This window comes from Panicum virgatum, chromosome 1N (assembly GCF_016808335.1).
Source record: "Panicum virgatum strain AP13 chromosome 1N, P.virgatum_v5, whole genome shotgun sequence".
Taxonomy (NCBI): Eukaryota; Viridiplantae; Streptophyta; class Magnoliopsida; order Poales; family Poaceae; genus Panicum; species Panicum virgatum.
The window spans coordinates 28,750,745-28,821,064 of NC_053145.1; the positions used below are offsets into that span (position 1 = coordinate 28,750,745).

A 70,320-nucleotide genomic window follows, 5' to 3' on the forward strand; every position below is an offset into this window, starting at 1 on the left:
AAGATAAGGCCACCGCCACCGTCTCTCTCAAAGCGTCACCAACGGCACCGTCTTCACTATTGGAGCTTCTCACCAAGAGGGGTCTCCTTCCCCGCACAAAGTGTCGTTGCCGCTCCACACCAAGTCGGAGGGTCACACGACGAATACACGATTGCTTGCCACAGCAAGACTTTGCTCAAGGGAGCTCTCGCAAGAACTAATCCCTGTACAAGTGCACAAAGCACTCTCTCAAAACTTCTCACAAGCTAGATATGACACTAAGCTTTGCTAGGAATGGTTGGAGATGTTAGTTTGCTTGAGCAATACTTCCTTCAACTTTTCTGGCGTTCAACCATATGCATCAACCGGCCTTGGGGGTATATATAGCCCACACACCCCAAAAGAGCCGTTGAAAAGTGGCTGACAAAAAGCGTTATCACCGGTTAAACCGATGATCCACTTTGTGTCATCACCGGTTTAACCGGTGAGCACCTTTTTCCAACTAGCCGTTATACTTCAACGGCTACCTTAATCAACCGACGTAATCAATCGGTGAATGCATCTTCATCGCTGGTTTAACCGGTGCATGTAACTGTCCCAGAGTTCCCGAAAACCAACTCTCTGGACAACTACACCGACGTAATTGACCGGTGTATCATCGGTTCAACCGATGTATGCATTTCCCTTGGTCTTCTTCTGCCGTTGCACCAACGTATTCAATATCTTCATCGTCGGTTTAACCGACGCAAAACCCTAGCCTCAGCTTCTGGGTTCATTGCACCGGTGAGTACAATTTGTTCATCATCGGTTTAACCGGTGATAGCAAAATGTCTCAGTCTTGTTTGTTTGACTTGATTTCTTCACGGTCTCTTCAATTCTTTGTCCTTTTGACCGAAGAGGTTTCAGGGCGCTGCCCTGAGACCCGTGAGGGGCGGCTCCCCCACGACCCCGTCCACTAATCGGTTAGCGGAACCACCGTAGGTGCGGCCCTTCGGGCCTAGCTACGCCTCTCTTCTCTTTGTCATCACTTGAACCTAAAAGCCTGAGAATGATCATCTTAACAATCATATTAGTCCAAGTGTTGTGTTGTCTATATCAATCACCAAAATATTATATTGAAATATGGCATGAGAGGCCATTTTCGCTACACTTACCCTACTGGACGGCGTGTTTCCGATTTCATAAAATTTAGTGGTGATGATAACAGATCAACTTGGGAACATATCAGTCAGTATGTAGCTCAACTTGGGGAAGCTGGTTCTAGTAGTGCTCTTCGCGTTTGATTATTTTCATTATCTTTAACTAGAATCGCATTTTTCTGGTTTTCTTTGTTGCCCCCAAATTCAGTCCGCGCTCATGGAATTAATTAGAACAAAAGTTTCATGATCATTTTTTATAGTGGTGATAACAAAGCTAGATTGACATATTACTTTAGAAATTTAAAGATGTTAAAAACTGGTGTTTTAATTTGTCAATTCTAAAAAGGATTTGGCTGATTTGGCTCTTGGTGGATTATGCTCGCATTAGAAGCTTCAAATTAATGCTTTGAATCAAGAGTTTAAATTTAAAAATGTCAAAGATACTTATAAGACTCATCGTTCTAACACGCATATTGTTGAATATGATTCCAAGTTTTTTTACACATCGGACGATGAGCAAAAAGAAGTATATGCTGCTGAGTTTGTTTGACCATCCGCGGCCAAACCCTGCTCATTACTTAAGCTGACTCAAATGAGTCACAAGAAGAAGTAAAATTTACTTTTCATGTTTCCAAATGATCATATATTTGATGAATTGCTAAGGTTAGGACATCAAATTGTCTCATGCCATACCATCGTTTGAAGAGTTGCAGCGGCGAGCATATTGTAAGTGACATCAATCTTCGTCTCATGCGACTAATGATTGTGATGTTTTCCGTCGATATATACAATCAGCCATAAAGAAAGGACAATTGACCTTTCCTAAGATGAAGATCGACAAAGCTCTCTTCCCTATCTACACCATTGATCTGAACAATGCCAAGGTACTTATTCGGACGGAACAAGCAATAGAATGGACATCGATGTCAGCCATTGTGGAGTCGGACTGCAGCACGACAATCAATCTCCTTAAAAGGGCGTTCGATCAGCGTTCCCTATCAACCTTCATCGTGCTAGAAACTTTGGAAGCGGCTAAGGACCTACCTCGTTTCATATCTTTCATATAAAGAGAGAGCAAAACGTTGTAGCGCATGAGTTAGCACAGCTTGCTAACCGGTTGAATCATAGTGCAGTATGGCGTAACCTTTACTCAGTATGTGCCGAGCAATTAGTTGCTCAGAATTGTAACCCGGTTTCTGAGTAATTAATAAAGCTCTCTCTTCGTCCGGAAAAAATGAATTATGTAACTTGGAGATTTAACAGGACATTATCGACCATGATACTCCCTAGTTTGTTTAATTGCTGCGACCAACGAGAGTACGACACAAACACGCACTGTGAAACACCAGGGTGCAAGGGTGGGTTACTACGCATGGCGGTGGCGTAAGCAGGTCGTCATTTGGTCGAGCCCGTGCGACGATAGAATCATGGGCGGAGCACCGGAGGCGCTGATGGTGTCGCCGTGCAGGGGCGCGGCCAGGCGCCGGGGGCATCATGGCAGCTGGGCCTCGGCAGCGGCGCGAGCCCTCCCCGTGGCCGTGGCCCGCGGCCAGGGCGCACACTCCACCACGTCGGCGTGCCCTGTCGGCCCGCCGTGGAAGCCATGCATCATCGCCGTCAAGGGCCATCATGCGAGCGGCGGGGGGGGGGGGGGGGGAGCCGAGGCCCGGCAGCGCCCTGCTCCGTGTTCCGGGCGCGACGGCGATTGGTGCGCGGGCGAGCACGCCGCATGGCGAGAGGCGCACCAGGAGGAGCGCGGGGCCCGCGCCATGATCCGGGCTTGAGGTGACCATCGAATGCCCCCAGTAAATCTGACCTGTCGTGTCCCCAGATAAGCCACATCCGGGCTTAGATATCGAGAAAGTGGAGTGGAATTGGAAATCGGCATGAGATGGCTTCGTTTCGGAGGGCGTGACACAGGCCTTCCGAGATCTTCTCCTCTCCCTCTCCCAAAGAGAAACTAGAAAAAAGAAGAGGGGAGCGATCTTGGATTCTTCTCGCGCTTTTTCCCTGCGTTTTTGACGCAATCATGCGGCAGCTGCCCGCGTGTCGGCCTCCTGTCCTGGCATGCGTCGTCTGCTCTGGGTTGGTATATATATAGTTCCAGCCTCCCAACCCAATCCCGGCACTCCCTCTTCCGGCGCTGCTGCTGCTCCTACTCCTGTGATTGGGTTGGGGCCTTTGAGCATTGCAGCATCAGCAGCTGTGGGCAGTTGCAGCTTGTGCCCTCCCCTGTTTGCACTTGCACCCTAGCAAAAACAGTTAGGCGCTGGCTGGCTCTTGCAGGTTAGTTCTGTTGCACATTGCCTCGCCCCTGTTTCCAGTCTTCTCTGTACTCTCTTCTGATGCAATCCTTTTTCGTTTGATGGTGATGTGCAGGGCAGATTGGCCACCCATTACAAAAGCCTCTCTTTCAGACGCCTTCTCTCACAAGAGAAAACAGAGGATACAGTTGTTGACAGGCATCAAGGCGTGAGTGTAAATGCAGGGAGCCCACGGCTACGGTGGCTACGGTTACGGCGGCTACGGCTACGACGCCGGTGCGTACAGCTCCGCGGGCGGCGGCTACGGCTACGGCTACGGCGCCGGCGCGTACGGCTCCGCGGGCGGCGGGTACGGCTACGACGCCGGCGCGTACGGCTCCGTGGGTGGCGGGTACGGCTACGACGCTGGCGGGTACTACTACTCCAGCGCATACCCGCCGGCGCCGGCCCACGAGGACCCGCTCGCGGCCGGGCGGCGGGCGCACGACGTTCCGGCGTCGCTCAACGGGCTCGAGCTGCAGCCGTCGGAGGCGTGCCCCAGGAACTACGTCATCTTCGACCAGACGTGCACCAAGAGCCGGGTCATGTTCCACCCCTCCCTGGCGCACAAGCTCGGGGGTCCGTCGTCGGGCCACGGCGGCGGCAGCTGCTACGGCGCGGGCGACGGCGCCGGGAAGAAGGGCGCGTGCAGGGAAGGCGGCGGCGGCGGCGGCTGCTCGGTGCGGCAGAAGGAGGACACGGAGGAGATCGACGCGCTGCTGAGCTCGGAGGACGACGACGACGTGGTGAGCACGGGGCGCACCCCGGGCGCCTCCCGGGACGACGGGAGCTCCCCGGACTCCACGTGCTCGTCCAGCCGCCGCGGCGGCGAGCCGCGCAAGAAGGAGCGGATGAGCAAGATGATGCGGACGCTCAGGGGGATCGTCCCCGGCGGCAGCCAGATGGACGCGCCGGCCGTGTTGGACGGGGCCGTCCGGTACCTCAAGTCGCTCAAGGTGGAGGCCAAGAAGCTCGGCGTGCGCGGCTCGGGCAGCTAGCTAGCTGATCGCCAACAGCTCCAACCGATGGCGGCGGCGGCAGCAGCCATGATCTGGCCCAACTCCTTTCGTGCGCTCTGCTTTTGGCCACGGGCTCCGTCCATGATGACAGCATGGGGCAGGGACTCGAGGCTGTGCTCCTAGCTGGTGGAGAGAGAGAGAGAGGATGATGATGATGATGATGAAGTGGCCGGAATCAAATCAAGTGGGCAACCGAGCATGGCATGGCATGGCAGGAGAGGGATCGAATCGAAGACACGCTTGGCCGCTTGCTTGCCGGCTGGTCTTGGCTGCAATGCATGCTTCCATTCCTCTGCTGCAAAGCCTCTGCCTGGACGTGGGGTTCACTGGTGGCTGGGCCCCCCTCCTCTGCTTGTCAGGTTTCGTCGCTTTGCTTTTTCAGTTAGTTGCTGCTGCTGCTTTTGTCTTGTTTCGTTTCATCTATCCATGGACCATTGGTGCGTGCGTGCATGCATGGTGAGTGTCCATGATTGCGATGTGCCGATGTGTGGTGATCATGAATCATGATGATGGCACACTCCCTCCCCTGCTTGCAAGTTGCAATTCGACTTGTCCATCTATCCGTCCTCGCTGCGACCATCGGGTTCGTGCCCGGCCGGTGTTGGGCGCGGCACTAGCAGTACCTAGCTAGCATGATGCATTTTCGGCTCTTCCTGCTGCTAGCTAGTGCCGGGGGGGGGGGGGAGCGAGAGCGATGCAAGCGAAAGGCCCATGCTTGCTTCCTTTAGCAATGTCAACTTGCTTGATGATGCATGATTATATAAATTAAAGTTCTCTCTAATGATACTTCTTAAACTGTACTGTCTTAGTAAACCTTGACTGCTGCAAACTTAATTAGCCAGCGGCATCCAAAGACGGTTTAGGGGCCGGGTTAGCCGACGAGCTTTCAACGAAGTTACTGGCCGGGCAATGATTCGCTTCTTCAGCTGCTTCATCTTTTGCATAGCTAGCTAGCCTTTCTACATGCTCTGAGTACTGTCGCATACAATCTTTGACCGCCCCCCGGCCCAAAGCCTTTTCACTTGCTCTTGGCACGGCACGCAGTTGACTACTTCAGTGTCGCCATCGCCATCAGACCTTGTATTGGACCGGACCAACCGGACATCGTGGCTAGTTTAGGACCGGGCGAGTCAGGGCGCTCGGACGTGATGCGCCCCTCCATCATCGAGTGAGCTCCGGCACGCAGCACTCGATCGATCGGCGGCCACGCACTGCCGTCGTCTTCGCACACTTGGTTGGGCCCCGGACGAATGGACTCCGCTCTCCGCTTTAGGAAGTACAGATAGCGCTGCTAATGGGTTGGAACCCGCACCATACCTAACCCCACCCAAAATTAATATATTTAGATATCCAACCCCACCCAACCCAATTAGTTAATTTCTCAACTCTAACCAACCCGCCCCACTATAAGCGGGTAACCCATAAAAACACATGGATTCTACTATGTAGAGGAATTTAGTGGTTCTACACTTAATGTGGGGACCACATATATGTCTAGCCACACTACTTTGCACAGAGTATCTGTCAGTCATATTGACTCATCTCTAAAAATTTCAGTCAATTTCGATAAAATTTTATAGTGTGAACGTGAGGTTTTAATTACAGGGTCCGAGTCTTGATGTGGAGTCCACGTGTAGTTCTAGCCACGCTACTTTGCACAGAGTAGCTGCCAGTCGTACTGAGTCATCTCCAACAAATTTCAGTCAATTTCGATAAAATTTTATAGTGTGAACGCGAGATTTTAATTATAGGGTCCGGCTCTTGATGTGGAGCCCATGTGTAGTTCTAGCCACGCTGCTTTGCACAGAGTAGCTGTCAGTCGTACTGAGTCATCTCCAACAAATTTCAGTCAATTTCGATAAAATTTTATAGTGTGAACGCGAGGTTTTAATTCTAGGGTCCGGCTCTTGATGTGGAGCCCACGTATAGTTCTAGCCATGTTGTTTTGCACAGAGTAGCTGTCAGTCGTACTGAGTCATCTCCAACAAATTTCAGTCAATTTCGATAAAATTTTATAGTGTGAACGCGAGGTTTTAATTCCAGGGTCCGACTCTTCATGTGGGGCCCACAGGTAGTTCTAGCCACACTGCTTTGCACAAAATAGCTGCCAGTCGTACTGAGTCATCTCCAACAAAATTCAGTCAATTTCGATAAAATTTTCTGATATAAACACGTGGTTTTAATTTCAGAGTCCAGCTCTCACGTGGGACCCACATTTATATATAGTTATACTATTTTGTAAAAAGTATCCATTTCAACCCACCCCAACCCGCCTCAACCCGCATTTATATAGAACCCGCCCCGACCCACCCCATTAACTAATACAACCCATTTTAAATCATCCAAACACACTCCATTTCAAAACCCACCCCATAAAACCCATACAACCCAACCCATTAGCAGGCCTAAGTACAGAGCGTTTCATCAGATAATTCGTCTGGAGAGCGCTGACGCGCCTGCAGCAAGACGACTGCAGGTGGCCACACAGAAAGCTTCCGAGTTCCGTACGTCCACCCTTTTGCCCAGCCTTTTCGTCTTCTCACCAACGATGCATGCGCTAGATGGAGGGTGTAAAGAGAAGTCTGAGACCCCTAACAACACACAGTGATGGTCTCTGATGGCTCCTATGGACGGTAATAGTTGAACTTGCTCCCTCAACGGAATTCACGCGGCATCCGGGCTGAAAACAACCACGACGCGCCATTGCTTGGCGCCCCTGGCTGACTAGCTGGTGCGCAGATCGCACGCGCGCCATATCTCTGGTGGCTCGCGCGCGGTTCGTTCGTCCCGCACCACACACAGGGCAGGGCGGCAGGGAAGTGGGTGCGCGGCCTCGGGGCGATCATCCGATCGTGCTCGTGCTTTCCACCACTATTTCTGTGGCGCGAGCGCAACGACGACGTATTGCGTGCACGCGATGGGTGCGTCCGGCACTCTCGCTCGCCGGGTGCCAACGGGGACAGCATGCAGCAGCTAGCTAGCTTGGAGGTGCGCTCGCCGGTCCAGCAGGCGCCCGTCGTCGTGCATCATGTACATGTACTGTGTGCGGATCCTCGATTGCGGCTTTGCTCCGTCGTCGTGGCGTGTCGACTCATCTTGGAGAAATGCGTGCGCTGTCGGAGTCCTCGCGTGCGATCGGGGATATATGAATGAACAGAACAGGGTAGATAATGGAAGCGGATCGATCGGATAGGCCTAGGGTGTGTGGTCCAGCAGCTTGCCCGGTCGAGTGCGTGAGATCGATCAACAACATGTAAGCACGCACACGACACGACAAAGAAGCCAACAGAGCCCCCAAGCCGGCCGGATGGCTGGTCCTCGGTGGGCAACAGCAACAGTCGTTGGTCAGCGCGCGCACATACATCCGCGCAGCACGCGGCGTCAGGTCAATGCTCCGTCCGAGCGGCGCACGCAGCCAGCTGGATGGAGAGGGCCATGCCCCATCCACATCGATCGATCCACCAGCGGACGAGCCAGAGGGGGCGGCACGCACGCGCGCGTGGCTGTCCAGCCGCACCGCACCGATCGAGGAGCCGAGCGCTAGCTAGTGCGTGCGTGCGCACGGCACGGGTCCTCCCGCTAGCGACTAGCCGTCTAGCCGACTACTAGTACTTGTTGTACTACTCGTACCCACTGGAGTATTGAACAACTAACCCTCGTCACGTCCCCGCGCACCACAGGGAACAGACAGTACGCACGGGAGCACTGTTGGGTGCGTGCTCTGAGCTCGCGCTGTTGGGTGCAGTCCAGCGCGCCAATGCCATCCAGCCTTTATTAATAACCGAGTCTTTCCGACTACTAGGGCCTTGTTTGTTTCCCCTTATCATAGCATAGCACACAATTCCCGAGAAAAAAATCTCACATGCATAGAGTACTAAACGAAGTTTATTTGCAAAACCTTTTCACGGATGGGTGTAACTTTTCACGATGAATCTAACGATAGTAATTAATCGATGATTGGCTACAGTGATACTACAGTACCATCGTCAAATCGTGCGGTCAAAGGCCTCGTTAGGTTCGTCTCGCGAAGTAGAGCAAGATTGTGGAGTTAGTTTTATAAATTGACTTTATTTAGTACCCCTAATTATTAGTCAAATTTTTTGTGCTACTTCTAGGCGCAACCAAACAGGGCCCTAGCTAGCAAGGAAAAAGACTCCTGCTGCCCGTGCTTTGGCGCCATGACAAAGCCGCCTTGAGGGCAAGGTTTATGCTGGCAGTGGCACCGGCACCATCCGCCCAACCCCCAGCACTCGCAATCCGTCTCGCTCCTCACACCCAGCGCCATGCTTCATCTGGCTCGCACGACCCTCCAGTTCCATATCTTTGCCAACACAAGAAATCTCGACTAAAAAGAGGCCGACTTTACCCGAACTTGTGAATTTGATGTTCAAAGCATACTTCATCTGCACATTCCATTCACAGAGCATTTTATGATATAAGAGTTTACCAAATATGAACTCTCAGCTGTCTACCAAGAGCAGGGTTACCGGTCAAACCGGTCCAGGCCGGTTACGATTTGGGTCGGTATCAAACCGGCCTCAATTCAAAATTCAAATTTGAACTAAAAAATGAAAAATTCTCAAAAAAAATTCCTAAAAATACTTCAAGGTGCGACGAATCTAATGGTGCCAAATTTTTTCAAATATTCGTTCATTTAGTATACTTTGCGGGCATGTGAAAAAAAGCGTGCATATAAAAATATACAAATACAATGTAAAAGTAGTACAAAAGAGTTGGAGAATTCATTTAGGCTAAAACATGTTATACAAACATTCATTTAGTATACTTTGCGGGGATTTGAATTTAAACAAAAAAAGAAAAAAATGAATTTGGCCAGTTACCACTTAAACCGACCGGTTACCACTCAAACTGACCGGTAACCACTCAAACTGACCGGTAACCACTCAAATCGGACCGGTAAACCGGTCAAACCGATCGATATACTGGTCGGAACCGGTTACACATGCGATTTTGAATTTGTTTTTGAATTCCACCGATTTCCGGTCAAACCGGTCCGGTAAACCGCTACCGGAGGGCGGCGGTTTGACCAGACCGGTCGGGGAAAAAAACCCTGATCAGGAGAGTTCTAACCAAATATAAATTTTATTCCAAACATTACAGATTTCAATACCACCATAGCATCCCAAAATATTCCCCTATTTCCTGTCCTTCACTTCATTTTGTCAAGGGAGAACAAATAATTATATCATGACATACCATTTTTGTACAAAGTCATCATGTTATGCCCAATGTTAAAACAAAATCGATGCTCAACATCACACGCTGACACCAACATCTCAAAACGATGCATTATTCCTGTGCCACCATTCTAACACAATACATGCAACCTAATCACCGAAGTACCAAGAAAAAGTAACAAAAATGCACTATCTACATTTTAAAGCTGATTAACTTAGCATATTACAACGTGTATTAGCAAAGCAGTGCTGTGCATATGGTTCTCACTGAAGCTAGGATAAAGGCTTCTGTCAAGCGCATGCGAAATATTTCTAAATGGAAATCTCACCATGAAATTATGGTAAACTATGTTAAAGAATTACACGGAAATTATTTCCCTTAACAGCTACAAAAAAGATTGATTAAAAGAAACAAACAAAAAGTCTACTGTATTATATCAACAGTTTGACAGAGTAACATCACTATACATCTTTGGATGGAAATGAAGGCATCCAATAAGGAGTGCAAGTTTGCAGTGACATCATGCAACAAATTTGGTAAAATGAACAGATTCCTTAAATACAATACTTTTCCTCATGTAATTAGCCAGATTATGAAGGTCATCCATTACATTTTACAAGCCAAACAAAAAAAATGTAGGACTAGACAGACTTATTCTACTAGCCAGACACAGCCACACAAGAATACCTAGGGCTATTTACTCCTAGGAATGGATTGGGCTACATCCAAATCCAATTGGATTTTGGCTCTTGGTCTTAACTGGATTTGGACCTATTTGCATTTGGATGTCTATTTGCTTTAGATCAATTAGAATTGGATTCTATTGGATAAAAAGAAAAGAGAATAATCCAGATCCAATTGGAGCACACGGCCGCGGGTCGCTCTCCCGTCCGCCGCGCGGGCGCGGAGGTCTCCCGGCTGCCGCACGGAGAGGAGCTCTCCCGGCCGCCGCGGGTCGCTCTCCGGCCGCCGTGCGGAGCTCTCCCGGCCAGCACCGGTGCTGACAGCTGTGGATCGTAGAGCTGGCGCATGCACCACCGTAGGATCTTCACAAAGCTTCAGCTCCATCCGGCGGCGGGCAGCCGCCCTCTGTTCCTGCCGAAAGAAAGAGAAGTGTGCCGGAAGCTTGTTGGCCCGCGCAAGCGCAACTGCATGCCGCCGCGCACAGCACGCAGATGGAGGCGCCCTGTGGGATGGGCCGCCGCCCAGTGGGTCCAGACCCTGCCGCAGGTCAGCGAGCGCCGGCGCCGTCGTGCTGCTGGCTCAGCGCCTCAGCCTTACAGGACCTGCCCCAACCCCCCACGCGCACAGCCCCAGTGACTGGCTAACGGACAGAGATGGAAGAACGGACAGAGATGGAAGACGCGCGGCTGCTCTTCTCGAGCGCGGAAACAGCTGCTGCAAAATTTGCTTGGATCATCCATATGGACTTGGACATTTGACCGGTGGATTGGATTGGATTGGATTTTTTTTCAATTTAAGTTGGACTAAACTGGATGTGGATTGTTAATATTTGGATCTTCCTTGGATTCCTTGTATTTGGATATGGACTTTGATCCATTCCCTGGAGTAGGGCTATTGATGTTACATTGTGAGCAATTTCCAAGCAAAAAAGACCAAAATAATCATGGATGATGGATCCGAATATAGGAGCAATAAATAATTCAATTAGCAAAGAAAAAAAGAAAAACAACATTTTGGGGATTATTTATGCATACCTTCTAGAATAGTGTCTATCTAATTGCACAATGCCCCTTTCTTGTTTCTTATTTCACTCTGTTCGGCTGCTGCTCTGTGAGTGCAGAACCAGCCAAGAGCAGCCGGCCGGGCACCAGCCAAGCACCAGCCGAACGCACCCAAAACATCAAATTGTACTGTTCAGTTCATGCAAACTCTAATATTTCACACCGATGGGACTCGTTCATTCAAATGAAACCAAACATTCTTCCTAAAAAGGTTTTACACCAATTTTTTTCCTAATAAAGTTTATAACATAAATAACAGCGAAAGCACCACAACTATATTAGTGATTTTGCCTATGTAAAATTCTAGTTTACCATTTTCATGTCACAAACACTTCTTAAATGCCCCACAGTATATTCTGCTGAATGCTGATAAATGAACATTCCTTGAAAAAGATAATATGGGATTATTTTGATTTAATAACTAAACAACATGAATGCAAATGCAGGATTATAACTACTTAAATGAACAAATTTAAAGGCACTCCTTCCAAGATCCCAACAACTAGATCAGCACATGCAATTGGTCATCCTAAGATATATTTGAACTCAACTAAAACAACTAGATAGTAACTAACATTCTATTTTCCTGTGATCTGTAAGAATGGTCATCCAAAATAGTTAGCCAAACAAAATTACCTCAGTCGTCCTCTTATTATTAGTACAGATTTTTTACGGTTCTAGATATAATAAAATCACTTATAATCTAATGTAGCAACTCCCAAAAAAATATTGTATATGAGGCTCCTAACCAACCAACTCTGCCACATGTTAAATTTTACCAAGTGGATGTGAAGCTTGAGTTTCGAACAAGAAATCAACAACATAATACATATCACATACTATATTAAATTTGTCGTGGTATGAAGCGTAACCTTATGCTAGTGAAAATACTCTAGACCAGTCAAGAAGCAGGTCATCAACAAGGTATTAGCGTAGACAATTGCTATGGCATGGCCCCTCATTCACAAATAGATGTATTTAAACTGACTAAAAAGGCTAGTTACAAAAATCAATAAACAGGTCAACATGAACTAAGGTTCTACCTTAACTCTGCATGCTTCAAAAAATAAAAATGGAAATTTATTAAACTTACAACACACTATGAGACCTAGACATAAGCCTCTGAAAGTTCATAATGTTATCAGCACATCATAGGAACATTGTAAAATTTGAAAAGAAAAATGTCAAAAGCACCCAACAGAATCTAAGACCTTGTCGATAGTATCTATTTAACAGAAGATATATCACCTTCTGAACCTCAACCCCCCATTCTTCCAACAATTCAGTGTTCAATGTCCAAGAAAGTAAGGAAGACAAGTGGTACATAGTACTTAGTAAAAAAAAAAGTAGTTCACTAACTACAACGAATAGATCACTGAATCACTGAATTGGAATCCCACGAAATCACTGAATCACATACTGAGTAAAACTCTGTTTAGTACCATTGCACAATGATAAATTGATAATCCTCATCCAACAATTCAGAGTTGATGATATTGTACAACATACTTTGATGTGAGATTAACATAATTAAAAGAGGGGTTCGCTAGTTCCATCAGACACATCACGCAGATCTATTTAGATGTAGCGAGATCTTGCAACGGATCTGGTCTAATTAAACCGGTAATATTTATCAGCCTCACCATAGGTAGCCCGGGATCTTGATGCGGAGGAAGAGCATGGCCATGGCGTAGGCGATGACGACGGCTACTGCGCCGGCGCCGCCGAAGGACACGCGGAGGCTCCGGGGCCTGGTGCGGTCGACGGCGAGGTCGAGGAGAATGATGCCGATGCCGCCGAGGAGGAACATGAACCCGGAGGAGAGTCCCTCGATGATGTACTGGCCGTTGACGCGCCCCGGGAGGAAGACGACGGGGCGGACAGCGCCGGTGGCGGGGTCCTGGGCGCTGCCGATGCCGGGGGGCTCGACGATGACGTCGTAGACGAGGCCGGAGACGACGGCGAAGTAGGTGAGGAGGATGAGGGAGAAGACGGTCATGGGGGAGGGGAGCGCCAGGTTGGACGGCAGCCTCAGCCGGGTGCGCGGCGGCCGGAGGAAGGAGAAGGGCAGCACTCGGAGGACGTGGAAAAGGGGGTCGATGGAGTCGAAGTCGGATCCGTGGGTCTGGGCGGCCGCGGCCGCGGCGGCGGCGGCGCTGCCGCCGGCGTGGTCCGATCTGGGGGCCATCGCGGGTCGAGCGGGGGAGCCTGGCTGCTGGCTGGGAGCGTTGGGGCTTTCTTTCTTTCTCTCTCTCTTTTTTTTCGGGTGGGCAGGAGTGTTGGGGCTAGAGCTTTCGGCCTTTGGAGGTTTACCAAGTAGCAGAATTGTGGCGTTTTTTTATTTTTGTATTTTTCAAAGAAAAATTACAGAAATGTATTTTTGGTTTCAGGTTTTACAGTTCTGTACCCCTACCGCCTGGCAGGGGGGCGGCAGGGGGCTTACCGCCCGGCAGGTGGGTGGTAGGGACCTATATGTAAATAAAAATAAATTTATTTTGCGCAGAGGTCCCTGGAGGGAGCCTGCCGCCCCCCTGTCTGGCGGCAGGGGGCCTGCCGCCCGGCAGGGGGGCGGCAGGCTCCCTCCTCAAATATAAAACTCTGCCCCTAACCTCTGCGCCCTCATTTTCTGCCCACGAGATCCAGAGAGGGGAGAGGGAGAGAGGACGGGTGAGGGAGGTAAAAAAACCGGCGAAGCCCTGCAGGATTTTGGTTCCGAACCGCAGGTAACCAATATTTCTCAACTTTGTCATTTCAGATTTTTTTTGTATGTTTAATTTTATGATTAGTATTTTTTGTTATTGTAAGCACTTAGGGTTCGGATTAGTGGTTATAATTGAAGGCATAGTATATTTGTAGATATTAGATTAATTAAAATGAAGTCTTTGCATGGCCAGATATGTCGAGCAAAGTGGCATTTCAAGTTCATTACGGTGACTTTTATAGAATTACTCATGATTCCTATGGAGTAAATCTATTAGCATTGGAAAGAAGACAGTGCAGTCTAGATAAACCCCTAGAGAGGAGTTTTGAGTCCATACGAAAATGTCTTCACAAGATGTTCAATGTGAATCCAAAGACCCAATTGCTTACGGTTCATACCTTGACTTCCTGGGAAACTAATGGGGATTTCTGAGAGTTGACGCATATAAGTAGTATGGAAGAATGACAACATTACATGCACGCAGTTCTTGAAAGTGGGTGGCCTCTCGCAATGGTAATTCAGATTCACCAGAAGACCGCTGATTTAGGTGAAGGGTCAACACACACAACATCTGACTGCAATGAAGAGATGGAAGATGATAAAGAAGAAGAGAACATGCAAGCTCCAGAACCAGAACCAGAACCACAAGGTTTAGCAGATGAAGGCGAGCAGATACCTGGAATTGTGGAGGACATGGAGAAAGAAGATAATAGAGCAATGTGGGGACTCATCGGACGATGAGGATGATGAGCACTTCCCAGTGTTAGGTGAATGGCGTAAAGAGGGTTTTGGTATTCCAGTAGTACAAGATATTAGATGTCCGGAGTTTGAATACATAGTGAATGAGGTCATACAAGGGGCAAAGTATCGTACCATTGAGGATGTGAAGGATGCTGTGAAGCTCTGGGCTGTATCTCTGAGGAAGGAATTCAGAGTACTGAAGTCTAGCAGCAAAGAATACGAGGTGAGGTGTGCAGATAGAGACTGTACATGGCGAGTGCATGCATACAAGGGAAAGTTCAAGACACACTGGGAATGTTCAATTCTTACACCACATACTTGAAGATTGACAGGTGTTGTGGGACATCATCGTAATATCACATCAACTTTCGTGTCTAAGAAGATGTATGGGGTGATTCTTGACAAAATGGATTATGAGCCTGCATTGATAATTAGGGACATTGAACAGAATTTCCAGTATGTGATCAGCTATGCAAAGGCTTGGCGGGCTAAACAAAAAGTATTTGAGATGAGGTTTGGCACTTATGAAGCATCATATGACAACCTATCTCGTATGCTTGAAGCTATTGTGCACAGAAATCCTGGAAGTGCTTTTGATACATACAGTGTACCGAGCTTGTCAGGGGGGCCAAGCATTCTGCTACGAGCTTTCTTCTGCATTGGAGCATGTGTGAGGGCATTCATTTACTGCCTTCCTGTTCTGTGTATTGACGGCACTTTCCTGACAGGGAAATATAAGGGAACAATATTGACGCAATCAGAATTGATTGCAACAAGCAGATAGTTCCCATCGCCTTTGCCTTTGTTAAGAATGAGAATACAGAAAGCTGGTACTGGTTTCTTGAACGTATGAAGATTCACGTTGTTGCTGGAAGGCCTAATGTTTGCCTTATCAGTGATAGGTATGCAGGTCTACTTGCAGCTATAAGACAGCTCCAAGAAGGTAGTCAATCTTCACCTCCTATATGGCCAGATGTTGTCAATAGGTGGTGTGTGAGGCATATGGCTGCTAACTTTTATGAGCGGTTCAAGAATAAGGATCTGATGAATTTGTTCAAGCGATTATGCACTCAGAATCAGCAAAGGAAGTTTGATGTTTTGTGGGGTATAATCGATGACATGAGCGCTAAATTGCTTAAGAGCCAGGCCTCATCATCCAACAGGAGATGTTCTACAGATTCATTAGTTGGACATGCTAAGCCATTTTCACAGTGGATTAATGGTGCGCCTAAAGAGAAGTGGTCACTTCTGTATGACACAGATGGGAGACGTTATGGGATCGAGACGACCAACCATGCTGAATGTTACAATATGGTAATGCGTCGTGTTCGTGGATTTCCTCTTGTTGGCATTGTGGAGTTCATCATGTATGGATGTATAAGGTATTTTCGGGAGCGATACGCATCAGCCGCTCCCTTACTTAATGATCCAGGAGTGCATTTTTGCAGAAGGGTCAATGAGTACATGGAGAAAAAAATTGAAAAGGCTCGATTTCACTCAGTCATATCGATGGGCACAAAGGAGCAAAGATTTGAGGTATCATGCAGGGACAGGACCGGACAGGGTGTCGCAGACAAAGGGTAATTCAAGAAGTTTTGATAACCATTGACGGGAGGGTATTCTGCCGATGTCAGAAACCAAAGGTGCATCACTTACCATGCTTCCATGTCATCGCGGCTTGTTCTGTATCTGGGTTAGATGCTGCGTCCTATGTTTCTCAATATTTCACAAAAGAAGCCGCAGCACAGACTTGGTGTCCTGAGATATACGGCATCGGTATTCTAGGCCCATTCACTCAAAAAAATCCCCATCCAATGCTCATCCCTGATGCAGCTACGAAGTGGGGCATAGGCCGACGGCAGACACGTCAGATCCGGAACGGAATGGACGAGTCCGAGGCTGGAAAGAAGAAAAAACATTGCAACTTGTGTGGAGCGGACGGTCACACTTACAAGAAGTGCCCACAGCTTTCAGTACCCACTGCTGCTGCCGAGGCTGGACCTTCCGGGAATCCGATGGATGGATCGGCTCCACCTACAAGAATTCGCCGCATCTAGTTGTGCACGTAACAGCTTGCAATGTATTTGTGTGTACGAAACTAAGTATATTATGTATTTGTCTCGAATTTGGTTGTAACGAATGAAACCTTCAATGTAATATGTTATGTGGTTTAATGAAGGACAAGTTTGGTGCGGTATGAGTTAGCGGCCGAGATCCTGCCGACGATGATGATGACTACACGCTCGAATAGCTCAAAATAGGAACCCTAGTATATCTAGCTGCGAGTACGAGATCACAGGTTGCCACTGCTCAGCACGGCGATCACGGGTTTCCCAAATGTCGCATTCTTTGCCCAAACATACGTGACAAAAGACGACAACCCAATAGCAGTACTCTTCCACCATTTCAAAAAGATGTGACAACACGGCAACCACACCAGCTCACCTTTAAAGCAGTCTCTCTGGCGAGGACGACGGACCTGTCATTCTACAGCGAAGGTCTGTGGCGTGTAGTGGGGAAGGTGGCATCTAGACGCGATCGACCGAGCGGCAGCAATGCAGTGCTGTGAGTCAGCATGCACAGAGATGCATCGAGTAGACATTTCGAGAATCGAATCTAGCCTTTTCAGTGTTAGGTCATCTAGCCTCTTCACTGTGTTGTCATGTAGGCTTTTTAGGTGCATTTACACTCCACACTCCGGGTATCATACCATTGTGCGCCTATAAATACTCCGAAGTTTGTGAACTCCCAGTACTACTCAAACAACAAAGCTCATTATATACCCAATGTCTGGAGGTGGGTCTAGCAGGAAGAATTACTACGGTTTTGGGAAAGGAAAAGGAGGAAGAAAGGGAGACCCCATAATATGGGAGGGGCCTCTTGGACCTGATTCCTTTCCGGAACCAGTGTTTGAGTTTCCGCCACAGTAAAAGAGTGAATTTACCAATGAAACTCCTCTTCGACAATACGATAACCGTAGAGAACCGTGGCCAAAATGCAGACATGGTGATGACTGCTTAGTGCAGATGTGCACCGACGGGATGGATGGTGGTCGGCGTTTCTTTAAATGTCCACACGCATGGGTAATACTCGGTTGTTTCATTTCTTTTTCTTCAATGAGACACCTTACATGAAATTTGTTTTGCAGTCTTCCGATGCTCCAAAAAACTGTGGTTTTACTAGGTGGGTCGATCCTGCACCAATTGATTCTGTTCAGGAGTTCATCGAGTACCTCCAGATAAAGATCTTTGATCTGGAATGCAAGGTGAACCATTATGAGGAAGTGAGCGAGGGTAACAAAGACGACGAAGTTGATGATACCAGCAATGCTGCCGGCTCACAGGAGGAACCATGCACTATTCCTTACTGCAACTGCCCTTTTCACAAGAAGAAGGGCCCTGCGCCTCCGGCACCACCGCCTGCACCACCTGCAATGAGTGGATACTGCGGAGAAGGCTCAACGCAGTTTGCTACGTGAGGGTACGGCTACTAGGACTACCCTAGTGCTAGTGGCTTGCTGCATCGTTGTGTTTGTTCTATTTTTTAAAAAAATTACCTAAGGCATGTTAGGTTAGTCCGGAATCTGTTTACCGTAGTTTGCAACGGGTTCTGCCATGCCACTGCATGTGTGATGTGTGTTTTATTATCGTTGTATTATGATGTTTGTATCTGATGTTTGTATCTCTGATGTTTATTTGTAATGAGATAGCTGTGGACCGCTTATTTATACACTTCAACGTTCGCCTCTTATCACTCTCGTATTTTTTATTACATACAATAGATGGTATGTTTATACTTCGATGCTCCATTACGACTAAGTACGATTCAAACTCGACATTATGTATATGTCCAGTGAATGCAAAGTTAGGTACGAAACATACATACAAGCATAATACAACATTAACAATACTAAATGCGCATACATCTTAAACCGATGAACATCATATGTTATAGATCATGACATGAAATCATCTAGGTCGTCATCCCAGTTGACAGATGGTGGTGCTGCAGGTGGTGTAGTATGGCTCGACGAACCTCTTGCCTTTTCCTTTCTCTCTTTTTTGGATTTACGTTCATGTACAGGGGGAGGAACATCATGTGTTGAAGGCCATGATTTGGGGGGCATGAAGTCATCCATGTCGTCATCCCAGTTAACACAAGTTTATGCTGCAGGTGGTGCAACATGACTTGATGAACCTCTTGTCTTTCCCTTTGTCTCTTTTCTGATTCTAGGTTCATGTAAAGGGGGAGAAACATCATGTGTTGGAGGCCATGGTTTCGGGGGCATGAAGTCATCCATGTCGTCATCCCAGTTAACACAAGTTGGTGGTTGAGGTGCTGCATCATGACTCGACGAACCTCCGGGGCATCTGTTCTTGCGTAGGCCAAGTACTATCACCCGAAGATCTTATCCACCTCATTCGTCTAGTTTGCGGCATAAGTCCATCAAAAATACATACCAATTTACGGAAATTTGGTATCGATTTGTTAATCAACTCCGTGTCCTCGGAGTAATCCTAGCATATAATTACACAATAATTTTACTATTTCGTAAATATGGATTACAAATAACGGACGTGATTAGAACTAAATAAGAGTTACCTTAATGTGCATCTCATACACTTCTGGCCGCATCCATATCTTACAATTAGTTTGTAAGAATCCAATAACATAAGGATGATTCGCTAGTTCACATACCCTCATGTATATCTTCCGACGTTCTAGCAGGTGTTTCTTTAAATCTTGCATTGTAATACCTCGAAACAATGTCAAATCTTTAAACTCAACTAATTTGGACAACACCATCTCTATCGTACCATTCGCTAATGGATCCAACTTCTTACTGATTACAAGATGTGTTATGATGTTAAGATATATACTAGATTTTTCTTCGGTCCATGAAAATCCAACAAAATTGGAGGCAGCCATTGTCTTATGCTGCAATAATAATAAGGTACTGCCATTCTAAGTTTACTATTCTATATTTCAATATCCAAAAACTAAATCTATTCTAATTCATAATTATTTTAGAAACAAGTCTATAATAGTTGAGAAATATTGGTTACCTGCGGTTCGGATCCAAAATCCTGCAGGGCTTCGCCGGTTTTTTTACCTCCCTCACCCCTCCTCTCTCCCTCTCCCCTCTCTGGATCTCGTGGGCAGGAAATGAAGGCGCAGAGGGAAGGGGCGGAGTTTTAGATTTGAGGGGAGAGCCTGCCGCCCCCCTGCCGGGCGGCAGGGGGCGGCAGGCTCCCTCTAAGGATCTCTGCGCAAAATAAATTTATTTTTATTTACATATAGGTCCCTACCGCCCACCTGCCGAGCGGTAGGCCCCCTGCCGCCCCCTGCCAAGCGGTAGGGGTACAGAACTGTAAAACCTGAAACCAAAAATATATTTCTGTAATTTTTTTTGAAAAATATAAAAATAAAAAAACGCCAGAATTGTGGGCCTCCAGCCCATGAGCCCGCCGCTCCCACATCCCCCTACCCTTTCCACCAGCGGTTGCCGCCGCCGCTGCCCGGCCGAGAAGAGACAGGCACCTCCCGTAGCAAAGCAACGGCTGCGGCGAGAGACGACTCGACTCCCGTATGGAGTAACCCCGCCGCGTCGTGCCCTCGCCTCCGGCCCGGCGGCCTCCTGCCACCGCCGCCCCATCGCCCTTCCGCTCTCGGTCTGGCGGAGCGGGTTGAACATCTGCTCGCTCATCTTGACCTGACCGAGAGGCGCATCGCGAGTTCGCTACCTGGCCCATCGCGCCGCCTCTTCCCAGGCGCTGAAGCGCCGCCGCCCGCGCCCACCGGTCGGCGTCGCCGACCCGCGCCGGCCCTCCAGCCTCCGCATCTCCGTGGCCCCTTTCTACTGGCCTGCTGCACCTCCTCCGCCCCGCGCAGGTCGCTGCTGCCCTGCTTCCTGCTCCACCTCGCGGCCTCGCCTCGGAGTGCCAAGCAGCCGCCGAAGGGGCCGGAGCTAGGGTTTCGGCCAAAAATCGCTGCGGCCAGGGCGCCGGTCCGTTCGCCGTCTTCGTATCTCTCATCTCATTCAGTGGTGAGCTCTAATTTCACCTCTCCTTTCAATTTTTGCATTTTTGCCTGATATATGTAAATTGGATGTCATTTGCTACTGCTAGTTTGGATTTGAGAGAGCATGAAGAATGGTAAAACCTTATCTTAGAACTATTTATTGTAATGTATGCAAGTTTCTAAAAATATTTGTGCTATATGCACCGTGGTTTTAGTTAATTTATGTTTGTATATGCATATTTGTACATGTATACCGTATTGTGTATTGGATCATACCGAATTGCATGTTGAAAATTTTGATCAGGACTACCCCAGGTTTGAATGCTAGTTCCGCCACTGCATGGAAGTGCCCGGCACGATGCGGGTCTTGCTTCAGTGTTCCCCATCCTTCTTACCTTTGCTCTCGCTTCAATGCGTCCCGCATCCTTGTTGAGATGACTACTTGATTTCTCTGTAACACAGTAGTATTGCTGATGTAGCCATCCTGGGAAAACTGTGAGTTGGGTATGTATATATATTATAGAATAATGCTACAATATGGCTTTTGCTGAGGGGTACAACATAAACCGATTGGCCATTGCCTCAACTTTCTAGGAATTTTTGTCTGTTTTTGACATAGTGCTGTATCCATTGTTGTCGCCGAGTGCTTTTGCTGCGGTTTAGTTAGTTATATGTCACTGCCGATTGTCCTCCGTCTAGAGCTCTGTTGTTACTCGCACCTGATGTAAGGGAACTGTGTTTGCCTGCTCTACTGCTTCCGACCTGTGTAAATGTAACTGCCATCAACAATCTTTGCATTGGCCATATCATTTGGAAGTTTTGTATTTCATTTAATTCCAATTTAATTAAATTCCTGAAGTTCTCGTGAAATATCTGAATCCTAACTCTACAGGCCCCAAGGATTTTTATTTCCTTTTTATCTTGTCCGTTTCTATGTTTGCCACCTTTGCTTTCCTAAACCTGTAATGCTCCTTTCAGTGACATTCAAATTTCAAGATAATCTGCTGTAGAACACAAAAGTTGCGCAGATGATTGATGATGAGGCCAACTTCGACATCATCTTTGATGCCTCAGAAGATGTGCAGACCACTGCGAAGTTCCGTCCCAAGCAACGGGCCAAACCCCGAAAAACTGCTCTGTCATCCAGATCTGCAGCATCTAATCCTACTGTGGAAAATGGAGTTGGGAAACTAGGAGCCTTAAATCAAGTCAGTTCTTCTAAAGAACTCACCAACCAAGAAAGAGCATCCTTGACATGCCCTGGTAGTGACATACCTGATGATAAAGCTGGTTCTCGAGGTATTCTTGAGACACCATTGGATGATGTGCTGACAGTTCCATTGGGACCTCCGGGTGGTACTTCTGCTGCAGATAGGATTTCTCAAGGTGACAAGCAAAATGCTGATTTGTCTAAATTAGCTACACATCAAGAAAGCTTGGTGGTTTCAGATATCCAAGTGTCACCTGCCAGTTCATGTGGCAAGACTATCGATGATGTAGTTGACTTTGAGGAAATGTTTGGTGCACAGGATAAAGAGGAAAGAGTTGCAAAGTTCCAGCCAAAGGTACAGAAGAAGCTCCTTAAGACAGCCAAATCTCAAAAGACTAACCAAAAGGTGGAAGCTTCCACTGTAGACGTGGCTCCACAAAATGAAACGGGTGATGATATTCAGACAAGAGTCCATTGTAATCAGCTACAGGGCCCTAAATGTCATGGAAGTGTGCAGACCCCAGATTCTGAAGGATTGTTGGCAACCAGCAACAGTGATGTTGGCAATTTAGAAAACCTTGACAGTGTCCATGAGGTATCAGTTCAAGAGGAAACAATAGTGAAGTTTTGTCCTAAATTGCGACCGAAGCCTATGATAGTTTCATCCAAAGTTGTCAGTACTAATGATAATATCACTACGGCTACTCGGATGGTTGGAATTTGTGCTGAGAGCAATGATATGTCGACAAAACCTAAAGATCAGGAAACCATCACCGCTTCAGCCACTTCGTCAGCACAGGTCAGTGCCATATTTTAATGATTCCATTAATTAATGTGCTGATATTTCATATGGTAATTGGGGTAGCCAACATGTTTCCTTATGCAACTGTTATTGACATTTTAGGATGTGGATGCTACTGTTGATTTAGACCACCACAATGAACTAGTTAATTCTCCTACGGATGGTACAGAATTGATGGTTGGAAAAGTCTCAGGTACACTTGCTTTTTCTGGTGGGACTTCTTCTTTATTGTGCTAACATCTTTATTTTCTGCGCTTTAGAGTTACATTACAAGGTTGAAAAAGCTTATTAAGTATAAATGAGATTGAAGTTATGTTTATTATGGACTTGTCCTTATTGTTGCCTTAATACTGACTATGAACTCCAATGCATAGACAGTCAGGTCAACGGCCACTGTTGCTGTCTTAATTGTGTTGTTTTCAAGACGTAAGTTGTGTTTGCTCCAACAGTGTTTCTGAGGTCTAGCACTTTATTTATTTTGAAACAGTTTTTCCGGAAGTCTAAGCCCCTAACTGTAAAATCAGATATTGTACCCCCTAACACTTGTGACTCTGGACCACATAAAACCCTAAAATTGTCATTAATGTGGTTTTGGTAGGTTCTGAGTGTTATGTAGGGTGGTTTTGCCCGGGTGGGATGACCTGATCTATCAAGTGCTGATTCTCCAAAGAAATTAAAACAAACTTTATGAAACAGCCACTATGGTCCATTAGCCGCCAACCTCTACTGTAGCTCTTTAATCTGGCATTTCATAAAACTCAGATGCCACAAACATGTGATGGGGGTCTGGTACCAATGCCGCGGCATTCTCATTGCTGGAGGTACTACAAGCGACAACTTATGGGATGCCCTTGTTTAGTTGCAGAATTCAAAATTCCAAATTTTTTTCCGGCACCTGCATGGAGACTTAAATCTAGACGAAATAAAAAACACATTGCACAGTTTGCCTGCAAATCGCGAGACGAATCTAATGAACTTAATTAGGCTGTAATTAGATGCTAAATTAGCAGTAATGCTACAGTAAACAATCTCTAATGACAGATTAATTAGGCTCATTAGATTCGTCTCGCGATTTACATACAAGTCCTGCAATTAATTTTGTGATTAGTCTATGTTTAGGACTTCAAATGTAGAAAGATTCCCTTTCAAAAACTTTACACCCTGCAACTAAACAAGGCCTAGGTGGCGCACCTGCCTGGTCTGTTGCTGCACCTATGTGTGACTTCTGCTGCAGGCATTGGCAATCCACATGTTGCAATGGGCATGAACTAGACCTATGAAAGTGTTTTCCCTATCCCTGAAGTATTGTAATGTTACATACATACATATTGTCTTCACAAAAGGATTGAGTTGGTGGGTCTATGGGTTCTCCCTATCCCATTTATGTATGTCGTGTATAGTGCTTGACTACATCAAATTATATCTAATATATTTTAAAAAAATTGAACTACCAGTTAAGTTTATTCTTTCTTCGCAGTATGCTTAATCTAAGGAAGCATGAAACAAATACCAAATATTTCTGTAGTATCAATTGAGGCTTTTTTCAATGGCTTTTTGAATTTGACCGATATTAGCTTTGTTATCTGCATAAGATTCATTTGTAGCAGGCTGTTCATAATGAATTGTTAACTCTGTGTAACAATTTATCTTTGTTTGAGTCCTTGGTACTTATTCTCATAAAGAGCAAACACAATTGTTTTATAGCTGAAGCTACTTGTAAGTCTCAATCCAATGTTGTAAGAGAAAAGGGCAAAGGAAAATCTGTATCTTTTGCTCTGTCAGATGCTTCTGGGGTTGTTACTCCTACAGATACCAATTCTGAGATGGGTAACTTCAGCGATTCCTGCAAAGACAAATTGATCGATGAAAACTTAAGTAACTTGTCTCAGCAGACGTCTGAAAAGGTCAGTGCATTTGATTCTGCTTAGAAGATGTAACTATTGCAAGGTTTTTCATTTCTCTCTTTTTTTTAAAAACTTTTATCCAAAATTCTAATGATTAGGAACATAATGATAATGAGAGCTGGTTCGATGAGGGGGATCCATTAGATCATGCTGTTGAACCACCACCAAAATTGGGTATTGGGGAAAACAGATCATCTATGAAACTACGGAGCAGGAAGAAGACACAGAAAGATGGGACACCTAAGCATACAGATGACTATTTTGATGAAGACTTAGTTGAACCTTCATTAGTTGAAGAAGATAATGATAGTGGTGATGATTACACTGCCGGTACTAATCGGAAGGTTAGGAAAAAATCAAGGGGTGATGTAGAAGAGCCACAGCAGCGAAATGTCCAAAAAGATAAAAGCCAGGTATCTTCGCGGGGCCGCAAGAGAACCTTGAAAGATGCATCAGCAGAAAAAACAGAGAAGAAGCTTACCCATAGAATTCGCCAGAGGAGATCGAAAGGTTGGTAGCTAAAATTTTGAAGCATCGGTTTTGATATTGTGAGTTTCATTTTTATATCTTGGGCCTTTATTGTTTAAGAGGTTAAGACTTTACTGGAAAAACCTCATGACGAGATAAATCCTATGAAGCTAAGTGCAGCACACCTGAGGTTGTTACAAGAGGCTAGAGAGCGTGTTAATGTGAGTTTTGTGGCAAGTTTAGTAGTTATATTTGTTAATATTTTTATGCTGATTCTAATGACTTTGTTTGGCTTCTTCAGGCAAAAGAGAATCCATCCGGCCCATCCTCTAATACAAGGTATACTATTTTTTCACATTTCCTTTGAATGCTACGGAAGATATCATATAAGTTGTGTTGAGAATATTGAGCTCTCATCATTCTGGGTGCCTGGACCCTTTGGAAATATCGTAATAAATGTGTCTTCGACGGTGCTTCCCCTTGCATCCCAGAATCTAGAGAAGTGTCAAACTGAGGCTCACCTCTGGTGCTTGGCTGGTGCTAGAGGCCTTAGGAGTCACGGTCTAGGATAGTTAGATGGCCAAAGTTGTTGATCAGGTCAAGTGGTAATTCTGTAACTGGTGGAGTGGTGGTTGTGTTTGACATTCACTGCTACCTGCTTAAGCCTAGTCTATTGAGGTGATGTGGTTGATTTTGCAAGGGTCCGGATGTTCTCTCCTCTTCAAAACAAAGATACACATATCTCCTGCATTTTTGAGGAATAAAAGATATACCATATAAGTAGATCTTGGGCATATAAACAAGCACAATGGACCAGTGTACCACTCTCTACTTCTCATCCAGATATGTCATCTTGCAAAATGACCCTACAACAGCTCATCGCAACATAAATGTTAGCCTGTTTGAATTAACATATTGATTTCCAAACTTTGTTAGGCTATTTATTTTTTCCATGGTGACATTTTATGTATTACAGATAGGTTATTGTTTGCATTGATGACATTGATGTAGGACCCCATTAAAGCTTATATCGCACTCCTATTAGCTTTATGTATTCCATTCCTGATATTATATTTCATACAAAAAAGGGCGGCCTGGTGCAAGTGGTAGTGCTTGCCGCCTGTGAACCGAGAGGTCACAGGTTCGAGCGGTGGCCTCTACACATTGCACGGTGTGTGGGAAAGACCTCCCGCTAATAACCTCCCCGTGGGAAAGACCTCCCGCTAATAACCTCCCCCAGACCCCGAACAGTGCAGGAGCCTACGGCACTGGGTACGTCCTTTTTTATCTGTTGAATAACCCAAACCCTTCCACTATATATCAGCTCCTCCCCTTTTAACTGTAGCGACTTTAAAAGTTCCCATCTAGTCTTGTTCCTCCTTGCGCTAAAGTCTCTCAATATGTTCATGCCCTCTCTGCTTGGGCCATGGCTTTCCAAAAGCATTGGCTGATTGGCTACCCAGAAATTCATCTTAAAGTTAAGCCAGCCTGTTTGCCAATTTCACTCTTTTTGAGATTGCTGAATGGTTAGGCTGAATTTAAGTTCGAGACTAAAATATCTTAGGCATCCTTGATCAAGATTTGAAATTAATAGGGTCAAACTGAGCACTTTAGTTTTGAACCTCTTGATTTGTGTTCCTCTGTTAATAATTTATCTTATGCACAGCAGCTTTCAATTTCATGATGATATGGATGATTTGGACTATGGAGATGAGGAAGGAAGGAACTTCGACAATGACAGAACAGAGAACCATGTACAAAATATGAAAAAACTGAACTACCATTCCTACATGAACAAACAAACTCGAGGCAAATGGTCAAAATCTGATACTGATGTGTTTTACCAGGTATTTATTTTATAAATCAAGCCCTTGAACTGCTAGTTTCGCTGCATACAATCTCAGATCTTCTAAGATGGTATTTGCTTACCTATTTCTGTTGATTCCAGTTTAATATGTGCTTTTGTATTAATTCTGTCCCAGGGGCTTCGACAATTTGGTAGCGATTTTGCAATGATACAGCAATTACTCCCTGATAAGACCCGTCAGCAGGTGCGGGCAAAATTTAAAACCGAGGAGAAAAAAAATCCGTTGCTAGTCCATGATGCTATAATTCATCGCTCAGGAGGTGAGATATTGCTTAACTCAGGTTTTCTCCTGACCTTTGACTTAGCTTCACTTAGTGCTTGTATTTTACCGATTTGATTTATGTGTGCAGATAATTTGTACTTCAAAAAGGTAATTAAGAATCTCAACATTGAAGATGTCGCGCAGCAAGAGATTAATAATACTCATAAACAAGACGGCGCATCAAGTGAACGAGGCCCTGGAAAAGAGGTTTTTCTTTAAGCACACATGCATTGTATTTGTATTGACTTTATTTTAGTATTTAATTAGATTAGTATCTTATTTTCAATGTTTGTAGGATGTACTGGATGATTTCATCCATGAGGAAGATGATTCGAATTGGTTGGATGAAGAGCCCGGCATACAAATGCCTGATGTGCAAAATGAGCGCCCTTCTGGAAATGATGAGGATGATGATGGTGATCTTGGCGATGTTTTTGATTGGTACTAGCACGATAATCACGACAGAAATTAGGATCACGATCTAATTCTGCTTACTTTGAGGTATGGACATGCGTTGTGGTCACTTTTTATCAAAGTAATGCAATTGTATTGATTCAAACAGTAGTGTTGCCAGGTTCACCAATTCGTCCATGTCCGAGCACCTCCCCCCCTTCTTTGTTTCTCCAATAGCATCTTGGCATCCTCTGTTGCTGTGTTTTCAACAATAACCAGTGCCGCTAGATGTGTCTGTAGAATTGGTACCATGATGTTTATTATCAGTTGATATTTTATTGATTATTGCTAGGAACATTGGTAATTGGCCCCATATCTGATGAGGCTCTAATCATCCTTGGTTGAAGGTTCTGGTTATCATTATGTGTACTTGGATGCCTAACGAGTAAATGGATGCATAACTATGGTCTGCAATTATTAAAACTGTTAAAAAGAAAGAAAATTCGTTCGAAGCATGTGCTGCTGTCCTTCATTTTTCTCTCTCAAACACCAATCGTTAGTCTTCAAGTAGGTTGCTTTTTTTAGGTTTATCTGGATCAGGTACCCGGATGGGGTTTACTGCTTCACCTCCCTAGTTGTTGCTAACCAGAGGATAGTGACAGAGTATTCCTATCCCTGTAACATGACACATCCTTCCTGTAATGTTTTGTTGGAAAAGTGGACCTGTGATGTCTTGGCGACTACTATCATCATTAGTCAGTATTAGTGGTAGCGACAGATGTCTCCTGGAACGCCAAGTTTTGCAAGCTGATGGGAACTGTGATGAATGTTTTTTATCATATGATGCTGCTGAAGTGGCCCTTCCGTAGCTTCTTATGTAGTAATAATATTCTTTCTCTCGCTGGCAAAACGAGAGGTCGATGAATAGATAGTACGGAGTACGTCATAATTCTCATGGGTACTTTTGTATATTGTTGATGCAGACTTGAATTCTGATTTCTTTGAAAGGTGACGATGGCTCTCATTTTGCTGTGATCTCGGTTCAATTATCACATCTGACATGTATCTCGAGTCACTATCCTGCTAAGCTAGAAAAGTTCCCTTGTTTGTTTGGAAATGAATATTGTGTAACGCATGGGTGCAGAAGCTTAACCTGTTTCTTATGTGATTAGGCTTCATTTCCAGAGGGTATCTGGGTGAGGTAAGCTAAACTTTTCGAATGCCTCTCTTTTAGTAGTGACCAATGAATATTTATTCTTCAGTATTAACACAGGAAACTTTATTTTGATTGTGGAGCAATTTTGAAACCTAGAAGCCCATTAGTTTCTTCTACCTGCAGTTTTTATTATATATAAAAAAGATTTGAATTGACCACATAGATTTAAGTCTTCAACTTAGCAAGGGTACTTGTATTTATTACATATAATTAGCCTTTGGTCAGCAAAGTATCCCTCGACAATGAGGTGTGTATGTGATGTGTTTCAAGAAAAAGCCCTCCCAATGTGATGTGTTTCACATATATGCCCAAGACTTAAAGTCGACAAAGAGATCAAGTATAAAAAAAGTTTAAAAAATGGGAGGCAACTATGCAAACAAGCCTTTCTTTTTAGTGCTAACCAGAGAGCCGCCCATGTTTACCATATTAAGCAAAAGTCAACATTCCATTTTTTACCTCCTACGTTATAGCTTGACACAGCCCTCACGTGAACTGCTGCAAAAAAAAAAACAAACTAAAGAGGCCCACTAGGCCCTGTTTAGTTCGTGAAAAAAGTTTGGATTCTGGAACTGTAGCACTTTCGTTGTTATTTGAACTAATTAGACTTAAAAGATTCGTTTTGTCATTTACAGTTAAACTGTGTAATTAGTTATTTTTTACTGCATTTAATGCTCCATGCACGTTTCCGAAGATTCGATGTGATGGGTACTGTAGAATTTTTTTTGGAAACTAAACATGCCCTAAAAGAAATTAGGAAAGCAATCTAAATTAAAATACAGTACATTATTATATTTGTTTCAACTAGAACTTCAAAACAAAATTTCGGTTAGTATATTTCAATCAAAATGGTTAAGTTACTTTTTTTACAAAAATGTTTAAAACATTACTTCCTCTATCATAAGAATTGCTAACAAGTTATATTATTAGCAAATTACTTCCTATCATGGACTATAAAATTACTTTTAAAAATTGCGGACTAAAAATGTTGCTTAACTTTACGGAATAAGATCACAAAGTTATTCTTTTCTAACATTAATACAGTATACAAAGATACTTTTTCTTAACTTTCACAAAGTAGAATGTTACTTTTCTTAATACTAGATTGCAAGGTTATTCTGTCGCATAAGATGTATGGTGAAAATATGGTGGGATTAGACTTTCCATCTTAGAAAGGTTTGAGAGCTCCCTTTCAACCTATTTTTTAAGTAGCTGTCACATCTAACGTTTGGATGTCAATTCAAATATTCTAATATTAATTTAATATAAAAATAATTGCATAAACTGCAATTAGGGCTTTAGACGATCTATTAATTATAATTAATGTACGATTAGTAGATAGTTACCATAGCAATTGGTGATCAAATTATAAATTAATTAAGCTTAATAGATTCGTCTCGTAATTAAGTCACGATTTAAGAAATCAGATTTGTAATAAGTCTATATTTAGTGCTCTTAATTAGTGTTTAAACATGCGATGTGACGAGACTTATGACTGAATTAAAACACCAAACGTAGCCTTAATACGAAATGGACTAATGGAGAGTTCTCTCCGTTTAGATTTTGGGAACGGTAATACTACAGATGAGTCGTCTGACCCGTCGGACGCTCCCACCCGCTACGTGGCATCACTTGGTCCACGTCTTCCTTCTTCTCCAACCTTCCAACCATCTTCTCCTTTTCTCTCCGTCACCTTCCTTTATTTCCATTCCTCTTCCATTGAGGACGACAACCGAAACTTGGGAGCAGCGGCGCGCCCTCCACATGCGACGAGGGGCGGCGGCGGCCGATGCTGCCGGCAAGCCCTCCGCGGGCGGCGGCGGTTGAAGCCGGCGGCGATCGAGCTGGCAGCGATCCCGTGGCAGCGAACAGCGTGCAAGGAGCGACCGTGGGAGGTCCGCAACGGCAGCGGCCGAGGCCTGCAGCGCCCTCCGCGCCGGTGGCACCCTCCGCGGCAGCGGCGCTCAAGGCCAGCAGCGTACAAGGGGCGGTCACAGGAGCTCGGCGATGGCCGGGGCCAGCAGCGCGCCCTCCGCGGCGGCGTCGAGGGTATCCGCGGGTGCTCCAGGCAGCGCGCGCGAAGCCGCACGAGCCCCTCCCCCCCAGCGGCGCTATCTTCCTGGCAACAAGCTCCCCATCTTCTGTTTTTTTTTTGCTAGGGTTGTCGTATGTTGCAAGCCTATATTTCACATATTTCAAATGTTCAAGAATAATGTTGTAACTGTTTCATGTGAATATCGTAAAAAATAGATTTGTATGTTGAGATGTTGCATGTATTTTTACACATATGTTACACGTGTTTTATCTGGATGTTGTATTTTCATCGAGAGATTTAAAATATTTCATGGAGAGATTTAGAATATTTCATTCAACATGAAATATGAAATAGATGTTGCGACGAGTTTTTTTTCTCATCATTGATGAATGGATAATAATCTTTTTCAACATGCTTTGATGTTACAAACACTGATTTTCGGTGTTGCATGTGAGGTTTTCTATGTTTCAGATGTTGATTTCAGATGTTGCATGGACCGTCCGATGGGAGATGTTCCCATCGGATGTCCGGGCGCCAGCAGCGCCGCTTTGGGAAAACAAACTACATGGTGGGATTACTCACAGCTGAATCCCACATCTTTGAGTTCTCACTAAGGCCCTGTTTAGTTCCCAAAAAATTTTATACAGTATCCGTTACATCGAATATTCGGACACATACATAGAGCATTAAATACAATTGAAAAAAATAACTAACTATACAGTTCGACTGGAAATGACTAGATGGATTTTTTAAGTCTGATTAGTTCATAATTGGACATTAATTACCAAATAACAATGAAAGTGCTACAGTACACAAATCTAAAAAATTTCACCAAATAAACACAGCCTAAGTACAATTAGACAAAGTTCGTACACGTATCCATGGTCAAAGTAAAGCGCAGTTGACGACGTACATGGATGGCATAGCTCAATTCTCTCTCTCCATGAATAGTGTTACTTTCGGCTGCAGTCCAAAAACGAGTCCCTTTCAGGCTTGAAGCGCGAGACGGAGCCTGTCAACCAAACACCAACCAGGTGACGGCTAGCAAACATTCTCGCTCACACAACCTGATCATGTGGCTCCCACGTCCTTTTTCCGCGGTGGACACAAGATCCTTTGAGCAGGGTGCCCAACAGCACCGACCCAGCTCGAACAGGGCGAGAGGAGAGGAATCGACTATGCGCCGCGACTCCTTGGAGAAGCTACCGCATAAAAAATGCTATCCTTTCCGCATGGTTCGAAGCTGAAAAGCCGTTCACCGGACCACATCACTACATCAGCCAGGCCTTGGCTTGACTTGCTTACAGGCCGCGGCTTCCGCTTCCCCTGCTTGGAAGTTGGAAGCGATGGAGGAGATCACTCCATGTTACTCCTATCACAGTATCTCAGATCGTACCTTTCAAAAAAAAAACAGTATCTCAGATCATTCTATCCATGAAGTCTTGCGTACATTTTTTTTTTCTTTTGAAGAAATGAAGTCTTGCGTAGTAGCAGCGGTTGCTGCTTATCCAGAGCGGGGCAGAGAGAGGGCCCTCCAATCTGGGAGGATCCGACCGACCATGCGCATGCATCGTACTCGGAATGGATTGGACTAAATCCAAATGTAGTTAGAATTTGACCTTTGGATTCTACTGGATTTGAATCTAGTTGAATATGATACCCATTGCATTAAGGTCAATTAAGATTGGATTGTATTGGATAAAAAAAGGAATAATCCAAATCCTGTTAGACCAGACGAGGGGAGCGGTGGAGCCCTACCAGCCAACCTACCAGGCCTTGATGCTGACTTTACCTTCGCCCGTGACCTTGCCTTTCAGCGGTTGATTTTTTCACCGATGCTCTCACGTGGTGGGGCCCACCACCCACTGCCCACCTCTTTATTGCCGCCCCCGGGATTCCGCGGCCACCCACGCCCCTTTCTCCTTCCTCCGTTCCCCCTCAGATCCATCCCCGCGCTCCTTCTCCCTTCTCCTTCCTCTTGCACCCCCAGCGTGGCGGCGGCGGCTGTGAGCTCGCAGCGCGGCGCGGCGGCGGCGGTCACCTCGCAAGAAATGAGCATCCGATCAGGCTGCAGGATGGTGTGTAGCTTGGCCGATCGACAATTTAGGACTTGCAATGGCATGCCCGAGTCGTGAGATGCACAGAGCTTACCACCGCTAAAGGAGGAGTACTATGTCTGTTTGAATTTTGGATTGTATTGGATGGATTTGGATTTACGGAGAGTTAGATTGGGTTGGATTTTGGATTTTTTTTAGATAAAGGAATTACATTCCGCCCTCTATGTATCCGCTGGTAGCCGACACATACACAGCCTATTTTATTACAAGAACTAAAAAAGATCAGAAAATATCTAAATTTAGTACACAAAAATCGGTACTAAATTAAGGTCGCCTGCATCCAGTATCTAAACAATTCTCCCATCATCTCTATATGTCCTTGATGAAGACGACGAAAATGACACCGGCCTAGTCAAGTATGAAGATGAGCACAAGAGATCCACTGGAGGCACAATCTAGCGACAGCAAGCCCTCCAATCATACGGAAGGTTGCAAAAAAAAAAAAACAAAGAACAAAGCCAATGACCTTTCACATGGATCTCCAAGATGACGCTCCTGAGAGTATGCGACGCCAAAGGCGCCACCGACGTCCACCATGACAGGATCAGGTTTTCACCTGGAGATCCGGCAAGACAGGAGCACCAAGACAACACTCCCATGGAATGGAAGTCAATGGCGCCTCAAGGCATCATTGTTGTCACCCACCGTATGATGGTCTCGGTTTTCACCCGGTTGCTCCATTCTACCATTAACTTTGAAGGGATCATGGGAGCGATCCATCTACCACCATCAAGTCTGCAGTTTTTGGAGCAAGAGGCGCTGGGATTGGCCCCTTGATCTAGAGGTGACCGAGCCATAAATCGCTTGGGTGAATCCTCCACTAGCCCTTTGCAACCACGCCACCAAGATCTGGGAATGGGTTGCATAGGGGTACGACGAGATTCCACGGATGATGAAGTGATCGTATGGTCAGAAGCTAGGTCCGACGTAGTGGTGGTGCTTGACGACAACATCCCAGCTGCGTAAATGGTGTGCGGCAGTGCGACCTTCGGTGGCGGCGCGACCCAAATCAAGCCCGGCGGCGACTGGATCGGGGATTGAGTCGCAGGGGCAGAGGAGGAGTTGGGGTCTGATGGGGCCCATCACCGCAGCCCACGATGGCAGATCGGAGGTGGGTTTCTCCTCCTCCATAAGGTCATTGTTGTTGAGGTTGAAATCCACCACCTCCGCATTGGTGTTCGCCCGCCACTGGGATAAGGGCCGATGGCGACCTGGCGACGACGCTCGACGATGACATCCCGGCGGCACTCGATCTGCCGACGGCACGCGTAGGCCGGCGGAGCGACCTTCGATGGTGGCACCTGAATCGTCTTCAGGGAGAAGGGGGCTGTGGGGTGGGGGAGACGAAAAAGGGGATGGCCGGCTGATGGTGGGTGATTACCGCGAGCAGAGATTCGTGGGAACTCCCGTTTAGAGATTCAGCCAGGGGTAAAAACTGCGCAAGGATCTCACCTAAGGAGCAGGTTGAGACGATCCTTTTTAGACAGGTTCAGACCGCCCGGGGGCGTAATACTCTATGTCCTGTATGTGTTGGGATTGGTTCTTTGATGATCCCGAAACCAGTGTATCAGTTAGGTCCCAAAAGGATCGGTCCCTTTACATGTCCTGGGATCCTTCTATTTATAGACTACATCAGTCTTCTCTGTTGCTTCTCTAACTGGTGTGAACGCTCCCTTTGCATGGTGCGCGCCGTCTTCCAGGCTGCCCTACCTCTGTCAGGTGGGCAGGCATCTTGTCGGGCCCGTCGTATCAAGCCTCTAGGTCCCGCCAGTGTCAGAGGCGCTCCGGGTGATCTCGAGGAGTCCCGGGGTGGCCGTAGACACTAACCGGTGGGCCTTCTCACCCTGGGGTGTCTCGGGGCAGTCTGGCTGGTCCCTGCGCTCCCGGGGTCCCCCAAAGGGCACCCGAGGTGGTGTGGATGCGGCCACGTGGTGATCTTCGGGGTCACCCCGTGGACCCTCCTTGTCCGTGGTGGCCCTGGTCAACCCCAGGGTGTCGCCCGAGGTGGCTCTGGTTTTTTACCGCGGCGGGGGCGCGGTTAACGATGGTGGATCCCAGCCATCGTCCATCTTCAGGCCAATGGGACGGGTAGCTCAGGGATAAGCTATTTGCTGCCTATCTTCTTATCTTCTGAGTGCACGGCACACCGGTAATCATGATGTTTCCTAATGGGAAGCCGTGCACCCTCTTGGGCTCTGCATGGAGTCCAGCGACGATGTGTCGTAACCGCCTAATAAAGATCTTTTTACCAGGCGGGTGTCTTCGAGGGGAAGAAAACGTCCCTGGTGGGGGGCCCACAGCTGCGCTCGGCTGACGTCGCCGGCTGGCGCGGCTGGCGGGCCCCTATTTCCTTATTCGCGCATAAGTCCAAGGTTATGGGGACCTCCGTCTTCATTACGCTAACACCGCCCCACCTCTGCCATCATCACTGTTGGGCAGGTTGTTCCTGCCATTGGCTCCGGCGGCGGCCCTGTTGGACTTTGGTTGTTAGACTAATTATTGGAATCGGATTGGATGGTAGCATGTGTTTAGTTGGACTTTAATTAGACACTTGAATTGGATTTGGAATTTTGATGTCAATCCAATCCCAACCCTGGCGGGTGGCCGAGAGTCAAAGACCGTGCCGCGCACCGTATGGAGAGCGGGCTTACTAGCACCCGTACGTCCTATGGGAACATCTCCCATCAGACGGTCCATGCAACATCTAAAATCAACGTCTGCAACATAGAACAACTCAAATATGCAACATAAAAAATCAGTGTTTGTAACATCAAAGCATGTTGAAAAAAAAATTATCCATCCAGCATTGACGAGAAAAAAAACCATCGCAACATCTGTTTCATGTTACTTGGAACATTCTAACCTCTCGATGGAATGCAACATCCAGATAAAACACTCACAATATGCGTGTAAAACATGTGCAACATCGCAACATCTAGATCTACTTTTATAACAATCACATGAAACACTTACAACATTATTATAAAATATTTGAAACATGTGAAACATATGCTTGCAACATGCGACAAACCCTAAACAAACAAAGGATGCCCTCGTCACTGCCGCAGATGGTGGGCCACTGGCCTCGGCCGCCGCCGCCCATGGAGGGCTCGCTGCTGGCTTCAACCGCCGCCACCCACTGAGGGCTCGCCGCCTGCGGTGGCGGGTCGCCGCCGCCAACCTCCTTCGGCCGCCAGGGAAGCTCGATGCCGGGGAACTCGCGCAACTGGGATGGTCCCTGTCGAGGAGGTTGCACCGCCGGTAGAGCTCGCGCGGCAACTGCCACCCGGAGCTCCTGCGGACACTCGCACGGCCGCCCGAAGTTCCCACGGCCGTCCACTTGGAGGTCGCCGCCGGCCTTGCGTGCTGCAGTTCCGGACAAGCGCGTCGACGCCGGCCGTCGCCGCTGGCTCAAGCGCTGCTAGCCCCAAACTACCGAAAAGAAAGATAACAGGGAGGAGACTGAAAATGGTGGGAACAGACGTCGCATCCATCGGACGTTTGATTCCTAGCATTACCGTATGGAGAAGGGTTCCCACTACTAGAAAACGGGCCATGAGAACCGGTTGGAAATGGCCTTAGGCACCGGTTTTCCAACCGGTTCCCGCCAACCGAGACCAATGGCCTCGCCTTAGGACATCGAGTATTTAACCCGGTGCCTTAGGCACCCATTGGTACCGGTTGGAAAGTCCAACCGGTACCAAAGAGGCTGTCACGCTGACGCAAGGTGGCAGCCCCTTTGGTACCGGTTGGTCTTTCCAACCGGTACCAATGACCTTTTCCTTTTTTCCCAAATCCAGTTTTGTTTGTTATATTTATTAATGTTTATTCTTTTATAATTGCTAAACGCACTCAAGCTCTACAGTACTATACGTTCATTGGTCATTCGTGTTCGTTTTCAGGGAATATTTGAAACTAACTAAAAGTGAAATGCGAGCATATAATTAAGCTAATTAGATGAACTAATATATTTACAAATTTACAAACATCAAGACATAATGTTTAAAAATATTTACAAATGTACAAGTCATGTTTGTAGTCCAACTACTGGTCCCCTCAGGAGATAGATGGAAGTCCTCTATGGATGTGACCGTCGTGGTAGAACTCGCCTTTAGGATCCAAGATCTCGTTCAAAATGAATCCGGCGAGCAGCTTGCACACGGCGTTGATCCGATCAGTAGAGTAACATTCATCCCCCTTTTGAGACATCTATCATTTAGAAAAAAAAGGATTAACATCATGTGCGTTAGTACAATTATGAAAATATACTAGTGAACGGTTTGGACGTACTCTCGTGTCTTCATCAGTAACCTTCCCGCATTGAGTCATGATGTGCAAGTAGTCGCATACGTAGTACCCGCACCAATCAGTTCTTTGTTGTTGTCTCGCACACTTAAGGAGAAACAAATAAATTACTCAATTTAGAACAATTTGGGATTATATACTTAACTAGACAAATCTTTATGAATCAACATACCGGATAATCCATGTTAACGTTCAGTTCGGGCCTCCATTGACCACATCCTTTGTTATTTCTCACAAATTTTTTCCAAACCCTGCGCTCAAAGTTAAGTTTGATATTCCGAAATTGTTATTAACAGAAATTGTTATTAACAGAAAAAAGATTTGATTGTCCAGAGAGGTTACTTAGTGCTGGCCAATCGTTGGTGGTTACGAAAAGCAATGCACGAAGGTTAAAATGATCCTCTGCGTGCGCATCCCACATACGAACACCCTCTTCTTTCCACAACAATAGAAGATCCTCAATCACTGGTTTCAGATACACATCTATATCGTTACCGGGTTGCTTCGGGCCGGGGATAAGCACCGCATCATAATGAATTTCCACTTCATACACAACCAGGGAGGAATGTTGTATATACAGAGTGTCACAGGCCAGGTATTATGGCCACTGCTCTGCTCACCGAAAGGATTCATGCCATCCGTACTTAAGCCGAATCTTATATTCCTCTCATCATTTGCAAATGTTGGGAATGTTCTGTCCACTTTTCTCCACTGCGACCCATCAGCGGGGTGTCTCAACATATTGTCTTGCTTACGTTCTTCTTTGTGCCATCGCATCAATTTAGCATTCGTTTTGTTCATGAACAAATGTTTCAGACATGGTATTAGAGGAAAATACCACATCACCTTGGCAGGCACCCTCTTCTTGACACGCATCCCCTCAACGTCGCCTGGATCATCTCGAGGGATCTTATACCGGTATGCGTTGCATACAGGGCATGAATCCAAATTTTCATACTCACCTCGATATAGGATGCAGTCATTAGGACAAGCATGTATCTTCTGTGCCTCTAATCCTAAAGGACAAACAACTTTTTTTTTGCCTCGTATGTTGTCTCCGGCAAGGTGTTACCCTCGGGGAGTAAGTTTTTTATAAGTTTCAGCAACTCCTCGAATCCCTTGTCAGACAAACCATTTGATGCCTTCCATTGCAATAATTCCAATGTGGTACCTAACTTCTTTTGGTCTTGTTTGCAATCAGGATACAACAATGTTCTGTAGTCCTCCAACATACGCTTCAGATCTCTCGATTCCTTTTCTGTTTCGCAACCTTCCTCAGCTTCGCGCAGCATCTGACCAAGATCATCTTCTACAATGTATCCTTCAGTATCTTCTTCAGGCTCACCCATTGCAGTGTCATTGGAAAAGGAATTATAATTGGCTGCAAAGTCAGGAATCCTGTCCTCTTCTTCTACATTATTATCCAGTACAATTCCTCTTTCGCCATGCTTGGTCCAAACATAGTAGTTCGGCATGAAACCACTATTTAACAAGTGACTATGGATGGTTCTTGATGATGAGTAATCCTTCTCATTCTCACAGAATTTGCATGGACAACGAACGAAACCGCCATACTTGTGTTTCTCGGCCGCTTCTATGAATTCATGCATGCCATCCATGAACTCCTTTGAACGCCGGTCAGCCATGTACATCCATTGCCGACTCATCTGGGTCCACAATACATTTATATACATCATTGTACTGTACAAATAGTTCATTCATACTACCAATTTATAACAATACATTTATATAATTGATAATGCATATAATTATAATAAATAGATTCTATTCACTTATCAAATAAATGGATAAAACATATAAATACAATAATTTGATAGTATTCAAATATCAAATAAATTGATAACGCATATAACTACAATAAGATACTACAAATAAAAATAATTATCACATGTATAAACTAAATCAAGTAATAACTGTTTCTAAAAATTAATTGCTAAGTTATAAAGAAAAATAACTAACCTTTTTTTCAAAAAAAAAAAGCAAAAATTCCCCTCCCCTCACCTCACTCAGCTGCCATGAACAGTGAGTTCACGGCAGCTTGAGGGGGGAGGGGCTGGGGTATTTATAGGCTCGGGCCAAAGGCACCGGTTGGTTTCAATGACCCGGTGCTAAATTTTGTTCAATAGCACCGAGTCAAGGCACCAACCGGTGCCTTAGGCCCGAGCTCCTGGCAGCTGCCACGTTTCATCACCATAGGAACCGGTTATTACCATCAACCGGTGCCTATAGCGCCGCCGTCATTTGGTACCGGGTGGTGGTTCAAACCGGTGCCTATGCTGACGCATTGGAACCGGTTGGAACCACCACCCGGTGCCAATTGTCCTCCACTTGGTTGGTCCAAGGCCAAAGGTACCAGCTGCTGTTGCAGCCGGTACCGATGGGTACCGGCTGCAACAGCAGCTGGTATCTTTGGCTTGGACCGATGGCCCGTTTTCTAGTAGTGTCCACTTTTCACCCTGCAAGGGGTTCGGGTCGACCCTTTAGTGAAGTCGGCCCGCTCCTCAATTTGGCCCATGGATCGAAGCGGGTCGATCCTAAAAGGAAAAGGGTCAAAAGGATCACGAACCTATCGATCCGTGGTACCCCGTGCCCCTAGGGTCGGACCTCCTCGGCCGCGGCGCTATCACCGCGCAGCGGCGGCGGCGGAGCCGGTGAGGAGGGCCTTGGTGGCGCAGATGGAGGTGAGGTTGTTGCCGGAGCCGGCGGCGGTCGGGGAGGAGTCGGCGGAGCTCCCGCTGGTGGCGCAGGTGGAGCAGCGAAGGAGGTCGACCTCGAAAGGGGTGGTCCTGCCTTCATCCCATTCACCCCCAAATACCTCACTTCGCCACCACGATGAGCACCATCGAGGCCCGGATCACACCCCTCTCCCTCCTTATGCTGATCTTTGGTGAGAAATCTTGTTCCACTTTGCAGTTTCTTTTTTGCCTGTTGTTTCGATTTGGTTTGCGGCTACTTCTGCTAAGATTTCAATCCATCCGCGTGGAGCAATGTTTTGGGGGATTTTGTCTTGCTGATCTCCAACTCACGAGCACACCCCATCGTCAGCCTTCACCCAAGCATTACCGAACAAAAAAATGCCCCAAAGTGTCCCACACTTTTCTTTCTCTTTGTATGGATTAACTTGGTCAGGTAGCCAACTGCGTCCTTGCTTCCTCCAAGCTTTGTACATATGCAGATTTTCTGCTTAGTTTTTGTTTGCTATAAGATTGGGCGTAGAAGAACTTCACAAGCTGTAGTACCTGATTAATGAACGGGGTTACAGAGGGAGCCATATACAAGTCATGCTTCATCTGGGTGTTACAGAGTAGGTTTTGATGCATTAGTGAACAACTAAATGCCTGGATTTTGGGTGCTGGAATGCTTTTAGTTGTATCTTGAAGTAGGTGGATGGGTGTTTATGTTTCACAAAAAAGAAAACACATGATCACTTGATGCTACAAAAGAAGGATTAGTTACGGGCATATAGCTTATTAAATAGTTGATTCAAGATGTGGCTTTGGATAAATTAATTTTCAAACTTCTAATATGTTCAAACTTCTGAACACACAGAATCAGCTACTGGTTTGGGCTTTGTGCTGTTCATGCTTGTTTTACCTGGAATCAGTTGTCTAATTGATACTTCTGTTATTTTCTGTCTCCTGTGCATTAAGATTACCTGCAAGAAACCAGCAGTTCAGCATATCTATTTCATAGCAAAATACTATCAGTAGTTCCATTCCTGAATGCAGTTTGCTATTCGTGTTCAAATCATCTGAAAGTGAATAGTGGTCATTTTTTTACTATCAGTAGCTACCCCAATTGTGAAGGATTAATTTCCAAACAGGATTTGTTTCAACAATATTTCTGTGAAGGACAGTTCAGATGGCTTATTCATTTTTTTTCAAGTTTATTTTCCCTACTTTCTGTGACCTGCATGCTTCCTACTTCCTAGAATCCTGCATGCTTTGTTTGCGTACTTGTTGCTGATATATTTTTAGTGCTGAAATTGCTCCATGATTTTAGTACTGCAATTGTATATTTTCCCATTTTTTGTGCTGCTCTTTTTTTATTGCACTAACGATGTTTTATTGCTACTATCCCACAGCGAAATCCCTACTCTTGCGACCGAATATCGTGTGGTCGACAGAAGCCCAACTGGCACAAGCACTAATGATGGTGAGTACTATGTGCTTAAATATAAACTGCTTGCACAACGGGCTTGTGAATTTGTGATAGACATGAACATGTTGTGTCTTTTATTGATAGGTTTCGATGAACATATTGACATGTGTGATGTTGAGGCTGACAATAGCCATGGCCAGTCTGAGGGGATCAATCCATCAATCCAAGCAGCAATTGATAGGGCAACCAAAAATTTCAGATCTGCTTGCTGGAAAGAATTTGAACCAATAATTGAAGATGGGGTGGTTGTGCAAGGCAGGTGCAAACATTGTGATACTCTGATGGCTGCCAAACGTGGTGCAGGCACAAGTTCTCTTCTAACCCACTTGAGAAGATGTAAGAAACGGAGCAGGGCTCTCAGAATAGTGCAGGACTTGAGTTCTACATTGAGGTCTCCTTGTGGCACTAGTTTGAAGGATTGGAGCTATGACCCAGATGTATCACGGAGTTTGCTTATGCGGATGATATCATTACATGAGATTCCCTTCCTCTTTACAGAATATGATGGATTTAGAAGCTTTGTGGCAAGTCTCAACCCATTGTTCAAAGTGCCATGCAGAACTACAGTTAGGAATGGTTGCATTAAAGCCTTTCATGAGAAGAAGGTTGCACTCAAAGAAACATTGAAGAATGCAAGATGTAGGTCCTCGTTGACTACGGATATGTGGACAAGCAACCAAACACTTGGGTACATTGTTGTAACTTGTCACTTCATTGATATGGACTGGAGGTTGCAAAAAAGGATAATCAAGTTTATCGATGTGAAAACACCCCACACTGGAAATGAGCTTTTGAACAATATTCAAAACTGCATTCAAGATTGGTCAATAGAAGATAAATTATTTGCAATAACACTTGACAATGCTGCAGCAAATGGTACAATGATGGACTTGTTGAAGCATAATCTGGTGGACAAGAAATTGATACCAGCAGAAGGGAAGTTGCTTCACCACCGGTGTGTGGGGCATGTCATCAATCTCATTGTCAAGGATGGGCTCAAAGTTGTGGAATCTGTTGTTGAAAACATTCGTGAAAGTGTAAAGTATATTCGTTCTTCACAATCACGTAAACAAATGTTCAAGGAAATAATTGCAGCAGAAGGGATTACATGCAAGAAGAAGCCTGGTCTTGACATTACCACAAGATGGAACTCAACGCTGTTGATGCTGAAAACAGCTCTGAAGTACAAAGTTGCTTTTGAGAAGTTAAAAAGTGAGGATCAAAAGTACACATATGCTCCATCTGAAGAGGAATGGGAGAAGGCTGAGGTTCTCTGTAGGCTGCTGAAGGTCTTTAAGGATGCAACAGATGTCATATCTGGTACCAAATATCCCACCTCCAATCTCTATTTCCATCTGATGTGGAAGATCAAGTTAGCTTTGCAACAAGAGTACTCAGGTAAAATTGCTGAAATTGTCACAGTGTTAGAAGCAATGAGGTCAAAATTCAACAAATACTGGAATAAGTCATATATAGTGCTCTGTGTACCTGTTGTGTTTGATCCTAGGTTTAAGCTAAAATTCATTGACTTCCTTTTCAAGGAATCATTTCCAAAGAAAGCCAAGCAAAGATTTGAAAGGGTTGAGAGTCTAGTCCGTCAGTTGTTTCAATCATATTCTTCTCAAGGAAAGGAGTCCAATGCAACTGAACAAGGTGCTGCGCAAAGTGTTGAGCAGGCAGTGCCTTCCATGAAGAATGATCCATGGGCTGTTTGGGATCGACAGCTTAGTAGTGATCTTCAATCCCAGATGACCACGGAGCTTGATAGGTATTTGGAGGAGAACCCAATACCACGTTCTCAAGAATTTGACATTTTAAAGTGGTGGATGGGTAATGCAACCAAATATCTAATTCTAGCCTGCATAGCAAGGGATCTGCTAGCCATCCCAGCTTCTTCTGTAGCTGCGGAATCTGCTTTTAGCACTAGTGAACGAATAATCAGTGACTTCCGTAGCAGCTTGACGCCTGAGGCTGTTGAAGCACTGATTTGCACCCAGGACTGGTACCGGGCAGAAGGTAAATCAACAGAGTTTTCTATGGCGTCCATCAATGACTTCATAATGGGCGAGATGGTAACTGAACTGCAATAAGGTAAGCTGTGCATTACTTCTTTAAATCTGTAGCTACTGATCATGCTTGTTTTACTACAGCTAATATTGTCCAATGTTTCTTCCGACAGCTGACCTTCCTAGTCTTTCATGATATAAGTCTTTGATGGAGCTCTTGTTACTGTGAAAGGTCCTCATCATTATTGACTGCCTTCTCTGAGGATTGCGCTCTGAAACTTCCGAAACCCTGTTATTTGTGGCTTTAAATTATTATACTTTTTAGTTGTGAAGTACAAGTTTTCCTTCTTAGGTCAGACTTATAGTTCAATTGTAGCGAGCTGTATGAAATGTTGAATCTGTCCATCCATGCCGATCATTTGACACTGCAGCGCATGAATGAAATTGGAGATAACTTGCTGATGTCTGTTTCTTGCTCCTTTCAATCCTTAACTGTAATGTAGTGAAGGCATGCAACTGTAGTCGTAATCGCTTGTTGGTGGAAAACACGGATACCAATACAGCGATACTTGTATCTGTATCGGCCTCATACGGGATACACACTCGATGCAAAGTTTCAGTATGCACAGGCGTGTACAGCTTCAGAATGCTAGAGATCTAGCATGCCTTGTCGGACATACATACGTACACGAGGTTCGATCCGCGGAGCCCCGCGGGGCATTGGCGCCAGCAAACTAGCGAGGAGCGGGTCGCCCCTCGAACCTGATTCGGAGCAAACGGTTCACAGGGTCATCTTCAGGAGCGACTCGATCCGGCCCCTTTGCAGACTGATCCACTCTAGTCCTACCCGCTAGCTACGTACGCCGTCAGCGTTACTCGGCCCCCGAGCGTACAAGGCGCCGTAGGTCGGTGCATGCGTGGGCGCCGGTCGCCACGAGAGGCGGACCAGGTCGTCGTCCGTCCATTTTTCCCTGTTCCTTCCTCGTGTACGGACGGCGACCGCACTTGCTGCAGGTGTGCCGCACAAGACGAGGAGTCGAGGACCGCTGCCGTGTGTCATCTGTCTCCTACTGATACGGACCGGTAGTAGTATACTGTATTTACTGGCTGTGCTGTGGTACGGGTTCACTTACGAGTTACCGCCGTGAACTTCCTGCGATGCTTGACCGACGCAGAGTCCTCCTGCAACTTTTTCTGAGATTGTTACGGCTGACTTGATTTTGCACGTACTAGTAATCACGTCCGAGGAACAATTCCGGGTCGGCCTTTTGGGAGAAAATTCGCGGAACCAGCAGGCAGGCATGCTCTTCCCAGCAGGTCGGTGTCGGTAGGAGTGTTCAAACACCGGGCCCTGGGGCCGTGTTCGCCTGGCTTGACTCTTCGCAGCCTGTGCGACGGAATGATAGCACGCACGTACCACCAGGCCACTGAGGCAGCAAGGGTCACGCGGCCGAGGCGCAACGTTGGGTGTTGTAGGTTTTTTTTTTGAAAAGCAACATGCTTATTTATTAATTAGAACAACATACATTCAGGAGATCTAAAGACCCCCGGAGTACATTCAAGAGTACAACTATAACAGGGCAGGAAGGCCCATGAGCAGCAGTATTGCACGAAACTACAGTAGAAGTAGTTGATAAAAATGCTTTAGCTTGTCTAGATAAACAATGAGCTTCTGCATTCGTCTTCTAGAAACCTTCATCACCTGGAATGGATGATTCCTTTGAAGCAATTTGAGTTGAGAGATCTTGGCTCTAAGCCTCCAAGGTACTTGATGTAGATCCTTCTGCATGTACTGAACAGCCAGAAGGCTATCAGTTCCCCAACAGAAAGGTTCTGAAAGCAGGTCAGCAATACATTTGACTCCCCAAAAGATGGCCTCCAACTCTCCCAGAATCACCGTTGGGACCTGCACCCTTGCCGTGATATGAACATGGCAAGCATAAGAAGAGTTCCTAAGATCCAGGAACACTCCCATACCTGCGACTTTTGATCCAACCCCAGCTCTATCTGGATCAATCTCTATGTCTGAGCAGCCTACGGCCGTCAAAGACATGATCCTTATTTGTAGATGCTCCTGCATAGAAAAAGACATAGGCAAAGAAAAAGAGTTCATTTGATTCACACTGGTTAACAAGGCTTGCTGAGGTCTGAAAGGCTGAATCCTATGTGCTTGAGGTGCGGGAATTTGCGAACTCCTGAAAATAGGCATAATCGAATCAAGAGGAGAAGAAGTTGTTATGTCAGCCATCACCTCAAAGCCCACCCCGTGAACAGACCACTTTTTATTGTTAAATCTCAAATCATTGCGAGCTTTCCATAGGTACCACAATCTTGTGAGGACTTGTTGCAAAAGAGAATCGGAAAAGGAGGTTGTTAGGATAGCGTGCAGCATTCCTTGAAGGCCATCATTCTCCGGCGTTAGACAATCAGCCCGCAGCGGAGGATCTGCAGAAAACCAGACCGATCTGGCAAAATCACATTCAAAGAAAAGATGGAAATCATTTTCAATCTTACCACACATCTTGCAAGCCTTGTCAATGTTATTGCTTAGAAGACCAGCTCGTAAACCTGTAGCCAGAGAGTGCCTAAGGAGTCTCCAAGTGAAGGCCTTGCTTCTGGAAGGAATAGTTTTATGCTTCCAGGTTTTGTTAAGGATGAGGAGAGCTGGTGGAGAAATGTGTCTAGGACCTGTGGAAGGGAGAATATGATTTGCTTGGTTGCGCAGTCATTTATATGCCTCTTTAGTCGTGCAGGATCCTTGAGTTGAAGGTTTCCAACATAAATTGTCTGGGTCAGACGAAAGAACTTTACTAGTTTGAAGGATCTGGTTTGCAATAGGTTGAGAAAAGGTAGAGAGCACTGTAGCTGCGTTCCAAGAGAAATGATGGGGATCCCACAACTCAGATACCTGATTAGGCAGATTTTGTGTATTATGAGATAAATTCAAGCAGCTATGGATGTCTTCCCAACCTTCGAACCAAGGATCCGTCCAGATGTTGCTATTACATGCATTGATCTATAAAATAGAGTTATGGTGCAGTATTTTTTTGACCTGTAAAATAGATGACCAAAAGGCTGACTTTGTGCCATGAGTGGGAGCTTTCCAAAAAGAAGTCCTTGGATAGTATTTCGATTTCAACACTCCAATAAAAAAAAAAGGATCCTTGTTAGAAGCAATTAACCAGGCCGAGTGGAGAACTAAACTTTTATTAACATCAAGCAAATTTCGAATTCCCAGGCCACCTTCACTTTTAGGTTGGCAGATATCTGCCCAAGCCTGAAAGTGGAAAGGATTCGAACTATTCTCTTCTTGAACTCCCTACCACCAAAACCGCCTTAAAATAGAGTTAATCTTATCAATAAAGCCTTTTGAGAATAGGATATTCTTCATATAATAAATAGGGATAGAAACTAATACAGAGTTGATATAAGTGATTCTACCTGCGTGATTCAACTTGTTTGCCTTTAAACCTGTCAATTTAGCCCTGAATTTGCTGAGAATGAAATTGTAAGCTTGGCTTCTATCCTTATATGAGAAAATTATTGGATGACCAAGATGAGTACATTGGCTTGTCATCAAAGGGACAGGAAAAAGTTTTGCACCTGTTGTCTTGTTTGATTATCCACCCACTTACTAAACAATATCGATGATTTTGACCAATTTGGAGTCTGACCTGAGATCTGGCAGAAACTTTGAAGAATTGACCTAATGAGATGCACTTCTGTTAAAGAGGCCTTTCCACATATGAGGAGATCGTCAGCAAACAGAAGAGAATGTATTGGTGGACATCCTGGTCCCAGACTGATTCCTGCAAGTTGATTAGATTGCAAAGCAGCTTGAAGCTGCATGGTGAGTTCATTTATAGCCAAGACAAAAAGGTAGGGTGAAAGAGGAAAACCCTATCTAACTCCTCTCTGCGAAAGGAAGGAGGTAGAAGGCTGACCATTGACCAGAACGGAAAATTCAGGAGTGGAGATGTAACACCCGGTTTATAAAAGGACATAAACGGAGCAATCATATACGTGCCAGGATCAAGTCACACATATATGCAACAGAATGAATAGTATATCACAGCACATATCACGTAAAAAGACATAATAAAGCGAATACGAATGTTATTTATTACATTAATGACAAAAATGTCTGATACAGCGAAAGCGAAGTACAAATACGAAAAGAACTCCCCGAAGCTGAGCAGGGCGCCACAGGGACGTCGACTGGGAGACGAACGCCTAGAAGTCCTCGTAGTCCTGGTAGCGCTGAGCGAACTCCCTCGTGTCGGCAGGAACTGAGCAGCAGTAGCGTATCCAAGAGGAAAAAGTAGAGAAGAGGTAAGAGTGAGTACACAACTTGTACTCAACAAGTATAACACAAACTATGAGGCTCTAAGGTTGGCTGACTCAACTGCATTAGCTTTTAAGTGTTGGCAAAATTTTATTAAAGCTATTTACTACGACTTGATGAATTACCATTAACCCAGTTACATAGTAATTAGTCATATTTACTCATGATACTACTGAGAACCAAACCGAACCAAGCCACCCGGGGAAACCTGCCTCGCCAAAGGAAGATAACCCCACTAATCAAAAGGAGGATCTGGGCCGCTCATGACTGTGAGCACGGCTAGTATACCAGTTTTACACTCTGCAGAGGTTGCACATCTTTACCCACAAGTCGTGAGCTACGCTAGTTGTTCATCACACTTCCATAGGTGAGATGGCTAGCAAACTCACTACGAGGCCGTTACAAAGAATCTCGTTGGTAAGGCGTAACCGCGAAGAGTTGGATCGGCGATGATGGGGCCCACCTCACGGGGGTACAAGCACAGGTGCGCAAACCAAGCACAGACCAAGCCGGAGAAGCAGGGACCATTGAAGCTTACCACCCTTTGCCCCGCAGGTAAGTTACTACAAACCAAAAAGACCTAATTAGTAAGCCAAGACCGTCCCATTCCAGTCTTGTGGTAGCGCTGTTGTCCCAGGTTGTCACTCTATGAACCGGTCCTTATGGAGAGTGGCCAACCAAGCACTAAGCACCGTGCTGGCCCCCTAAACCATGTTTCTAACAAAAACCAATTTTTAACGAGACGTGAGCCACTCAAGCCACACAGAGGGCCACTCTCAGAATTAAGTTGCATATACCATTAACCAAATTAATTAAAAAGGACCAAATGTGTTATAGCGCGGCACCTAGCACAACTAACCAAAATGCAACCCAAAGGATTTATATATAAAGGATATAAAGTGGCTAGGAAAGTCCTTATAGGCATACAGTATTAAAATGCAGTATGAAAATGTATTTAAAAGTGATAGGTTGTTCATGTTATACTTGCCTTCCTCGTACTGTTCCTACTGCTGCTCAAAGTGGTCAGAAGACGGCTGCTCCGGGTACTGGTACTGGGGCTCCTCCGGTAGCTCAACGTCTACTCACGAACACATGGCCAAAAACAAGGCAACAACAATAAGCATACAAGCAAACACTAATAAATGCTAAGGAACAGTACATCAATACATAAAAACAGCACACTAAACTAGTCTAAAACTATTCTACGCGTTACAACGATCGCGTGGACATAAAGAACGCCTAAAACCGAGCTAAAACGCATATTCTAGGCTAAAAACAAGTTCTAGGGGCTTATCTGCGATAAAAACTAAGTTCCAGGGGGTTTTCTGCAAAAACCGAGGGCCTAAACATAATTAAACCTTAACTCTGGGGTCTAACTCGCAAAAACAGCAGCCATGGACGGCGGGTTCTATTCTGGGAAAGCTCAGGGGGTCCGTGTAAAAGTATGGGCAGATCTGCAAATATTTTTACACTGCCACGGAGTGCGGGTTGATTACAAGGAAACGCAGGGTCTCTTTTGCAAAAACGACAGGGCGAAGGGGTACGCGCGGATATGATCCGTTGGATCACGATCCCTCGGCTCAGAACAAAACGTTTCGCGATCTAACTGTGGGCGTGGGATGCGGATCGGGCGGCCAGGGTTTCTCGTGGGCGCCGGCGGCGGCGGAACGCGTCGGCGGCGGGTTCCCGCGGCGGCGCGTGGGGAGAACTCGCCGGAGATGGCCGAAATCGGCCATCCTGGGGTCGAATCGACGGCTTTTTGGGTCGGGAGGACTCCACGCATCACGCGTGATCCACTGGGGAAGTTTTACGGGTTCGGGGGTGATCGGGGTGTGCTGTAGGGGATTCGCCGCCACGGAGCAGGGGTGTGCGTGGCAGTGGAATCACCGGCGTGCGGTGTTCAGCCGCAGAAGTGGCCCAAGTGCCTAGGAAACAGGTGCGCAAGGTCGAGGGGGCTGGGGAGATTCTCACCGGGGCTCGAAGTTGAGCTGTGCTGAAGTGCAGGGCCGGCGACGTCGGGATCCGGCGGCGGCGACGGGGTGGAGTTCGCGGAGAAGGGTGTTGCAGAGGTCGAGGTCGGCGACGGTGGGCTCGGAGGTGTTCCTAGCCTCCGGGCGGAGCTCGTGCGGTGGATCTCGGGGGCTAGGGAGCGGCAGGGCGGCGGCTCCACGGAGGCGCAGAGGCCCGGTGCGGCGGAGCGAGGTGCGGCGCGGCGTGCTAGGGTTTGGGCGGCTAGGGCGTGGAGGATGGGGTACGGGAGAGGCCGGGGATCCCATTTATAGGGCGGCTAAGGCCTAGGCGTGCGTGCCCGGGAAGGAAAGCCCGCTGGGAATCTCGGCGTGCCGGGCGCGGCCGTTGCGCGAGGAAGGGGACGACCCTGACGCATGGGCCCGGCCAGGCAGTGAGCGAGGAACGGGGCGAGGGCGAGCGGCGCGGGCGCTGACGCCTTGGGCCCAGGTGGCAGGGAGCGCGCGCGGGCTGAGGAGAGCGGAGGGGTGAGCGGAGCCGATGTGGGCCTGGGCCAGCGGAGGAGAGGGTCGCGCTCGGGAGTCGGCTGGCGTGCGGGGCGCGGGTAGCTGGGCCAGCGCGGCACTGGAGTGCGGGCCGAGCTGGGGTGTGGGCGCTGGGCTGAGGGTGAGAGCGGGTTGGGCTGCTCGCGAGCGGGCCCGGGGAGGGAAGGGAGCTGGGCCAGGAGGGGAGAGGGTGGGCCGGCCAACGGGCTTTGGGGTGGTTTTGGGTTTCTTCTTTCTTATTTCTATTTCTTCTCCTTTTTCTATTTCTAATTCAAACAAAGTTTGAATTCAAAAACAGATTTGAATTCAAACCACTCAAATAATTAAAACTATGCACCAGCATGAATGCAACACCAAAATTTAAACCTATGATAAAATTTTAATCACTTAAGGAACAAAATTTTAGATTAAATGCAAGTCTAACACAATAAACCTTAGAAAATTAAATAAAGCCAATTAAATTTATTATAAAATGCTGAAATTTAAATTAGGGTGTTACAGGAGATACAAGATTTTATCAAAGTAATAACATGAGAAGGGAAACCATTCCTTGACAATGCATAAGTGATAAAACTCCACTCAATCCTATCAAAGGCTTTAGCTAGATCAATTTTAAGAAGGAAGCCTTTGTTTTTCCATGAAGAGAGACCAAAAGTACGAGTGATTTCCTGAGCTGTGATAATGTTAGAAGAGATATGCCTACCAGGAATGAAAGCTGACTGTGACAAGTGTATTTTATTAGGCAAATGAGGTTTGATTCTATCAGCCAAAGATTTAACAATAACTTTGTATATAACATTGCAAAGATTGATGGGTCTAAAATCTTGAGGAAGCACAGGAGCATTTTTCTTGGGGATAAGGACAATAAAAGTTTTATTAATCTCAGGTGGTAGAGTACCTGTTCTGTAGAAGTTATGAACAAGAGTAGTGGCATCATCTCCAATCCACGGCCATGCTGCTCTATAGAAAGCCACATTGAATCCATCTGGTCCTGGAGCCGCATCACTTTTCATGTGTCTGAGTATTTGCCATATTTCCTCCTTATCAGGAATTGAGTCCAAGAAAGAATCAGTAGTTGATGTTTCATGAATATTGGCCACTGATGTCCCAGAATTTTGCTGTTGTTGAAGTTGAGATGTAAACAAAGCCTTGAAATAATTATTGAAGCAAGCAGTAATCTGATCATGAGTGGTAAGGGGTTGGCCTTGATCATCAGTCAGGTATACAATTCTATTTCTTCTTGCTCGCTTCAAGATGGCCTGCTGAAAGAAATGTGTGTTTCTATCCCCCTCCAAAGTCCACAACTTCTTGAATCTTTGTTTATGGAACTCTGCCTGCTTTTCTAAAATATTATGGTGTTGTTGTATCAGATGTTTTTCCAAACCATGATCCTGTTGTGCTGGCTGACTTGCTTGAATTTGGTTGATACTTTTTTCAATGACTTCAAGTTGAGAGCAGATGCTTGGCTTTTTCCTTATCCATTTCAACAAATCTGAAGCTAGATATTTTGTTTTGAGATCAAAAGATCTAGCAGTTGATTTAGCCCAACTAGATGAAGCCTCTCTCTGAAAGTCCCCCTCCATGAGCCACTAGTTCTCAAATCTGAATGGCTTTCTCGGTTTTGCTCGGGAGGACTGCAGAACCGTTAAGATGGGTGCATGATCACTTATCATCATGGGTAAGTGGAAGACAGTAGTAGAAGGGAAGGCTGCACACCATTCTGCATTCCCTAAACTTCTGTCAAGGCGCTCAAAAGTTGGATTAGTATTGAAATGTTTGTTGCACCAAGTATAAGCCAGGCCAGAAAAGCCCAAATCAACCAAACCACAATCTTTAACCAACCAGCAAAAAGTAGACATACGAGCAACATTAACAGGTCTAGGACCAAATTTTTCATTAGGATGCATAACATTATTTAGATCCCCCATACAAATTGCATGAACATTTGGATATTGAATGACAAAAGAACGAACTTCTCTCCAAATGGCTCTAGTTCTTCTATGATAGGGATCACCATACACACAAGCTAACAGAAACTTAGTTGTAGTTGGCTTATACATACAAGTAGCTAGGATAACATTAGAACTAGACTTCTCTACATGCAGGGACACATCCTGTTTCCAAAGCAGCCAAAGGCCTCCAGCAAGGCCCTCAGCCGGGACAATATGAGCATCATGGAGAGAAATTTATTGACAAGATTAGTTTTTTGTTGTTTTTTGTTTCTAGTTTCTGGAATGAAAATTACCTGGGCCTTAGTAGACGCGATCAAGCGGGAGAGGTGAAGCATCTTAGGGCTGCAAAGGCTCCCGCCGGCTCCTCTGCAGTTCCAAGACAGTATACTCATGGCACCCGTGGCACCTTATAGGCTGGTGCCGGAGCCTCATCGGAAACAGCTTCATCTTGAGCCAAAGAGTGAAGTCGAGCTTTGGCCATGTCTTCTTGAACATCTTCCAGACAAACCTCTTTGGATGTGCCTTTTGGATCTGCCACCTTCATGAGCAGGGAGTCTGCTTTCATCAGGACAAGAAGCACCACAGCAGCGGCTTCACAAGAGAACCATGGATCCACCACTAGAGAGGTAGGATCTGATGAAGGGGGGGGGAGGGGGGGGGGGAATTGGTGGAGAGGGCAGATCCCTGCGTTGGATGCATGGGCCAGCTGAGGATTGAGCGAGATGAGGTGGGGCCTGGGCGGGGGATCTGGCGGAGGATCACTGGAGCAGTTGAGGCGCTGCTCCATCTTGCTTTTGGAATCGAAACAGAGATCCAAAGAGAAACAGAGATCCAAAGAGGCGTGTCCAGTGGAAGAAACCATGGCAGCCTGGCTCTGAAACGGGGTGTTAAATCGAGCACAGGGCAAAGAGAGCGTAGGAATCGATGGGAAACGGAGGAATCGAAGGATGAACAAATTGGATTTCCCTAGCAGGAGGGAGAAGAGAGGGGGCAGGAGGGACCGGCATCCGCCTAACTCATTTCAGGAAAAAAATCCAGCTCGGGTGTTGTAGGTTAAACATACGGAGTAAACAACAAGAGTCTGTTTTTGTTTTGTCAGCGCCAACAAATGGAAAGGGAGGACAGGGAGCAGCTCGCTGATGTCAAACGAGCCATGATGGCTCCAGTCCAGAGAATGCTCTCTCCTATCAAATTTTTCTCCACAGTATCCGTCACATCAAATTTTCAAATACATATATAGAGCATTAAATATAATTAAAAAAAATAATTAATTACACAGTCTAACTAATTTCTACGAGATGAATCTAATAATATTAATTAATTTATATTTAGACATTAATTGTCAAGTAAAAACAAAATGTACTACGGTATCCAATTCCAAATTTTTTTACCAACTAAACACCCCCTAATTTCCTCTTTTTTTCCCATCCATAGCGAGTGAAAAGAAAAGAAGGTCAATTCCACGAAAAGCAGTGTCATGATGCGATCTGTACCGTGACCCACGGGTGGGTGACGTGAATCCGCTCACGGCACGGCAGCTATCCGGGCGGCCCCGGCAGCAGCGCCCTTTGTGCCACCAGCCCACCACCACCTCGCCGCTGCCCCGAAATTAATTTGGCCAGCCAGCGAGCGATCCCCAGGTCGCTGCCCTGCGACCCACCGCCGGCACCGGCCTATCCACGCCGCGGCACCGCGGACAGACAGCGCTGCCTTCCCCTCCTCTCAGCCACGCAATCACGCCAGCGGAGGGCAGAGCCTGCGGCCGCGGTGCACGGTCTCGAAGGGGACGCGGGGAGGAAGCTGACAAGAGCTAGCGCTGACGCAGCAGACCACAGGCCAACGAACCAACCAACCTCGCGCCCGCGCCCCTACGAATTGACTAACCCCGCGGACGCAGGCGCAGCCGCGCAGCGGCCGTCATGAGACAGCCATTTCCTGCACAAGTTTTTGTGGGGCGTCAGAGACAGAATACAGAGAATATCTTGGTACCAGTCACTCGCAGGGTCCGCTGCATTTGCATATGTACAATTGATAATTTGCATATGCACAATTGTCTGACACAGTCGGCATGAACAAAGAGATACGTACGGTGGTATACTAGTTAGCTTGCTACAGAATCTCTCAACCATTCTGCTGCTACAGATACTTCTTCCTCCTGTCACCACCCAAACAACGCGGGAAAAAAAAAGAAATCAGGCAAAACTCTCTTAGACCCTTAATGACTGTGTACAGACGGAATGGTAGAAACGACTAGGGTTGTTCCTACTAGTTCCCAATCTCCTCTATTTCGAGATTTGAGCATCAAAAACCTTTGTTTTTTCTTTGATAAATACTACTAGTACTAGAGCTTGCTTTGTGTGCGTGCCACCATCCTTCCCAACCAAAAATTTCTACACCCAATTCACCTCCCAATCAGCTATTGCTACAAACTGTCCCACGGAATCAATCCAACTGTGGCGTGGCCTCACCACCGCCGCCGCCGCCACCACCACCACCAGCACCAGCGGCTACTCTACACCTCGGCGCACCGCCGCGGCGCGAATCCCAGCCGGTTCTTCTGCAGGTCGTACACCACGTGGAAGTTCTGCTGCTGGAAGTTGCCGATGATCGACATGCCGGAGCGCGGGGTGCCCAGGACCGCCAGGCACATGATCTCGTCGTCAAGCCGGATGAAGTAGTTCTCCGCCGGGAAGTCCCACACCGCGCCGTCGGCGAACGCCAGCGACAGCTCCGGCACCTCGGGCCGCTCCACGCCGGACACGTTGTAGCACGGGTTCAGCACCGGGAAGTCGGCGATCAGCGGGTACGACCTGCTCATGCGGTCCACGAACGCCTGCCGGATCACCCGGTACGCCGGCTCCGCGAAGTAGCTCAGCGTCGTGCCGGAGTCGATGATCGTGCCGCCGGACCCGTCCGCGGACACGCCCCACGTGTCCGAGCTGATGTTCAGCAGCTCGCCGCCGACGAGCACGCCCCTGAGCTGGATGTAGTAGAACGTGTCCGCCGGCGAGGACGCGGGCGCGAACGCCGTGTAGTTGAGCCGCGGGTGCGCCAGCAGCAGCGGGTCCTCCCCGAACACCACCTTGCTGCCGACGTCGCTGCCGTGGTCAACGAGGCAGTAGGAGAAGGTGTGCCCGTACACGGCGCGGAGCTGGGACGCGAACGACAGCGGGCCCCGGCCGAGGCCGAGCAGCCCCGCCGCGCCGTGGAAGAGGCCGCGGTTCCGGTGCCCGCACCCGAACACCACGCCGTCCACGCGCCGGGACGCGCCCGGGGCCGTGAGGTTGACGGTGAAGGACTCGAGGGCCAGGTCCCCGGTGGTGTTGGACTGGTCGCCGTACCAGTAGTAGTACGGGCAGGGGTCCTCGCCCGGGCGGCGGCACGCCCTCGGCGCCTCCGGCGGTGCCACGAGGCCGCAGCGCTGGTCGCCGCAGGTCACGTTGCGGTAGGTGGAGGACGCCGCGGGCTCGAACACCGGGCCGCGCTGCTCGAAGCAGTCCAGGCACGGCGCGCACTGCAGCCAGTTGAGGTCGCTGCCGGTGTCCATGGTCATCTGGAACCGCCGCGGCGGCGTGCCGACGTAGACGTCCATCAGGTACTCGCCGGACCCGACCGCCACGCCGGACTCCACCGTCGCCACCAGCCGCTCCGACAGCGCGCGCCGCGGGGAGTACGCCGCCGCCGCCCGTTCGCCGCCAGGCCGTGCCGACGACGCCCTCCGGCGCATCGTCTCGATGCGGGCGGCGTCCTTCTGGGCGGAATCCAAGAACGAGTCTTTCCGCGTGCTGCTCGCCGCGGCGGCGCGGCGGGTCATGTGCAGCTTCAGCGACGGGGAGAGGCTCGCCGGCTGCGTCCGCTCGTCCCCCGCCTCCTCGGCCGCCACCAGCTTGCCGTCGCATCCGGTGTCGGCGACGGCGGTGTTGAACGACGGGAACTCGATGCCAAACAGGGGCGACGAAGAGTTGAGCTTGGCGACACCAGCTGACGCCACGAACGGCGAGATGAGGACCAATAAGAGGAGCAACGAGCGCTCCGCGAGCTGCGCCATGGCTGCGGTGGACGGATGGACTAGTCCTTCATGGAACAGCAGGCGGCGGTGGCGGTGGTGGGAGGGAGAGGCGGAGGAGGTTGGTGGCGGTGGAGTTGGGGGATATAAAAACAACGCGGGTTGGGAGGTGCAGACGAGCTGGGGAGGGAGAAAGGGAGGAGGAGGTGCGCGGGTTTTGAACACGGAGAGGAGGCGAGACGGGGTTGGAATCGGCGAATGTTGGGGACGGTGGCCGTGGAAAAACGCGGTTTTGTCCACCGGGAAGACGACCGGAGCGGCCCAACGAGCCCCTTCCCCAAGTAGGACTAGTATATTTTTTCCTCTGCTTTTTCATCGGAAAAGGGCTTTTTGTTCTTGCACGTAGTATTTATTTTAGAAATGAATTCAACTCGACCGTTTTTCATGGGTGCACAGCTACACGTTCCAACGAGATGCACAAGTTGGTAGCTTTGACAGTTTGTCCCGAGCAAATTATTTTACCTACTTCCCTTTAAGTCCGTTCAAGTTAATCGAGATCTAAACGGAGCTAACTTATAGGGACTAAAATAGATAGGAGAAACTTAAATCCATAAGTCACTCAAGGGTAGCTTAGATAAGTCTCAGGAGTATTATCGATACAGTTACCAAAATCATAAACTAGGTAATTGAGTTGGAGGAATGTCATGGCGATGACATACCTCTCACATTTCATGACACTTTCTATCCTCTCTCTTCGTAAAAACTTTGTAATGTCAGCAAATTTAATGTTCATGATACTACTATGACATTTCCACTAAAACTTGCATTAAAGGGACTTATTTGGTCTCTTTCCACCCAATGGTAGCTTTAAGTCACTCACTTTAGTCATTACAACCAAACAGAAAGTGATTTAAGTAAAGTAACTTAAAATATATCATCAACATATGTCAGAGGTGACTTATGGTAACCAAACGAGACCTTGATACATATACACGGGCCTCGAAAGGAAACAAGACTTACGGCCTTGTAATAACATACTAATCCATTAATTCGTCACATAACCTCGCCACTACCCTCCGGCGCAACCCTAGCTCACCCGTGCTGGTCCACTACTACATTATTCTTTTCAGAGGCGGTTGAAAAGCATTTTCAAAGGCGGGCAGAGGCAACCGCCTTTGAGATATCGCCTTTGAAAGTGAGGCATTTTTAGAGGCGGTTGGCCCGCCCGCCTCTGTTAATGAAATAGAAAAAAAAACAAAAAAACCCATCGGGCCCGCCGAGCCCATCGGGCGCCGCCGCTGCTTGCTGTCGCTGCCGCCGCCGCTCGCTGTCGCTGCCCGCCCACCGGCCTGGCCGCGCGCGCAGCTGCTGCCGCCGCCGAGCCGCACACGCCCGCCGAACGCTCGAGCTGCCGCCTCTCGCCGCGCCACCACCGCGGATCCGGCCGCCCCGCCCCTTGACCGCCGCGGTTTGGGTCCACGGGCGCTCGGGCCACACTGCGCTGCCGCTCGGGGCTGCCACCGCGCGAGGGAGGGAGGCTCTCGCACCGCGCTCAGGTCCACCGTCGCTCGAGCGGGGCCGCGCCGTGCTTGGGTCTGCCGCCTCTGTCACGATAGGGAGGGGAAGAGCTAGAGACAGGGAGGGGGAGGAGAGAGGGTGAGTGATGAATGAAACCCTAAGTGGTGGAGTGTTTATATTTGGAGCCATCTATCGCCCCGAGATGGATTTTTTGGGCTGGGCTTTTTAACTGAGACGGTCTTTTATAACGTGACCGCCTCTGTTAATCGATTTTCTGAGGCGGTTTCGAAAACCGTCTCAGTTAATAAGAAATGACCGCCTCTGCTAATGCTGGGCATTAACAGAGGCGGTTATTTTTTGTGCCCGCCTCAGAGCTCTTTTTAAAGTGCCTCCCTTAATCCAGAATTGTAGTAGTGGTCGCCGCCTCCCGCCACTATCACCCCCGCCCCCTGCACCAGCACGACCACCTTCCTGAAAAGACTTTGGAACGAGGTCTCATAGATTAACGTAGGCCGCCCGGGCCGGCGATGCCACCGCCGCCGGCCTCACCTCACTGCCCTTGGCGCCCTCCACCACCGTCGGGCCGGTCTGCCGCCGCCGCCCCTCCTTCTAAGGTTGGTGGTGAGCAATAGCCCCCGCTAGAGTTGGAGAAGAAAGGAAGGATTTAGAGTAAAAAAAAATTGAGTGAGGAGATACTTCAAATCACTCAGGTGAGTAATAGCTTTCTCTTAAAAAAAGGCCAATATGATCTTCCCAGTTGTTGTTATGACATGAAAGACGGTAGCTCGACCTTATGTGCTGCTAGAACCACTGGTATGCAAAAAGGATGTCCATGAAGTGTAAGAACTAAAAATAATGGAAAATAAAGAAGCGTTGCGGTTTTGGCCGCTGCAAAATCTTTGGTATTAGAAACCGTTAATTAAATGTTGCACAAGAAATACTAGAATAATATAGAGATACACCTGCACTTCAATTGACCATTGCCTTCTACTTTGCACGATGAAAGCATTACACATGGTCTCATGTAATCTTAGAACTCACTTTACAAGCTTTGCATGACCAAATATATGGTCTTTTAACTAAACAAAGGGGTCACTTTCTACCGCGTAGATCTATGCACTTTTCATGCGTGTTAGAGAAGCATATTACTATAGAAGAATCTGGAACTATCTATTCTACAAATAGAAGAAATCACCATGAGGAAAAGATATGATACTACCATCTATGACTATTAGAAAGTAAAGGAGCGTTATGCGCTGGGTTGGCTTTGGCTGTTGCTTCCACAGCTTTATTTGTTTTGTTGCTTTGGAAATGCATGAGGATTACTTGAAAGCATCGAATTAGTATCTATTCCGGAGCATAGGTGATAACTGAACATGGTTTTAGTAGTCTCTTTACAATCTAATTTGGTCATTATATACATTTAGCTCAAAATTATATAAGAGTCCGGTCATTTTCAAGCCTAACTCTTAGAGCATCTGCAACAGTCTCTCTTTCCCCAATAAACTGATAATATTGGAAAGAGATATACTCCATCACTTTGCTATAAGCTCTCTCTTTCCCCAATAATTATTAGGTTATCCCAATATTTTACCCCAACCCCCCTCAAATAAAGGGATAATTTTGGCTCTTCCAATATGTTAGTTGTATTGAAGTATCAAAGTGGTATTGCGACATCCCAATAATAGTGAGATGTTTATTGGGAAACTGCTGGAGATGCTTTTATATTATTTAGGCTAAATTTAAGAATCTTTACCATCCCTATGGGGTAATTACCAAATCTTGCTGCTAGAAGTAGCTAAATTCATACCGGCGAAAAGTGTCCACTACACGGTGCAGCAAAAACCACACGCTTTCAACAGTAAGCAATGAGATCGAGCAAGTTATTAGCAGACGTAATTTGGTGTGGCTTATTGGATGCTTAAGCAAGGCCTGATGATGGAAAACATGATGCATGCTAGAGCGCGCATGACCGGTGGTACCACACGCGCACACACAAACTAGGCTTTTGATGTGCTTTTATTCAGGTAGCCTGGGATCGCCCAACCAAACCATGCTGCCTAACTTAACTAAGAGCAAGTATTATAATCCTCTCCCAGCCGGCGGGGAGGAGCCACGTCATCGAAAAAACAGCCACGTTAAGAGAGAGAAATGATAGCGGGCGGTAAACTCTTCGCCCGGCGTAGAGCAGCAAATCCAAAAATCTATCTCACCGTGAAAAGCGGATTGCATTCATGCAAATAGCCAGCGACCGGCTTTTTTTTACTATACGAGCATTGATTACAATGGGCGTTGAGTGACCTGGCAACGCTCATGCGCCGGCAGCCGGCGTTCTTATAATCCTTGCTCTAATGCGGCGGTCAAGCGGAGCAATAGGGCCCGACGTTTTTCTAATGGACGACCGATCGCTTTCCCTTCTAGCTGTTTCGTGGAAAATTACGGGTCTCCCTTGGTTTTGTTGCTCCCGACTTCTGGCGTGATGTCACCGCAAGAGCACTTCGTTCGATGGCCTGGTCATCCATCTTCGGAGATTATATATTCTCTCCGCTTTGTGCCCCTGTAAAAAGAAAACTTGACAGAAATTGCAGATCGGCCCCGCTTTGATACTAAGAGGATGCAAGTACTTTTTGTGCCCCTGTAATTTCAAACGCCGAAATTGAATGACCACGTGCATTTCAAATATGAGAAATTGTTTTTTTTCTCGTCACATTTCTTTTTCTTTTTCAGGTTACTTAGGAGAGCCGTCTTAACATATATTTCTTCATATGCAATTAATAAAACTGAGTTTTACAACCACAACATGACCGGGAAATATTGATTAATTTTGACAAAATGGGCAACTCGACAACAACAGAGCAGCAGGAATTTTTGTAACCACGTGCATTTGAAATATGGCACAAATTGATTAGTATACAAGGAAGAAATTAGGCTTTGCATGCATGTCCACGAACTGACACGGGACCAGCTGATGATAGAAATTGACAGAGTCAGAACAAAAAGTAGAAACGGGAGCTATATTTATATATGTTTCCATAGATCATGCTGACGAAAAATATGAAGTCGAAACTCACTACTGGGGGGGGGGGGGGGGGAGGAATCTGTAGGCAACATGGCCCAAGATATCTTGCATTTGATCAATTATCTCCACCTTCCCTTTAACAGCCACCACCATCATGGCGAGTGTTTTGACTTTTGAGAGCTCTGAAACTCACGCTGAGAAGCACAATAATGTGAAGGAATGCACGGGTGGTGGAACTGTACAAGTGCAAAACAGTGAGATATTAGTCTTGTTTGGAGAAATAACTAAGAGTTATTTTGAAAGTTATTTTTTAGTCCACCTAAATAGTCCTCCAATAAAATAGCTCTTGAGCTGTTTGGATCTTTGAGTTATTTTGTCTTCCAATTATTGAGCTCCCTTCCTCCGAATTTGCTCTGCCGTGACCCTTGTTGTGGCCGCCTCTGCCTTGGACTTGCGCGCCCCGCCGCCGCCGCGCTGTGGTACGCTCGCCGCCAGCCCGAGGTGCGGCGCCCGCGTCACGCCTCCAAGTTGCAGCGGCTGCGCTGTGGCCCACCAGCCCGAGCTGCGGCACGCTCGCCGCCGGCTCGAGCTGCGGCGCCCGCGCCACCGCCCCCAAGCTGCGTCCCGCTCGCTGCTGGCCTGACTTGCGGCGCGCCGGCGTCGACCCTGCCGGCCCCGAGCTGCACCCCGCTCGCTGCCAATCCCATTCCCATGTTGCTGCATGCTCATCGCCGCCATTCCCGAGCTCAAGTCTGCCTGTCGTTGCCCAAGCTCAAGCATGCGTGCATAGTCTAAGCGCGGACGGTGTTGCTTTGCTGGTCCCGACTAGAGGTAGGACTTGGGCCGTGCGGATTTAGATTTGTAGGCACGATCGGCACATCGTGTCGTGCCGTGCTGGCATGACAAGTCTATTATCAAGTCCAAGCACGGCCCATAGCACGCCGGCACGTCTTCGTGCCGTGCCGGCCCAAGCACAGCCTTCCGAATAGTTGCAATTGGATTTATATGCATCGATATAGAAATATTATTATTGCGATTAGAAAGTACATAAACTATCCATGGTATGAAAATTACATGATTTTTTAAATGAATAATATTTTCTTTCATGATTATTATTAATTATAAAGAAAGATTAACTGTCATAATATAAAAGGGGCTACGTAAATGGCCGATGGGCTGTTTTCGTGCCGTGCCGGCCCAAACACGGCCCAAAATACAGGTCGTGCCATATAGCCCGTTGTGCTGAAATTCTAAGCACGGCACGACCCTCGTGTTCGTGTCGTGCCAGCATGACCCAAAATATTTCGTGCCGTGCTTTGGTTCGTGCCAAATAATCGTGACACGGCCCGCCCAAAAATAGCACGGCCCAAGTCCCACCTCTAGTCCCGACCACCTCATAAGGGAGGAGGCCAACATGCTAACGCGCATCGGCAACGTCAAGCGCAGCGCGCGCTCCAAGTCCGGCTGTGCGCCGCGCTGTTCCCGCGCTCGCACTGGACGGGGCACTCGCTCGCAGCGCCCGCCACCGGCGGCGCCGCCGAGAGGTTCATGTTGCGGCTGCCCAACCACGTGCTCCAGGACCTCGCGGCGGCGGGCAAGCTGAAGCGCACCAAGAGCCTCGTCGCGTTCCGCGCCAGCCGCGGGGCAGCACACACCACGACGACGGGTCGGCGGGAGGAGCATCCAGCTAGGCCAGTCCGATCGGAGCGGAGGCGCGGCCGGGTGGGGGAGGCGTCGGCGCGGCCAGCTGCCGGGTGGTGCGGCCGCAGGGAGAGAAGGCGGGCCCACGGCGCGGGAGCGGGTGGAGGCGGCGGCGCTGGGAGGGAGGAGCGGATCGGCATGGACCGGGAGGGAGGGAGGAGCGGGTCGGTTGAGAAAGAGGATCCCGTGAGGGTGAGGAAGAGAGATAAGGTGGGTCCCACAGAAAATAGCTCTAAATATCACCTCTTGAGGGGGATAATTTTGTTGGGTAGACTATTTTCAAATAGCTCAAAATAGCCCTGCTGTTTGGCTCTCTTTAGGCTATTTGAGACTATTTAGGGGTGGGCTAAATAAAATAACCTATGGATCCAAACAGGACCATTGCTGTGATGGAAAGGAAGAAGTAAGATAGGTGTCTCTCTGTCGTGGCGCCAGAGTGACAACTTCACGGGAGCACATCACAATTGCACTCGTGATTCGAGTACCAAAGTTTAACTAGCCAGCTAGCCAATGGTTAGCGAGGCTGTCACTGTCAGTGATTATGTTGAGCCTAAATTAGAGAAGAAAATGTAAAGCACAAAATACTCCCTGTTCTTAAATATGTGATGTTTAAGATAAAGATGATTATACCCTATTTGTTTCAGTTTCTATGTACTTTTGACCGTTAGCTTTTGGGATCTTCAAAAAACAAATATCATTAAATAAATATGCCCTGAGTCCGAAATCCCATATTTTTAACGACGGAGGGAAGTATGTACATCTGACTGGCAGAGAGGAATCTTTCTTAATTATCTCCCGAATGTTGATCAGTTCGGGACATGCGGTTTGGTTTCTGAGGAAAGATGACATGCGGTTTGATTGTGAGCAGAAACCTATAGAGATTGAGGGTAACTGTCAGTGGAATTCTCTGAAATGACCCAGTGGCGGCGAATGTGCATGAAGGGGACTACAGCTGTCGTACTGTCATGCTTCGACAAAGATACGAGGAAGCTACCCTGCAAGGACTATGACCTCTGCCTCTGCAATTTTCCATTAGTCTAAGATAGTAACAGTAGAATGGATCAAGTCAAAGTATTGTTTTATGGCCGACAAACATTTGATCAAGTATCAAGTTTATTCTAATCCAGCTACGGTAAATGATCGTCCTCGATGTCAATCACACCTCAGAATGGACACATCATACATAGATTCCTCACTCATGCCGTACTTGTCATAGTTTATGTCTTTGATGTCTTTTTTGACACGGTCAGTCTCAACAAGCAACTTTGTTGGAAACTTGGAATAAAGAAACCCGGCATATAGTTTCTACTTGGACTGGGACTTGCTTTGGTGTATGGTCTTGGAGTCCAGTATAAGTTAATCTTGGAAATGAAGAAGTCAGGAGAATCAGGATCGTTTCTTTGAAACTTGAAACCAGATTCGTTTCGTGTAGGATATATCAAAGGAGTAAAGGACATAGAAGGTAATTTGCCATGAAGCAAAGAAAAGGTCATGAATGAATCAAACAAGGTCAGTTTGTCAACATTAAAAAACTTCAACCACCGTGAGTCCAACAAGCAATTATCCCAGCCTTAAAAAAAGAGAGGAAAGGCCATGCAATTATCAACAAGCAAGCTTCACGGTACGTGCACCATCCATGTCACCAACCAAACTGGTCCTAACTCCTAACTACAACCACCGTGTGAGTCCAATGTACTCCTTCCATTTCAAATTATTAGTAGTTTTAGTTTTTCTAGATACATTAATTTTACTATGCACCTAGATATGATGTATATCTAGATGCATAGTAAAAATTATGCATCTGGAAAAATAAAAACAACTAATAATTTGGGACAGAGGGAGTATATATTGAAGTTTTCTAATTCATCAGGTTTCATTCTTCTCAAGTTTCACATGAGTCTAATGTATAGCACACCTCGGGTCATAAATATATTTGTCTTCTTAGTGCACGTGCATCATTTTTCTAAAAGATTTTTGAATCTAAACTTTTGCAACACAGTATATTTGTGGATGTGCCAAGTTTTAAAATTCGCCGAAACTTCAAAAGACACGTTTGGATGAACTAACCATTTATATACTTTTACTAGAGAGTACCTACGATTCTAGACTTCAAATCTAATAATTTTTTAGATATTTAGATGGCCAAGTTACAGAGGCAAATGTAAACATGTTTATCTTAAAGCCTGGTTGGATAGGCTACAGTTCAGTGCTAAACTATAGCACCTATTGGCACTCATATATTTGCTAAAGTTGTTAAGTCTTGGTAAACTTGGGCCACCCCATTAGCACTTCTGTTTGGATGAACTAGTGCTAAAGTTAGCACTTCCATCCATTAGCACTTGAATGAAACATGACCTTACACTCGCGATATTGTTATTTTTAGGCTTACTAGTATATGTGGTTGTAGGAATCGGCTGTCAAGTTACTATATAGTTTAAAGATGTTCTCCCAGCCTGTCCAAAACAAATAGGTATTGGTGAATATTTCATCAGAGGCCATCTCGCTAGTAAAACAAATGTGAGAGCTGCAGATTTGCCTCCCATATGCATTTTCGTTATATGCGTGGGGAAAGGAAAGTTCAATAATGTATTGATGTGCATATTTATAGTCAACGATAATTCGTCATGAATGCGACTCCTCTGTCTGGGCGTTTGCCACTTCTATCGATCCGAAGATTAGATACACCTCCCAGTTCCAGGTTCTGATCGAGTTGCTAGCCATTTGGTGATAGTACGTGATGCAAACCGTGTGGCTACACTACCGGATTCTGGCTATTTGCCGTGTGCCCAAGGCACACGGCGAAAGCCCCAAAGCACACGGCATCTAAGTTCGCCGTGCGCAGCCCACGGCGAAGCCGCGACGGCGTCCAACCCTGACGGCAAGCCAAAGTGGAGGCGGCGGCAGTCCGGTGGTTACGTGCGAGTCAGAGTCAAACCTTACTACTCGCTTCTCCAATTTTATAAGACATAGTATAACATGGTATGGTTTTGCAGATAACACTTTGACCATTCATTTATCTTATTTTAAATCACTTATAATTATAAACTTATAGTCATGGTAAAGTATATTTATCATGAATCCAATCATACAAAGCTTATATTATAAAATAAAAAAAATCAAATTATTGATCAAAGATTGCAAAGTTTGACTATTAATATGCGTGTCACCTTATAAACATTGATGGAGGGAGTACATGTCAATGGACCATAACCATTTTCTTTAGTACAAAATGGATTACATTTAGATTAGAAAGGAGACCAGTACTTCATTTTAGGGAAAATTAGTATTGAATGGGTCTTCATTTACATATACACTACAAGAAAAATGGTCATTCGTCCCTGCACATTAGTACCGGTCATAATTTGGTCCGGTACTAAAGTTGGCAATGAGCCATTTTAGTACTGGGTCCAAATTTAAGGCCCCCGGAGTCATTTTAGTACCGGGTCATAACACCACTCGTTACTAAAAGTCACTTTTTTGTACCGGTTAGTGTTTTGGTCCGGTACTAAAATGGCGCGGCCATTTAGTACCGGCCAATGATACGGACCGGTACTAAAGGGTAACATTTAGTGCCGGTCGGCGATTTTGGCCTGGTACTAAATAGGCCTCCACGGGTACTTCAAAAGGAAAGTATCTCGCACATAGTCACATGTGATGCATAGGTGGAATGGTAAAGGAAGCTTCGCATGAGCTGTAAGGCTGTGGGTTCGAATCTTCAAAATTGCATGCATTTTTTCTTCTCTGTTATCTGTCTACGACCCGTACTAAACAGCCCTCCATTTAGTACCGGCCGGTACCGGTTACTTCAACTGGTACAAAACCAACCCTACCAACTGAGCCATTCTCTAGCTGTGATAATTAATAACCTCTTGTAAAATTGAAGACCATTGGTGTTGCCTTTTTTTTAAAAAAAATTAAAAGGTTAGTAGCCAATGGGAATGTGAATTGGATGGGGCTCTCCTTCTCTTGGGAACTGGATGTAGCCATGTAGGCGATGCGAGGAATTACACATTGGTGGCAATTGGATCCAGCAAGCAAAGAAGGAACTTATGGGTTTAGCGACCTTTTGGATCAATGCTATATATTACCAAAGTTCGACGGTAATATGTCTAGGGCATGTAGATACACTTTGTACTAAAGCAAAACTAATTATGATATTGATTCTCTATGGATGCTGATTCTCTGAGAGAAGTGAGTCACTAGCAGAAAGTAAATTTCTATTATTCTCTAAGATTAACTTTATGAAAGATAGATTCAGTGTGAGAAGTTAATAAGAAAAAGCTACTTTTTTCATCTCCCAACGTCTTAGGGTGCGTTTGGCAGAGCTCCTAGAGCCGATTCTCTGTTGAATCCAGCAGGAGCTCTGCCAAATAGTTTTTTCGAGAGAAGTGATTCTCTCCTAATTTTGTAAGGTGATTATGTCAAATGAACTAAGAGGCTAACTTCTCCTGATTCCGTGAAGTGGTTCTCCATCCTTATTTTAAGAGTTTATTCTAGAGAATCAATGAGAATCACTTTCAGCCACAGAATCACTTCTATCAGAGAATCAACTCCCATAGAGAATCGGAATCAGATGATGAAAGTGCATCTAGGCCCCTAATGGGTTTTGGTGCGTTGAATGACAACATGATTAAAGGACTAACGTATTTGTTGAAGATAGAATGAGCAGAAATTTATTTGTAAAAGAATTCATGATTTTGGCTCATATGATGAGGAATCAAATAGAAGGGAAATAGCGTTGGATGTCAAGCATATTGTGGAAAAAAATAGAAACAAGTGTTCATGTAATACCAATTGATGGTTTCTATTTATGGCTTGGCACAATAAGTTCTTCATCAAAAGATAATGATTGCAAAGCAAGACAAGTATATGAAAATGTGAATTTTAAGAAGAGGAATTCATTATTGATGTTGTAGCAAAGCTAAGCTCAATGAAGGCAAGATAGGATGTAGGAATCAAGGAAGTGACTATGCAACGAGGTACTAAGCGAAGATAGATCAAGTGATGACTTGGATCATGGACATTTGGCAGGGTGAAGCAGCTAGTACTTGAAGGGTTTTGAAGCATCAAGTCAAGCCTTGATGAGCAAAGTAATGCGGAGCATCAAATTATTATTGAATCATATGGTAAAGTGACTTAGAGATCAAGACAACCTCACTGATCATGTAATTTTATAAGTCACTAGCTCAAGTTTGATTTGCTTAAAGAAAATAAGCAATGTTGAAGTCCCAATATTGACAAAGTCAAAGTACAACAAGTTTGAAGTGATATAAAGCTCAAGTGGTGGAATTGCGATTTATATTTATTCTTTAATATAGGTATGTCGTACTATCCAGAGGGATGAAATATTCATTGATTGAAAACACTCAAAAGTGCTCATAGGATACCTAAGTGAGAATCCTGAGAAAAAAACCCTATTTACTAACTCTGAGCAATCTGGTTGACCAAGTTGTGACTTGGTGCAATAGATGAGGCTCTCTGTTTGGTCTTGGGTTCCTCTAGCTCTGACCGGTATGATCGATTTGAGCATTAACAGCTAGTTTATTTAAACAGACCGGTCTGTGCTGACAGGAGCAACGACTAGTTTTGGGAAGTTGGGTATTTATACCCCTGGCCCTCTCTTTCGGGGGCTGCTGGTTCCTTTGATATTCTGAGCTTCTTCAAGCCTTTCTCTTAACCAACAAGCTCTCGCCAACCATTCTTTGTGAGTTGTGTTTCTTAGATTGCAAATCCTTGAGTTGGATTGAGAGATTGAGTGTGTGTGAGAAATTGGAGAGCAATAGTGAGCAATCCATAGCTTGAGCACTCTTAGTTCAAAGCAACTTGTGAAGAATTAGTTACTCTGGGAGGTGAAGTCTCCTAGACAGCTAGGCATCGTCGGCTAGCTCATAAGATTGTAGCGAGAAGCGGCAAGTTTGTGCAGGTTGAGATCTTACCTCCGCAAGGGAAAAGCTCAACTCTAGTGGAAGCGAGGAGCGGTTGAAATAGATCGAGCTCAAGGGATTGAGTTGAAAGAGACTTAAGCCCCACAAGTTCCTCAATGGAGATGTAGGATTCATAGAGGCGAATCTGGATTTTGGAAAACAAATCCTCGTGTCAACTTTGATTCATCTCAATTCCTTATTCTCTGTCACTTACTTGTTTAATTCCGCATAGATCTACTTGCATGCAGAGACTAGTCAGGAACACTTGAATTGCAGAGGCAGTATATCCAGTTTTGTTTGTGTTAGAGTTTGAGGAGGGGAGTAATTCTGTTTTGGTGTTGTTTATGTCCTAGTCCGGTCAGACCAGTCACTCAACTGGTCTGATCGGTTGGCAATTTGTTAGCATATTCTAAGTCTTAGACCGGTCTGACCGGTCAGCATAACAGTTGCAATTAAGTGTTGTAATTTGCAGAAATGCCTATTCACCCCCTCTAGGTGATATCAAGATCCTTTTCAGATGAAGTTCTAGAAAACATGCCCTTATTTCATTCAGAGAATACTCCACAGAATCAACATATAATCACTTCTCTTAGAAAAGCTGTTTGGCAGAGTTTCTGCTAGATTCAACCTAAAAGCTACCTTGTGAGCTCTGCCAAATAGGACCAAAGAAAAAGAAATAGGTGTTGACAGTGGTTAAGTACGAAATTTAGGTTGTAATCTCCTGCATAAATACATAAAATATGAACATCAATCTAGTGGTAGGGGCTTATTACTAACTATTTCTACAAGTGTTGGTGAATAATTGTATGCAGATATTAAGAAAAAAAACACACCTTATGGAGCAAAGAAACACACTCTCAATCCAAGGCAAAACCACTCTGACCAATCAGCACATGCCATTCAACATCACATGGATCAAAGGGCCTACAGGCCAGGCCAAACCGACATGGAAACTAGCTAGCAAGGCTTGCAGATAAGGGTAAGGGGCCCACTTACCAGTCACACAGAGAAGATTGAAGTCGGTTGGGACTAGGAGTAGTTTGGTCGAACCAGAACCGACCTTGGCGCCCCTGCTGTCTAGCGTACACATGGCACCTCCTCATCACTCTTTGAAGTCGGTTCCAACCGGGCGAAACACTCCTAGTCATCATCTATAAATACTAGAGGTGGTGGCTCATTTGCGGATACACAACCAAGAGTGAACAACACTTCCCAAGAAGAGTTTAGAGCTGCAATGCTTAGGCAAGGTGTTGCTTAGCGTGTGCCTTAGAATTGGGAGAGAGTGAGGCAGTAGTTTAGGAGAAGTGCCGGGGTGTCGGCACTCTTCCCCCAGTTTATACCTGTGACACCCTGGCCCAGGGCTTAATATGATTAATAGGATACTCATATCAACAAGTTACAACTTCTTTTCTGGAAGCCGGTCTCCAAAGAACTCCGAGGTTAAGCGTGCTTGGCCCGGAGAAATAGTGTGCAGAAAAGACTGGTGTTGGTCTGTGAGGACAATCTATGTCCTAGAAAGCAGCCAGATGTAAGCGGGCCCGGCCTCGGGGAGGCGAGACGTTACAGAATAGTATCAGAGCCGACTCTCGCGGTTTCACGGGCACGTACGGGCGTAAGTGCGGAGGCATGAGCACGGGCGCGTGGGGGCGCAGATGCCACCGACATGTGCACGGGCGCGTGGCGGGTCAGTGCGCGGGCATCTGGGATGCGCCGTTGGCACTGGACGCACGG

General features: G+C 46.5%; 5 protein-coding genes across 14 annotated transcripts; 3 read left to right on the forward strand and 2 right to left on the reverse strand.

Annotated features, from left to right (window-relative positions):
- Positions 1-3,088: 3,088 nt before the first annotated feature.
- Positions 3,089-4,994, forward strand: LOC120655569 (transcription factor bHLH144-like). Of its 2 annotated transcripts, none has more exons than XM_039933461.1 (2): positions 3,089-3,404; positions 3,503-4,994. In XM_039933461.1, exon 2 carries the CDS (start codon positions 3,601-3,603, stop codon positions 4,417-4,419), a length of 819 nt encoding a protein of 272 aa, XP_039789395.1. In that variant the 5' UTR covers positions 3,089-3,404; positions 3,503-3,600; the 3' UTR covers positions 4,420-4,994. The 2 variants fall into 2 exon arrangements, with proteins under 2 accessions (XP_039789395.1, XP_039789394.1); XM_039933460.1 differs by having other exon boundaries at positions 3,108-3,404; positions 3,498-4,994.
- A 7,794-nt stretch (positions 4,995-12,788) lies between these two features.
- Positions 12,789-13,665, reverse strand: LOC120655570 (oligosaccharyltransferase complex subunit ostc-like). The gene has a single exon (XM_039933462.1). The coding sequence runs from the start codon at positions 13,570-13,572 to the stop codon at positions 13,024-13,026; it is 549 nt and encodes a 182-aa protein (XP_039789396.1). The 5' UTR covers positions 13,573-13,665; the 3' UTR covers positions 12,789-13,023.
- Positions 13,666-20,296: 6,631 nt separating this feature from the next.
- On the forward strand, positions 20,297-29,045 carry LOC120655571. Of its 7 annotated transcripts, none has more exons than XR_005667585.1 (12): positions 20,297-20,872; positions 21,826-22,856; positions 22,962-23,052; positions 24,564-24,763; positions 24,862-25,273; positions 25,352-25,452; positions 25,533-25,570; positions 26,901-27,078; positions 27,214-27,358; positions 27,449-27,567; positions 27,656-27,861; positions 27,935-28,126. XR_005667585.1 is itself a non-coding variant. In XM_039933463.1 (11 exons), exons 2-11 carry the CDS (start codon positions 21,876-21,878, stop codon positions 27,806-27,808), a joined length of 2,421 nt encoding a protein of 806 aa, XP_039789397.1. In that variant the 5' UTR covers positions 20,297-20,872; positions 21,826-21,875; the 3' UTR covers positions 27,809-28,128. The 7 variants fall into 7 exon arrangements, 2 of the variants coding, with proteins under 2 accessions (XP_039789397.1, XP_039789398.1); XR_005667583.1 differs by lacking the exon at positions 27,935-28,126 and adding an exon at positions 28,737-29,045 and having other exon boundaries at positions 20,343-20,872; positions 26,898-27,078; XR_005667584.1 differs by lacking the exon at positions 27,935-28,126 and adding an exon at positions 28,339-28,696 and having other exon boundaries at positions 20,343-20,872; positions 26,898-27,078.
- A 10,878-nt stretch (positions 29,046-39,923) lies between these two features.
- LOC120655573 (zinc finger BED domain-containing protein RICESLEEPER 2-like) lies at positions 39,924-44,082 on the forward strand. Of its 3 annotated transcripts, none has more exons than XM_039933466.1 (4): positions 39,924-40,331; positions 41,529-41,599; positions 41,690-43,003; positions 43,147-43,247. In XM_039933466.1, exons 1-4 carry the CDS (start codon positions 39,958-39,960, stop codon positions 43,179-43,181), a joined length of 1,794 nt encoding a protein of 597 aa, XP_039789400.1. In that variant the 5' UTR covers positions 39,924-39,957; the 3' UTR covers positions 43,182-43,247. The 3 variants fall into 3 exon arrangements, with proteins under 3 accessions (XP_039789400.1, XP_039789402.1, XP_039789399.1); XM_039933468.1 differs by having other exon boundaries at positions 43,113-43,242; XM_039933465.1 differs by adding an exon at positions 43,785-44,082 and having other exon boundaries at positions 39,929-40,331; positions 41,690-43,696.
- Positions 44,083-54,490: 10,408 nt separating this feature from the next.
- On the reverse strand, positions 54,491-56,671 carry LOC120655574 (aspartic proteinase nepenthesin-2-like). The gene has a single exon (XM_039933469.1). It carries the CDS (start codon positions 56,467-56,469, stop codon positions 54,934-54,936), a length of 1,536 nt encoding a protein of 511 aa, XP_039789403.1. The 5' UTR covers positions 56,470-56,671; the 3' UTR covers positions 54,491-54,933.
- Between the last annotated feature and the right edge of the window lie 13,649 nt (positions 56,672-70,320).

What these genes read in the sequence shown, in the direction of transcription:
- LOC120655569 (XM_039933461.1), top strand. Translation starts at nt 3,601, where the DNA reads ATGCAGGGAGCCCACGGCTACGGTGGCTACGGTTACGGCGGCTACGGC.
- LOC120655570 (XM_039933462.1), bottom strand. Translation starts at nt 13,572, where the DNA reads ATGGCCCCCAGATCGGACCACGCCGGCGGCAGCGCCGCCGCCGCCGCG.
- LOC120655571 (XM_039933463.1), top strand. Translation starts at nt 21,876, where the DNA reads ATGATTGATGATGAGGCCAACTTCGACATCATCTTTGATGCCTCAGAA. An exon ending in CTCAGCAGACGTCTGAAAAG is followed by an intron (nt 24,764 to 24,861) that starts GTCAGTGCATTT and finishes TCTAATGATTAG; the next exon opens with GAACATAATGATAATGAGAG. An exon ending in ATACTGATGTGTTTTACCAG is followed by an intron (nt 27,079 to 27,213) that starts GTATTTATTTTA and finishes ATTCTGTCCCAG; the next exon opens with GGGCTTCGACAATTTGGTAG.
- LOC120655573 (XM_039933465.1), top strand. Translation starts at nt 39,958, where the DNA reads ATGGATCGAAGCGGGTCGATCCTAAAAGGAAAAGGGTCAAAAGGATCA. An exon ending in CCTCCTTATGCTGATCTTTG is followed by an intron (nt 40,332 to 41,528) that starts GTGAGAAATCTT and finishes ACTATCCCACAG; the next exon opens with CGAAATCCCTACTCTTGCGA. An exon ending in TGGCACAAGCACTAATGATG is followed by an intron (nt 41,600 to 41,689) that starts GTGAGTACTATG and finishes TTTTATTGATAG; the next exon opens with GTTTCGATGAACATATTGAC.
- LOC120655574 (XM_039933469.1), bottom strand. Translation starts at nt 56,469, where the DNA reads ATGGCGCAGCTCGCGGAGCGCTCGTTGCTCCTCTTATTGGTCCTCATC.